The sequence below is a fragment of the Varroa destructor genome, unplaced genomic scaffold, assembly GCF_002443255.2.
Source record: "Varroa destructor unplaced genomic scaffold, Vdes_3.0 BEIS01000003.1, whole genome shotgun sequence".
NCBI lineage: Eukaryota > Metazoa > Arthropoda > Arachnida > Mesostigmata > Varroidae > Varroa > Varroa destructor.
The window spans coordinates 10,334,292-10,404,101 of record NW_019211456.1 but is presented as its reverse complement, the minus strand read 5'-3'; the positions used below and the strand labels follow the sequence as shown (position 1 = coordinate 10,404,101).

Sequence of the window (69,810 nt, the reverse complement as noted above, 5' to 3'; positions counted from 1 at the left end):
CGGAACGCGACGCGTCGGCCACCCTCCATTATGAAATACTCAGTCGACTTCGCATTGGCCAGTTGTTTAGGCCAATGACACTGGCGACCCTCAAAATGCGGATCCAAACCATCAACAGTACTTTCCCAGAGATCTCTACGAGAATCGGTGGAAGTCGGTACGCATCGCGGCAGGACAAAATCGTCATTCAATACAAATATGGCCTTTACAGACAAACAGAACACGTACAATAAGTCTACAACACAATCAATTCAAAACGTATGCGTAGAAAAATAGTGATATATCGATAGATATAGCGTTGTGTGATAATAGCTAGGCATAATGTTTATTAAAGTTAGAAAAAACAAAACGAACCTTTGTTTCAGCAAAACGTTTCATTGATGTGTTAGCGGATACCCTCTTCGACGATCACTAACCTTTGGATAAGTTGGCCGGTAGCCCGGACAGACAGCCATCGATGAGCCTTCGAGGTTGAAACCTATATTACATTGGAATACGTAATGGTTTTCATCGTAGACAAAGAACCCGCCATTCTCAATAACGCGACCTCCCATTGAACAGGCAGCAGGGACGTCCTGGCCGTTACACGCAGATGCCCCGACATTATGTAACCATTTATCACCTTCACATATCAGGGCCCCGACAGACCGTTTGCTTGTCCGGCTCTTGCAGCCCAGAGTGATCACTTTACCTGGGCCCTGAATGTACCACGTGTATTTGGACGAAACCTATGTGCACAGTTAACGGATTGCAATATATATGCGTTTGTCATAATGGGTAGGTCTTAATCGTACGATGGTACTGAGCACAGGGATCTGTACTAATGATGATAAGCTTTTACCATAATTTTTTAAATAATAATAATAATAAGAGTTTTTGGAATAAATAGAGTGATCAAATTATCATTTTAAATAAAACGATACTGAAATATATATTCTGATCTATTACATTACGTATATTTTATATATAAATATATGTATGTATATATCAACAAGACATAAAATACGACAGATTCGACCATATATTTCGGAGTTGCTTTCTTAGCTCGTATTTTATCATAGTTGCTGTTAGTGCCATTTGAAAGCTCTTTGATGCTGAGGAAATCTCTACAAGATTCACTAAAATTTATAATGATAAAATGAAGGCACAAATGCTGCTCAGGCCCATGAAAAAAAGTATGATGGTTATGGTCGAGATTTGTTCTCAAAAGAAACTGCCCAAAGATGGTTCTGTCGGTTTGTTTCTGGGGATTTTTGTATAAAAGGTCGACCAGTTGCAGGACCGACACATGAGTAGCAATGAAATTGCCCAAGAATCAATCTTAAGTCAGTTGAAGGAAGCGCACTGCAAAAAAAAAGGCCCAATGTGCGGGCGTCACAGGAATTGACGCTAAAGCATCTATTTGATCGTGTGTCCATCTTTGAAACTCTGCAAGAAGGCAAAAAAAACTGAGCCGTTTCTAAGGCGATTGATCACCTGAGAGGAAAAGCGGATCACGTACGACAATAGTGTGCAAATGAAAAAAATATGCTGTGCACGTGGAAGTAGGTGGACTATAGATACCTGAGGCGGTGGACATTCGTCAATTTGGAAACGAGTATTGCTGGGGTCGCCCAGTTGGCTCTCTATAAACGTTGGGTCTGGCCTAGTATCAACTCTTTGGTCGGGCACACAACGCGGCGGTCGAACACCGAAGTCCCACACGCCGATATCCTGTCGGCAGTACGTCTGCTGATTACGCTGTTCATTCGAGGCGTTCTCAATGACGAAACCGTGGTTGCACTGGATATAACCGACATCGTCACTATACTGGTAGAAACGGCCGTTTTCTATTTCCTGTGGCTCGCAGACGCCTTTCAAACTACAATCGGGCAGAGGCCCGGTCCACATGTTTGTATGAGCTGGACAAACTCGTTCAGTCTCTGAGTGTAGGTGATGTTGGCAAGTATAGGTAATTCGGCGCCCACGGTCGCGTACCGTCATATGCGAATTGGCGACAGTAGTGGGCGCCGTGCAATTCTCACTTTCATAAATGATTTCGCCATTCATCGAGGGCCACTTGAGACCATCTGGCGGCGCACATAGTGGTTCAGGTTGGCTCCAACGGGAATTTTCACATTGCAACATACTCGCACCGCGAATAATGTAGTCTGCATAACATTGGTAATAAATGACGCGTCCTTGGCTATACAGATAAGCGTCGCCTCCACGAATATGCTGAGGAGTGCAACGACGGAACGGGGCATAAGTTGATCGTTGGGTGGGCGGAATCATCGACGTTTGAGGCGTAATCCGAAAACATTGGGGTGCTTGTGGGTTAAGCCATCTGCCGCCGACGCACTCAGTAAAATCTCTTCCTACGAGTTGTTCTCCGGGCTGACAACGATAGTAAACCTTGTCGTTCCGCGGGATCATAATGACACCATCAGCTCGGGGTGGCAACGGGCAGTGCGGGGTTGGAAAAATTCTTGAAGGTTTTGAGTCATGAGGTAATGAGCCGGGCGATGCAACGCAGACAGGTTCGGCATCCCAGCGACCGTCACGACACAGTTGCACGCTTAAATTTCCGACCATTTCGAAGCCATCATCGCAGCTGAACCATCGGCCATCGCTGTATGCGAACACGACCATATTCTGGCCGAGAACGGGTTCTTCGATGTTGCAACCTCCAATCACGTCAGCGAGACATCGCGGAGCTTCATCAAGCCATCGACCTCGATAGCATGTTGTTTGATATTTGCCTACTATCCGGTAGCCCGGACGACACCGGAAACGTACTGCTGTGGCCGTAATATAGTCGACTTCGACGTTTGGCGGTGCGTGAATAGGTTTGCAAGTAGTTAGATGTTCAAGATCATTCTCCGAACTGATACAACTTGGCAGCGGTTGTGACCACGCACCGCCCTCTGTGCATATAATCTTCATGTGGCCGTTCAGCCTGTAACCGGGTGCACACGTGAGACGAGCGTAGTTGGGCATAGCCTCCTCGTAATAGTGAACACGACCCCCGGGTATTCTGAGGCTGGGGCAACGCGAAGGCGCTTGTGGCATTTGGTCGTTGTGGGGTATCTCGTTTTTGCCGTCCGCCACGCAGACGGGAGCGAGTGGTGACCAAGTTCCGGATTCACACTTCGAATAATCAATGCCATGCAGGCCGAAGCCTTCATTGCACATAAAGCGTACAACGACCGTCCTGTCTTGATTTGTTAGCCGATGTGGCTCAGTGACGGCCCCATGAACTGGAGCATTGGGAGGATTATCCATGCACGGGTCAACAAGTTTAGGATCATTTTCACAGGTTGGCATTCGCCCAGCGATCGGGATCCACCGCCCACGGTCACAGAGCATCTGCGAGTCACCTTTGAGTGTGTAACCAGGATTGCATTTGATTAGTATCCTACCCGTAGGCAAGCCCGGCCTCTGGATAAGTCGCCCATTACGAATGAAGTTCGGCGAAGGGTCTTCGCAGTCAAAGACTGGCGTAGGGCCCCTGGCGTCCTCACAAATCGGCATTCGGTTCTTTCTTGTGATCCACTTCCCGCCTTCACAATATATGTCAGCAGGCCCACGGAGAATATAGCCAGCATCGCATTCGATTGTGATCCTCTGACCAGTTCTGTCGAGGACAGGCCTTCCGTGACGAATCATCTCAAAACCAATGTCCCACGGCTTTGGACACGATAAGAATGCAGGCGGAGTATCGATTCTGTCACCTAAAAGAGCACAAATATGTTACATGCATATTGTTATTATATATACATACCGATACTGACAGTATTTCCTTTTGAAGTGAGTATATTCAAATAAATATATTTTAGTAGCTAAAACCACAACTGTGACGCTGCCCCAACTCTTAAACGCTGAAAGCTTACGTTAACATCTCAAGCTTCGCAAAAGGTAGCATAATTTCGCTTCTATTCTACACGCTTGGGTAAATACTTAGATTCTATTTATCCAAGTCAGTTTCTTTCTAGCCAGGTCAAGATGATATATATCGTTACTTGTCTATTTCAATTCCTCACCAGAGACGAGACACTGCGTAAGAAGGCCTTACTCAGCGTAACAACCAGTTAGCTACACAGAACTCACCATTCCTCTCCAAGAAGGCGGTCAGTTGCTGGTATTCGAAGCGCTGAAGGAACTCCGGCCAGTCACGTTTGGGAATGTTGAATTTAATAATGTGTTTGATTACCGTGACCAAATGCGAGAAATACGAGTTGCGCAAATTCACCTCCTGAAGCTCGGCTTTTGTGCCTTAGGCCACAATGTAGTTACGTGAAAACTTTAGCTAGCGTAGTTAAAAAAAAAGCTGAATTTGAAGACCGTTCATCGTATACATGAGTCACGCTTGAAGTTAGTGCCCAAATAACCTATATTCACAATTTTTGCATCATTAATAGGATCGCCTATCTTCGCTGAAGAAAGCAGTAACTTGGTAGTTCGTTTAAAGGGGAGTAAAGATAAATGCCATATTGATATTGAGACTAAAATCTCGGAAACAAATAACTTGATTTGGTATTTATGGTCGTCGGATTCATGGAAGGTTCATCGATGTAAAGACATGAAAATCATATTTTCACAAACTGGGATGAAACCTATCCTATCGTGCGAGTCGATAGTACCAGTACGTAAAGTGTACCTTGCCTTTCACCAATGAAATATATAAAACCGAGTATAGGCAAGTAAACGTGTACTAAACTGATGCGGCCTTCAAAATTTATTATTATTTTACCATTAAAAATGGTCTATTCCGCAAAAATTCACTTCAATTTGTCGAAAAATTTATTGAAATCTGTTCCATAAGTGTCATCTTTGTCTACTTGAACACGGTCAAAAAAACTGCGACGTTTGGGCGAATAAATAACTGATAGGCAAAGGATATCTTTGTTTTAAGTACTACGGGCGGTACCGCTGTTAAGCACTAAGCTATCACGAGCTTAGAGGGTAGCGTATTTGCCTGCTAATTTTAGGGACATGTTGCAGTCTGGGTTCATGACCGAGCACAGATGGACTTCGTTTCGTGTTGGAAGCCAGCCGTTCGATGGAAAGCCTAACGGCGATACCGGGCGTAAAACTTAATACAAAGGCAAGGGATGTTACAATAGCGCGATTGAATTACATGCAAGTAAGGAAGTTAGTGAGGGCGAATCAGGGAAGTAGGAGAGCAATAGAAGCGTGTTTGAGATCCAACCTACCATCAAGTACTTGAGTTAAATCTCTGTCAAAATAATCCTTAAATCTGCTACGCGTTGGTAAGAGTAGTTCAGATTCACCACGTTCTCGTTTCTTTTTTCGAGAACTGGGTTCCTCTTCCTTGTGCTCCTCTTCCGGTCCGCCAATGTCTACCTTTTCGGCCGAGTCTTTGCTTTTGTCTAAGTCATCCGGTTCGATTAGGTCGTCCGATTTATCTAAGTCTGTTTGAGACTCATAGCTGCTCTGTGCTGACTCCTTAACTTGCGGCTCGATTTCTTCCTTCTTTTGTTGAATCAAAATGTCCTGTATCACATCGTTAGCTACCATCTCGTAAAAGGCCGCCTCATCATTTGTTTCACTGATGTTCGATTCTGGGTGGCTAGTTTCTTCGACGTTTAGCGCGGAAGGTGCGGTATCGGCCGTGACTTCCTTCTCGACTTCGGAAAGAAAAGGTCTGACCGTCGCTAATGCACTGACACTCTCAGCATATGGCAAAATGCGATCGGAAAGCACATCGAGATAATGCAACCCGTAGTACCTGCGATCAGCGTAAATTTAGCTTACTAGAATAGATGTAGTACGTGTATGTTGTATGCTGGTTGAAAGACATCTTCTTTCAATGTCGCTCGGGCTATATTGGCTTGAATTTAGAGCTATTCTCCCTCTAGGTGAAATTGAAATTGTTTGTATGATCTTATACTAACCTTTTTAGAACCTCATCGTCTTCGTCGGCGTCAAGAGGCATTTCCTGATCGAAATTTGGGTCATTCTCCCGCATTTTCTTTGCCAGTCGTCGGAACTCTGCACTATCCTTGAATCTTCGAACAACGCCTTCTCTGTCCAAAATGGCCTTGTCGTAGGTGGCCATTTTGCCGAAGAAACGGTAGAATGGGTCGTTCATCCGTTCTAGCATTGCTGATGCTAGCCTAAATGGGTCAAATCGATACGGGTCTATTACGCAAATCCTTGGGAATTGCCTGCTCGCGCTGTTAACACATCTACCAGAAGGATTCTAGCTTCGGAGAATCGTCAGTTACACGACTTCAATGAAATTTGGACATCTTCAGATCCAATAGAATCTGTTTCTATTGCTAAGTAATAAACGGTCTGCATCACTATCTAAACCGGTTAACGTTAGGCTTCTAGTTTTTAGTATGAACATGCTTCGGACGCGCCATATAGCCCAGCAAATAATTCCAGGTGGTAAATCTCTTAAGTGGATCACGATGCCTCGGTACTGAAGGGTACATGTTGTACTTGCAGTTTCGTGCATATATTTTGTGCAACGGCTTCAGGTAGGACAATCGTACTTGTTTTTAATTTAGTACATCTCGCGTTTATGCATCCATTGAGATGTACTTATAGTACCTAGGTATAGAAAAACATCGGCTACCTTTGAGATTGGATGGTTCCATCGGTGAATTTGCGATCCAAGATAAGTACTGGAAAGTCAGGACCACCTGGTTAGGCTGTGCTAATTGTATTCTGAAGTAAATTTCGTGACTGAGTTAGTCAGCTAATTCGAATACAGCCTCCGGAACTTTCTAGGTAAACTGCTTTAGTTCCATGGGAGTTTCGAAAAGCGAGCAGATTTGTTTTAGTAAATCAGATCCAGGAAATTAGAACGTAAAATACTTTTTGTTTTTGTTTTTTTTTCTTATTTTCTTTTAGCACCTACCATTATCCTCATTATTCGAGATCCAACTGGCGATATTGTCTAAATTTTCCAGAGACCATGTTCTGAAAGTGGGCCAGTCATTTTATTTAAAATTTACACTGCATCTATCGAAGAAGCAAACAGTATACCGCCCAGACTAGAATATTACTACCAACAGAACCAAAAATTTTAGTAAAAAGTTCTAAGTAGTCTAGTTAGGATACGATCTTCATAAATCGACGATCTGCAGTTAACAATATCCAATTTGTTGACTCCTTCATATCTGTAGAGTGTTAAATACTTCGTCGCGAATTCGTCAGATATTGAACTTTTTTACTTCTAACGACTAGCAAACAAGTTAATTGAAATGATCGAACTTTTACATCGATCTTTACGTAGATAGTTGAAACTCTATTAGAAAATGAGTAGCTCTCATAGCTTGCGGCCCCAAATTCACTGCTTTTATATTCATATATTTCTCTTACTCAAAATATAAATAGAGCAAAACTTACCTATGGTCGTAGGGGCACTTCATTTCTGAAATTATTCGCGATAGTTAGTTATGGTGCAGTATATAATACATGAATGTATATAACGATGTTTTCGATGCACCGACCCATAATAAGACGCAATTAATAACGAAACATGTTTAGCGGGAAAAAAATACATCGCCGTTTATTGCTTTCCTTATGACCTGTCGTTTCGTATCGTAGGTATTTTATTGACCTCATTTAAGCTAGCTCAATGAAATGGTGAGCTTCAATGTTTTTGGTACAGATAAACTAAAAGTACGTTATATAACTCAATGAGACAAGTTTTTCAACTGCTGGGCGAAATAACTCTGCGCTGGCCATTGGAGTCGAGCTTGTGAATTTGTTACGAGAAAATCAAGTTTAAAAGCGCGTTCATCTCATTGAAAAAACCATCAAAAACCATCTCATTGAACGTGTCTCGCTGACGGCTTACGTGACAACCAGACGGGTGTTATGCGTAAGCTCCCCATATGTCAGGTAATAAATTCTGGATACCCACACAAAATATTTTTCGCGGATATTTTTTACAAGAAAACATTGTTTCAGCAAAGAGAAAAGGAGACAAGGCTCGAAGAACGCATGGGAAGGTTGCGTGGCCTCGAAAGCAGGCGTGTGCACGTCACGGTTTATAGAATAACCTAGAAATCGTAGACTGTGAGATAGATAGATCAGGCCGAGAAAAATATTTTACTGTATATAATGACTTTTGTATTACTAAGCAGGTTCACCGGATTTCCTAACAGTAGCAGTTTTTCTCTCAGAAAAAAAAATGCGAAACATACATCGCTCATAATATATGCTATCCAAGATGCGTGCTGCTCAGTACTATCTGAGCTTAAACTGACAATGAGGGCTTTGGTCTCGTCGAACTTTGGAACCTGCTAGTAGATGTTCAGCGTTCCAGTTAGCACACTTGCACTGTGTTAAAGAATACCATATCTCAAGTCAAGCCTATTTCTTCCGGATATAGCAAGCGTGATGCACGAAATCGTCTCGTATGCAGAAGTGCCTAAACAGGTTTTCGGTTCGGCAATACACACCTAGGTAAGTTGAGAGGTTCTATCACTGAACCAAGTTCTTTATAGATGGTCGCGCACTGATAAGACAATCGCTTAACGTGGACTGATGGACAGATCGATTAGAATTGGCTCTTAACGTATGACAAGATAATCTCCAATGTTCTTCAATTTTTGCACAGCTAACATCATTAGGAGGAGTACTCAACGAAACCGTATGTTTCCTTATGTGTTATTCGAAGGTGAACTCAAGCTCCTATATTAGTTCTTACATGTATTAACACTTCTTCCTCTTCGTCTTTTGGGTCCAACACTGACGCTTACGTGCACCTTCATCTTGCCGACAGACATATAAACTATGCAAAGAGAAGTATTCATTTATATTTTTATGAATTTATGGCTGACTTCAACAGTGTGTAGTTGTTAACGGTGATTATTTGGCTGGGGTTCAGTTAGCCAGTTGCCATCTGCCACATCTTCATCGTCGTCCATGGTGTCATTGCCTTTGCTGGCGTCACGGACAAGCTTCATTGGCGTAACCATTTTATTTCGTTGTTGAAGCGCTTTAGCTACAGGTTCAAATACTGCCTCTCTCGATGAGGAAAAAAACCGCTCGAACTGACCGGACAAGGACAGGGGTCTTTTCGGCGACACCGGTCGTGGCCCACGTTTCAAAATTAAGGGAAGAGTGTTTTCAGGACCTTCGGTAGGTTTAGGGGCGGCATCGTTGTCGTCGTCTTCTCCGTTAAAAGTCGTGTGGCTTTTAGGCAAGCTCGGACTTCGTGCGGACATAGTTGAAGCTATTGTTCTCAAGGATCGAGAAAGAGCGTCCGGAATAATCAATGTCATGCAAACAACGTACATAAGTAATTAGAGGACGCCAGGTTAAATGGAACATACAACGCCCCGTTTCCCGTTCTAAGTGTTTTTAGGAATCCCCAAAACTTTTCGGCTGGTTCGACTGAATAAACGAACGCAAGAGATCGATAAGACTCGACCCGCTGTTGGAAGTTTCATTAAAGTGAACTTAGTCGTGCGCAGAGATGAACTGCGTAACAAATACTGAGCCAGCATGCCACGCCGTAATGGCAGCTATGTGTGCTGAGCTCAATCATTACATAGATTTCTAGACTCTGCGGCTGCGAACATAGAGGCTATAGCAAGCTGAATGCGGTGTGAAACATTTTTACATAATCATAACTTCGTAATTCGGTTGTAGTGTTAGGCGGTAACACCATAGTAAACTTGCATAAAATATGAGGCTGTTCCGGCCATAACAGAAAATACAATCGATGTATACTTACTGAGCGTTGTTTTTGGCAGCTCACGACAGCTTGGAAGCTCATGATCCCAGCCCGTGGAGACACACGTGCTAATTCTCTGACCCACCAATTCGAAACCGCTTGCACATCTGAAATGGACCTCGTTCAGGACCGTCTGCACAAACAAAGGTGGGTCTACACCGTGTTCGTGGTCACTGCATGTTATTCTTACCGAAGGTAAATCTCCTGTAAAATTAAGCAAAACAAGTGGCCCTGTACAGTTTGTTCCTGGTAAATGTTCAAAGAGAAAAATCAACACCACCTTCCCCGTCCTACAGAATTTGTGCGTTGAAAATATAAGTTACATCATATGTATCGTTCTTATCGAACATTATTGATGAATATAGTCCACAAATATTAGTACAAGAGACGTCTACGTTACCAAACGTAAACAAACATTTTCCTAAAATCAGATCAGTCTAAATATCATCGTCATTTTTACGGGCGACTTATGCGAAGCAGACGTTTCGATCAATTATGCTCCTGTGATCGTGCACAAGTGGTAAATAGTCACTGGAAAAAAATATTGGGTATCATAGTTCATCTGATAATTCGTTCTGAATGGCCTTGACTTTCATATCAATCCCGTTGATTTATCGACGAACGCTCGTCTCGAGGCATCTGCTGATTGCATAGGACAACACCCTGTAAATGTCAGTTGTGGATGGTTCTCTTGTGCCCCACTTATGCGCATTGGCCCCACATATCATGAGCACGTCCTACATCCGTCAGCATGTGCTTGCTAAAAGTGCACCACTGCACGTTGTTTCTTTAGTTCGTAAGTGATATATCTAGCGGTGATTTGGCTATTGGTAAATGCTATGATAATTTTGCAGCACATCCGTTTAGAAGATGGCAAGATGCAGCTTAACCCAACGATATATTGCTGCATGAATTCGTCTAGCAGAAAATCAAGAAGGGTCCTGGGGGCTGAACGGAAATGTCGAAGTGTCATGAATTTCGGCGTACACGACAAAATGTATGATAAACATTGCATTTTTAGCTATCAGTGAAGCTAGATAAACATCAGTTATCAGATTAAATGTACCTAAGTAATAGTAATGACAAAACGAATCGAATTTAATGAGATATATTGATCTTAATTGTGGCAGATGGGAATCGAACGTTTCACAATTTTGCGCTACCCTGTCACGCTATATTAGTATAGCGCGCGTTATTTACGAGTACATAACGGCTGAAAAAGATCAGTGACTGACAAAGGGCAATCGCTGCTATCCAGGTGTATGTGCATGCGCGGCCGATAGTAACAACGCTCACCAACTATAGCCTAAAAATCAAGGTTTTGAACGGCACCGAAACAAAGTGAAACATCGAGTCATCTATTTGGCAACGTTTATTGGAACACAGCCTGTCGTATAGACGGAAACTGGATGTTTACCACTATATATATATATATATATATATAGGTTATGATATAAGATATCTAGTTAATTCTCCTTAGTTTCTACAACTTCGGTAAGAGGCCAGAAGCAATGAGAAAAATGAAGTTACTATCATCATGATTAACCCAGTACAGCGCAGTCGAATGTGCTCATACTACAAAACAATACTGGAATGAACCAACAGCCAGTCGCAATATTGCCAATACAACCGTATCAAGGAGCTACTACAGAGCCAAAAAAAAAAAGTTAAAAATAGGCCACCGGAAGAAGCTAAAGAAGCCCAATGAATCATCGCACTAACGAGCAGAACCATTTGGAAAGCTGTTCTTTAAACAACAGGCGTCAGCGAGGCGTCGCTCAAACCGGTTAAGAAGACGAGGACAATGAAACAAAGAAGAAGAAGGAATAATGCCGAACCGACGCGTAAACGATGGGAATGTTCGAAAACTAACGAAACAAGGAATGAACTGACGTTCGCAGACGGAAGTGGATGAACAGAACCGCTTCAGACATAGTGTCAGTGGTCGGAGCAGCCTTAATGAAAGCCTTACGTAGCTCTTCAAGCCGAGACCTTGAGAACAGCATTAACTTTGAAGTATCACGTACTGGACGTATTGAGGCACTAGTTGTATTTATTTCCCATTTGAATTGACGTCAATAAAATATTTATTGTAACGATGTCTATAAGTTCTCTAGTCTATACATTTCGTATCAAACTCCGTCTTTTTTTTTTTTTTTATTGTTCATTAATGCATTAAACAAGCGCAGCACTCTTGTAAAGCGATGGTATCCCCTTGATTACTACCCGTAAAATTGCGAACGTATTATGAAGGAACATTAAGACATTACGAGTCCGAAAATAGTGCACCTGCCCTGGTTCCCGCCCAGAAAAACTCGATGCGCCTTTGGCGACCTGAACCTACTAGCGGTACCGGTCACATAGCCATTTTTTGGTATGGTCGCGTTTAATAGTCCAACCATCGAATGTTTTGCTATTTACCATCTAGAATAGAATCGTCATTGTGTCAATGTATGACGCTTTTGTAATGCAGTATATTGTTGTTTAATCGGGCAAAGGGTGTGCACCCTTTATTTAGAGAATGCAATTCTGCTATCGGTAAATGCTATGTACAATATGAGCGAAACATGTTTTGTTTGCGTTTGTGTCTTTGTCTAATAACAAAATTGATAAAAAGGTTTCCAAGAACGCTACTTCCCATTCACAAGTAGACGCAAACCCATGCGATTGCCTGCTAAAAAGCCGACGTTTACCAGATGTCTCCAAGATAATCTTTTTTGAGGACCATAAAAATATACACTTCCCCTATATTGTAGACTGAATAAAGTGTCTGGCATACGATGACAGAAAAAAGAATAATTGCGCAAAAAACAAACCCGACCGTTTTCGGGTCCTGCGGACCTACCATTACTTTCCTAAAACGAAAGTTGACAATGCTATTGATTTATGATTACGTTAAGCAGCACAAAACTATTTGACGTTCACGTTTGTTAAACAAAATTCAAGCTTAGTTTGGCGCCATTAGCTATAAATCAGATGTAGAGAGATCCCGCTGAATTATCTGGGCGCCTTGACAGATCTGCCATATGAACTGTGTTTATACTGTGATATGGGTTTTTGAGAACTATGTAGCAGCGAGAATTATTTCTTCAAAATTTTTACAACAAGTGTATATGAAAAGCAATTAATCAGAGATGTGGTATAACTGCAAAGAAATACTAATAGCCAGTTAAATTAATCTTCACATGCCGTACTGCCATGTACACCGCACTATTTAAAGTTAGGCAAATAGATTACCGTATTTATCCGAAAATATCAGTCATCTCTCTTACTCATTGCCAGGGCATGTTGTTTCGAAATTATCGAAGTGACATCCCGATCAAGTGTTTTTTAAGTACGAATTTTAAAAACAATACATCCTTTTTAGGTAAATCACGATTATGAAGTAGATATGGGAAAAGTTTGTTGTGAATGAGATTAGTCTACCGATATCAGGAATTAAATATTAACAGATGAACATAATCTCGACCGAATGTCCAACAGTTGCGAAGCTTGCGGTTCTTTCCGTTTTAAACATGAGCAACAGAAGGGTACCTCCCGAAAACGATTACCACCACCGAGTCAAGCCTATGAAGATCACATGTGCCTGTTCTAAGCTTCTACGTCATTGCTATATGATGCCTATTCTTTGGAAGCACCCAACCGCTCCGGATGAAGGAGGAGGCACCCGCCACCGAATGATCGTTCTTGTATCTTTTAAATTTACTATGGTCGATGGGTCGTAATAATGAAATTTAGATTAAGCTCGAGTCAAACTTCTCATAACCCTTATATCTATACGAGACGTCTTCGTGATACATATTGCACGATACGACGTTTTTTTCTGTTTGTGTAGTATGTTGTGGTGTCAATTGTGTACTATGTATGGGTCGCTGACGGAACTTATGTCTATTTATGCCGATGCTTGGCAAACGAAGCTACCGCGTCGACATTACATAAACATTTTTTGGGGCAAACTGACAAACACAACGCATTTTTTGTAGTTCATTCATTGACGTATCGGGCTGTCGACCATACACCCTGAGGTTTCTTGCCAGTTGTTGCCAACAAACGGCGATGTCTTGTATTAGTCAATGTATATATGTATATATATAGATTACTGACAAAAATTAACACCCTAATAAGTACTCGTACCAAGGCTCTTAAAAGCAAAAAAAACTAATTCATGTAAGTGTCACGTCCGATGCCAATATCAGTCCAGTTTAACGATTAGTTACAGTTATCTACAGCACTAAAAATGCTAAGTAACTTCTGTTAACAAGTTATGGAACATGCTTTAAGCGCTCAAAAAAGGCGTGAATATTTTCTTTGTTGGCAGTTACCGCACCACTGCAACTTCATACTCCACTTCGAGTTAGGTTGAATTCTAATTGATCTTGCTTTGTGTAACTGCCCACATGACATTACGAGAAGCTGTGTGGAACGCTGAACAATCTGTAAAGGCGCTTTCGGCAGAGGGGCAAAGAACTACCGCTATGTTAGGAGGCCATTTTTTTTTTTCGAAATTAACTGCTTATTAGGTTCGACCATCCAAAGAATAACAACGAAACTTCTTTATCGTGATAAGTAAGTGCTTTACAAATGAATGGGTGCATCTATTGTTCGACGTGACGAGAAAAATCTACGTAATCGATGGAAGAGCAGGACGACCACGGCCGTTCTACGGCTGAATCAAGATTCGTATAATCGCATAAGATCGCTGCTACGTTTTCGTTGTTTGTCGTTCGACAATTAGATATCCACAGTACATGCGTTTGTCGTAAGCGAAGACAAGAAATTTCCTACAACCGGCTGCCGCTGTAGATGGAAAACCGCGTAATCATTGCGCAACTTCTGATAGTAGGAAAAATAAAATTGACTTCTCTCAGGATATTTTTGATAAACGGCTAATATTATTATTATTTCACCTGTTCTCTTTCACAGTTCAGCCATTGCCCAACGCCTAGAGTGGCAAATTATTTAGGATTCCACTTCGATCCAGCAAGGATCCTGAAATAAAACAATTAGCAAGTGTTTCATAATAAACAATTTCATATCCTGAGCAGGCATTATTGAGAAACATCTTTGAATTTGGCAAATTCCTGATATTAACCCACAGTGTCATACATGCTATTATAGATTAAGAGATAGTTGACATTTTACATGATTTCGAGAGAGATTTATCTTCAAGGTTGTATAATGTTAGTCGCATCAGCAGAACAAAACAAAGATATAGAACGTATTATCTACTTGACACCCTTCACGCGTAAATTGATCTCATAGCGCCTTATACTTTGAATCTACTGGATGCTTCTCTGCGTTCTAGTTTATATCTGCCATCCTTCTCTCGTGTTAGTTGATCTCCCGAATAGTTGTTCGCCTATAAGTATTTTTAAACGGTTTATATTACGTTCCATGCATTTACATAAAGCTAGTTCAACTTAGCTCTCAGTCAATCGTTTATCCCTAAGAAATAAGGTAAAGGCAATGCTATAAGAGAATAATTTATTATAACTAAGTAATTTACTATCTGAATTACCTTAAAAATCATTGCATAATATCCAGTCTCAAGCAAGTAAAGTCACTTTATTTATTAGCTTGACAATTTAATAGCAAGCACAATTGAAAGTAGATATAAACCAAGATAAAATAGCCCACGTCGCATCTCTGAAGTCTTAAAATTGGGCACATAAATACGATAAATAAAGTAAAAGAAGACTGATAACATCACTCGGTTAGGTTACGGATGCAGATAGCACTGTTTGGAATAATAGCAACCCTTTACACCATTTGGACAGCTGAGTGCTTGTTGCAGTGGCGCCTTCCGTGTGAACAAGATACGCATCGATAATAGGGCAACAACGCCGTAAGGCAGGCCACGTCGTATTTAGAGATGCGTATCAATGAAAGCAATAACGCGCCTTTTGAAGATAGATAGCAAATCACCTACTTGATCCTCAGACCAAACAAAGATATACGATCTCAATCTAGAAGCAAGCTAATCCTCACCGTCTGTTTCGACTTTCGAGAGATTGTGAACTAACAATCTATGCCACTAAAATGTATTTCTAAGAAGGTTGAAAAACGTAGCGCAACTCTGTCCGCCAAAATAGGCCCCTGCGAAACCAGGTTCTCCGCGACAATGCACAATTTCTCAGCTTACTATTTGCGTTGCAGAAAAAGTTAAAAGTTTATATTGCTTTACCCCCCCCCCCCTTCTCCCCTCCCCTCCTCTCCACTCATCACGTCAAACCGCAATGATTCCTTTCCTTTCCTAAACGCTCAAAGGCAGCCTGAAACGACACAGCTTTAAATTCATTGAGAAAATCTGCCTAAAACGAGAGTAAATCTAAGATCATCTAAGAAGATCTTCAAACAAAAATATTAGCAACATTACAGGTGTATTTTGACCATAGAGTGGACATCCTCCCAGCCATGACTCCGTCACTGCTAGTATCGAGTCTTGAATCGTGCACTTTAGGCTTGACGCAAGCTTTGGTAAATAGCATAACATAGCTGTTTGCTAAAAACGCAAACCGTTTAGTTGCAATATTCTGTGAAAAAGACCCCATAAAAATTGTCTCACTGTTGATTGTATGAAAGGCTATACGTGATCCGTATTTACTCATACGAATATGCTGTACTAGGGCGTTCAGTGGTGAAAGGTCTTACAAGAAAGGTGACGGTTTAGCGATGAAACATGGTTTTGTACCAACGTCCAATAGTGCCATACACGTTCAGTGTTTATAAACAAAATCACCTTCTGGAGCGCTCGTTCTAGCGCGCAGTCAGGATAAAATTGATCGTAAATTAGGCAGTTTTACATGTAGGACAGCAACACTGGCTGATCATTTCGGACGAACAGATGTCCAAGAATTCTCTAAGGAAAGAATAAGCTTACACGAGTACTTGACCTATATGATGCGATATATAATTGAATGAAGCCACTTTGTGGATGAAGATGTTGAACGATTACATAATTATTGCGGAAAATAGTAGAACTCTCTTCTTTTTTCTTCACAGATAAACCAGATTGAAGAATCGTGTTTAAAGAAGAATATTTATTACCATAGCTAAATAACTTTAGCACCACTTTGATGCACAGTTAACAATAGTTAAAACGTTATTATAACTTTGTCCTATCCTAGTGTAAACTTACATGGATCGCTACTACGTTTCGCGGGCATGGATTCGAAACGCCCTCTAGTGTACTTTCAGTTCTTACTTCAAAAACAATTTCTAGGTCAAAAGGTAATCATAAGCGGGATACTTGCTTTCAAGGACAAACGGTTATTCGGTTCAAACAACAAGATCTTGTGCGATTTAATGCGCCATAATGACCATACAGTGCCTAATTGCCCAAATAAACCGTTTGTCATCAGGTTTCCAACGTTAGTTTCTAATCACATTGATGCTGTAAGCAATATGGTAATAGCAGAGAAGGTAATTAATAAGATGTTAGTTTGATATTCCAGGATAAAATGACGCTTCAGTAAAAAAAAAAATAGCGGGAAGTCTCATAACCAAATCAATGGGTTTGCAGGTTTTGATAAAAATGCGGATGCGGATTGTACTCTTTTTTGTAATACTATTCGATCAACCTTCAAGTTACGCGCTCGTCTGCTACCATGGGATAAGTATGATAATTCTGTATTTCGAGTTCTATTGCACGTTCGTATTGCTGCGCACCCCTCATTAAGATGAAAATTGATCAAAAAGTCGGGAATAAGGCCGTAATCGAACATCTGACATGGGGTGGCAGGCGTTACACTAAATATCTAGTGATGAGTAAATGGTTGGTTAGCGCTTCTTACGGTCGCTGTTTAGCGTAGAAACAAAGGGCGGTTAGTAGGGTAGGACACACTGCGCTGCTGCCAGATGTCCAGGAGACAACGATCCGATTTGAACGCTGCGGAAATACTCGTACTGGCTGGTAAGTAAAAGTCTATGTGAAAAACTCTAATGAAAACACTGTCAGCCAAAAAGAAAGCGCCGCTAACTGTGTCTTGTGCTGCAGTAGAGGCGTTAACGAACCGAAGAAGAGGAGTTAATTATAAAGTCATACAGAACTTGGTTGTAGTAAGGAACAGGCCCTGACCTCTAAGTCTTGTTGAATAGCATGGTAAGCCAAACCTGACAGGCCTCACATGTCAGCTGCTCGCTGGGCGGTCCGTGGCAGAACCTTTTTTAGTGGACAGATGCTGAATGCCGACTAATATGCATTAGCTATCCTTCCAAGGGCCGCCAATAGGAGATAAAACCGATTGTATCGTTCGTGACAAAATCGAGTGCAGTTACGACGGAGATACTAGAAAACCATATAGAGTCATCATGATTCACACCTTCCCGTTCGACACAATTGAAATACGGCTATTGGGATCCAAATTCATCGGCAATTCAGGAGAAGTTATGTTCATTCCACGAACCGCTATGAAATCATACCGTAAAACTTGAAACTCTAGGCGGCTGAAACCTATTTGTGCGGCTGAAGGAAAATATTATACGGTTATTTCTAAACACTCTAACTCTGCGTACTTTTATGTTTTTGTATAGGTATATACGATGAAACGTGACTCGCCGTCAATTATTATTATGACTATTGCATCGGTAGAGGTAAACTATTGTGATAACAGTTGGGGAATAGGTGTGAGCAACTTTAAAAGAGGCACTATACGAACAAATCAATTTGTCGGTCAAGTTGGAGTAGTTCGAAATGGGTAGCAGCATGACGTATTATAAACGAATCGAAGCCCAGCGTCTAGCGTATCAAAAAACCGTTTGCACTCGCTGGGTAGTTAACGGAATTACGACCTCTAAGATGGACCTATAGCTCACCGAAGTCCAACTACGTCTAGAGTGCTCAATAGCAGCAGTTTGTCGTCTGTATATTCCAGCTTGCTTCGTGGCTACGTGGGTATCTATATTGAGAACGCCTATCATTCAGAGCTACGACTCCGGTTTAGCTCACAGCCGGGTTTTTTTCACTCGATCCGACCGGCAAGGCATAATTTGAATAATATTTCGAATTTTACGTTTGGCACCGCTACAACGGATAGCAGGCTAAGGAATTTACAGTACAATACAGGTTAAAGGTTTAATACCTATTTCGCCTGTCGAAACTTAACATTCTTCATTTTCTATGGGTATAATAACTTGACAGACATTTAGTCTTGAGGGTATATAATATTGTATTTTAGTGGTCGGTTGTGGATTTGTAATGAAGCCCATTTAGTGAGTTATCTCCAAGTGAAGCGTCAACGCGATGGTAAAACTGCTGAGTAGTTCAGGCCGGTGCAGTAAATAAAATTGATTGAACGTCGTTTGGGTTTACTGATCTTCTGGAATTCTATGGCTCTTTGTTTATGCGCCTACAACAGTGCAGTAGTGGCGTGTTTTTATAGGTATTTATTTATTATTATATTATAGTATATAAGTGCGCTGTATCGTTCTATTGTGACTGAACAACAGAAGAGTAGCTCTTTTATTCTGTCACACCTAGTCAACTGCTTTATTTGCCCGACGGACTAGATTCTAGCATAGAAATCGGAGCTCTCCTGGACGAATTGTTTTAGTTTTATAGCTGGCCGTTATTATCATTAGATTACTAAGAAAACTTGCTTTGTTTGCTAACTTGCATTTTGCAGAGGAGTCAACCTCAACGTTTGCTCTGGTAATTTAATTATTCAGGCTATGAACACTTCAAGCATCGAACTGATTCACGCAATTCAAAGTCGACCTAAATATTGGACCACTTTGTTTAAAGTACTATAATAATAATAATCAGTGGGCATAGCTTTGTTTAGATGCATGGGCCTGAAGCAACTGAGGGCATATGTCGCCATGTGGGACTCGAACCGGAGCTGGTGACCGTTTCAGCTTCGCAGCCGAAAACCTAGCCGTCCTGGCCATCACTATGGGTTTTATGCTTGACGAATCTCAACTTTCAGTTTTAGGATCTAATTTTACAAGACATTGTGCCGATCTTCTAACATTGATTGGTAGATTTTCTGTTGTCTTAAGGTGTCCGGGTTTGGAATTGTCGAGATAATGGGACGGTTTTTTTTATCTCTTTAGCCTGCCAAAGTCCTATACCCTGTAGCATTAACGAATGTACATTCTACGTAACAGGTGATTTCCAAACAGCTACATGACTTTAGACAAATATAACTGATCGGAAAATTTCTTCGAACTTCGAAATTTTCTTCGAATACTTTTCGCTTCTGTAAATACACACATACGTCCGTTAGTTGTTTTCATTCAGTCACACGATTTCATTAATGAGCAGGTTACATAAGAGTATTTTATGTACACCCCATAGGTGTCATCATTAGATTCACCAGCATCATAAACCAGGTGACCATCGCAATGAGCTAAACTGCTATAAAGCGCAAATCCAATGGATAGCCTAGCTATGTAGCGTAATGTCTGTTTCACGCTTCGTCGATGAGACGGAGTCATTATATTTGTATTCAAAACCTTCGTGTATAACGAGATATAGCGTACATAATTTCGCAGCTGTCCAACTTACCTTCGACTACCGTCAGAATGAAGCCTACCCCTAAAAAGGGTAGGACAAATGTCCTCATTTCAGCGTCACTTAGTTCGATTCACTGCCCGTAAGTCACTTTTACCTCCTTTTTTCCTTACACTCCCTTTTTGATCAGTAACTACCGAGTCATCTAATCAACCATAACTGATTGAGAGATCAAAGCCCATGGAAAAGACCTGTCTTATCTAAACGTGTCTTCTCACAACCCGGATGACTTGTTTTTCTCGATTAACACTGCAAATCGGCGGCGTCTGGTATCTCTCACTGCGAATTGACAAGCCTAGGGAACGACAACTGTTGCCGAAGGGCTGTCAGTGACGTTGACATGACTTGCATAGTTATTGCAATTACCCAACAACGGCAGCAGCTGCAGCAGCAGGTAGGCATGCAGACTTCTCTTTCGGACAGAGAGATACACACTTCATTTGTTCTCGCACGCAGTGGTCACCACCTGGTACCCTGGATGATGGCTGCGGTGGTTAAAGTGGCTTGGCGCCTATAGGTGCTTCCATTCGCAGAACGCCTTTACAGCTGCGCCTAGCACTAGCGGTGCTGCTGTTTGTAATTAGCGTACTGTACTTTGCTAATTGATGCGGTACCGCCACTCACTAGCGGCCTATTACCCGCTCTATTTATCTGTCTGTTTGTCTCTCTCTATGCTTACCCGACTGTTATGTTTCTTCACGCGGGCGCACGTACCTTCCGCCGCTGGCAGTGGCTACCAGATGCACTTTTCGTATTGTTCGTTGTAGTGGACATAGTGGCCCTCGCCCACCAGGGCCGCCCCGACGTCGGGAAAGGACCGAGAGAACAACGAGTTGAACACGAAGGAAGAAAAAGACGACGAAGATCAAACCGCAATGAGCAAAATGCTTTTCTACGGTTGCCGCTGGCATTTGTTGTGCGAGGGCGGTAAAGCTGGCAACGCTAGAACAAAGCGAAATGTTACCCTTACCGCATCCTCGTGAAAAGGTTTGTAGGTACCTCCTGCTGTAGGTATTCACGTAACAGCACGTAGGAAGCGCTCCATACGTAGTCGTCGTTTGCAAACGACGCTTAGGCGTTGGGCGACGAACTCCGTATCGTAGAGGATATAGTGACATTTATCAGTCAATAAGAAAAATCGACGGCGACAGAAAATCAATTGCAGGGCATAGCGAGATAGGTTGATCGGCGATAGAACAGTTCATACTATAACAATTTTCTAACTCAACCAATGTAAATACCAGCAGTCATTCTCATTCATCACGCTACTACTTATTCTATGGATTTAGCACAGGTAGATGTGTCATATATGAAAAAGATATGATGATGAAATGTCGCTTGAGCCGGATGTATTATTAGATACCCAATTTATAATATTAATAACTATTTTCATTGCCAAACCGGACACAGAAGGGTGAAATGAAGTTGTGTATCAACGTACCAGTATGTAATTACTATATATAGATAGATATATATATCTATATATACATATATATGTTTCGTTCTCAGAAATGGTATTCGATGAGAGGAAGTGCTTCAAGAATAATATGAACTAATATGTAGCAGAAGATTTATATTATCACAGGGTATAACCTGGAACTTACAGGGAGACGTTTGTGGTTCTGGTCAGAACTTAAGCTTGCGTTTCGTTTTCAACCAACCCAAAACAATTGCCTGTATCTTACAGTAGAAAAAACACACTAGCTTCGGAGACTTCATATTATTACTATTATTATGTTTATTGAGGAAAAGATTTCGAGCTCCACAAAATCAATTTTTTGGCTCTCGAAACCCCTGATTCAACCGACACTTGATCGAAATTTATGCAGGTCAATCTTATTTTTTCGGCCTATCTATCTCAGTTTTCGACTATTTATTAAAGGATTACGGTAGATATGTGTACATGGTAGGATTTCATAAAATGAAAGAACAAGCACATGGAAAACTGGAGCGGGTTTTTGCTACCGTAAAAAAAATCCACGCGGTAAGAGCAGTAATCCCATCCCTTAGAAAGTTGATGTTATTCGATTCTCTCGACGCAACATATTATACGAACTAGATATTAAAGACACTCTAATTTATTCAAGCAAATAGATTCGGCAAAGATGAACTAAATTTTTCTCTCGTAAATGGTGAACACTATCCCTTGTTAAGTAATGCGCACTCGTAACAAGTTCTATATAAAACAAAAAAGAAGTCATCCCGTAAACGGTAGCTGTTTACGTCAAAATCACCATAGAATGAGAGCAGCCGAACGTGAGTACGCTAAGTATCTTATGTTTCCTCTGGCGTGATTCGTAATATAATAACAATAATAAAAATATATTACAATGATAGGTAGACCGGGCAACTTTAACTTAAAAACTACTTAGAATCCAAAATAAATTGCCATCGCTTAGTTAAGGTGAATTTCTGATGTGAAAAAGATTGTTCGAATTTTGAGAACGCGGACTCGATTCACGTTAATTACTACTTTTGACTTTCTCAAAATACGCCCCCTACCCATTACTTTCACATTTGCCCGATATTAATTTACTACCTAGTGATACAGTGCGATTAAGTATAGAGCTAACTACCCTTTTTGTACCAATGTATCGCTGTTTTTTTAGAAAACCCCCTAGGAAAATAATGATGATACTTGCGTTGTGCTGGAGAAAGAAATAGCCGAATATTCTTGCAACGCACATATAATACAATGCTCATGCTAAGGAGAGGATTGCTGATTGAAACGGGTTCATTAGTTTTGGCCAGCCCTCGGAAACAAGCGTAAGGAGTGGCAAGTAAGTGTCGGCCAAGAGATATGCCCCCACCTGGTCCTCACACGGAGCCTAAGTCGCCTTTGGTCCGTTATCTACGCCAGAAACATAACTGAGGCCTTAAACTATTCTAGCTCATACAATTAAATAATTCAGAATGTGAAAAAATTACGTCGACAACAGTCGACGTTTCCACAAAAATGTGCCACGGGTATTTTCTAGGAAAGTACATTAACTGAAAATGACTAAAAAATCAGATGAAAAACGTTAGCTAACTTGTTCCGACACTGCTTCAAGTACACTAACTATTAAAACTGGCAAAACCCGGTCTGTTTACGCTATATAGTGTAAGAAATTGTGCTGAGTGGTATTTGGTCCACAAACTGGGTCTTCGTGTACGGTATAGCAACCAGCTAATGCTAATTAACTTTCAAACTACACAATTCCTATTTTTGGAATTTTTTTTTGAAATTTTACGCATAATTAATAGACAATGTTTGTTCTTAAAATAATTAGTAGATAATTCATCAATATCTATGAAAACCAATATTGTATCTTAGCCGCAGCTTTATGGTAATAGAAACCATCAAAAAGAAATTAGCTGCTGTGTTTCGCTCGTCAACAATTTTCGTGTTTTCTACATCCGTGTTAAGATACGAGATGTAAACCTCCCTCATTAGGAGATACACGTCATAGTTATAAAAGTTCCAAATTGATACCCGTTGATTTAGCACTACATTGAGCATGTAGCAGAGACTTTGAAACCAAGAGCCAAATGATCTTACGTTTGCCAACGATCAATAACGGTCACTAATGGCTTGCTTTCGGTCGGTGACTCATCAAATAACGGTTGATTCAAAAGAGTATCCAGTTATTTTCTCCTGTGATCCTAGTGGCATTTAACTATGTTAGCAGCACTACATGGGCCCAGTTACGGGCTTTTTCACTAGCTCACCAAACATCTTCCGATTTCTTTTTTCAGCCAAACTATTCGAAGTGAGTGAGCTATCACTGACGTCGCGCACGATGATTCAGACGCAACAGAGTGATCGAGCAGTGCAAAGCTATCGAGCCGACGATTGGTGGGTGCCGTGATCGGTCGACATAAATACGAAATGCCCAGATTGGACTCGCCGCACGAAACAGTAATTACGGCAGCGAATTGTGACGTTATCTTACACGGCTAGATGGAAAGCACAAAGGGAAAAATATGTTTCTTGTTAACTACCAGACAGGGATTTGAAACAACGTAATTACATTATAAACAGAACTATTAAATAAAGCTGACTGCTTGTTAATTCAAACGGTAAATGAAACATGTTCATTGTTCCTTAAGATAGTCGAAAATACTTGTTATGCATAAGTATAGAAAGGTTCTTTCAAAGAAATGGTAAAAGTGTTTCAATGTATTGAATGAGTATACAATTATAGATGGCTATTAAGTCGCATACACACAGACAGATATAACTGTGCCTAGCTCTCTAGCATTTTGTAACTCCAAAACGATCATCACTCGATTTTCCGATCGGAGCCAGTATCTTTAAAAAATCCAGGTACACACACGTTCTTATTTATTTTTCACGTGAACTTAATAGGCAAGCTCGGAAGTAATGCGGCTGCTTTACTTGATTCCAGCTGTGACTAGCAGGTTTATAGTGTTTAGGTATTGTTTACCTATTAAGTGTCGAGCACTCGTTGCAGGCATACTCGGCAAACCCATTCACTCTGAATTCTTCATAATTTAATGTTTCGAATTTTACCTCCGGTACCGCCGTCAGGTATTCTGTTGGGCCTTACCAGCACGAAACGAAGTAGGTCTGCACCCGAAGCCCAAATCGGACAAACACGTTACCCACTATGCCACTAAAGGTAGCAATTTATGTTGCCCGAATCAGATAGCTTATTCTCAGAAAGACACGAAATTTCGTTCGAAAAAAGAAACAACAACAAAAAGTCAACAGGTTCCATTGTTTCTGAAGTGACATTTATACTCGTTGCTGCTTTACTTCAATACGCTAACATCCATGGCAGTTCGCTGCTAACTTGAGCTTAAGGAGCTGGTTGTCTGGCACCGAGCCGACCAGCAATACTGAGTACCAATGCTGTGGTCACTATTCAGTTTATTTTTTATTGTACAGTACAATGTCGCTATCATTTGTATTCATTATTTTTCTCTACTGGAATTTAGCATTTTACAAAGCCATTAGTACCCTCGCGCACCTTTCGCGCGTCTTTGCTGCTCTTCGAACTCAGCTTAGTTTACGCATCACACGACGGAGTCCTATACTCGTGCAGGCCGTGTTCTCTGGCCCACAGCCGTAGCCGGTCGCGCACACAGACGGCGGCTGTACAGATTCGTGTCTCGAAGTCTAGCACTTTCTGCAATTGTCTGCTCATCTGTGTGTTTGTCTACTATCTAGTATTAGAACGGATGCATGTGTTGGGACCGGCAATTTCGCTGTCCATTTTGACAGCGGTACGAGCGCCGTCAACAGCAATGAACGAGTCAGAAACTCGTGCATCGTTCGACGGAAATATGAGGCAAGCAAGGGCTCTACTAGTAAGGAAGTAGGAAAAAAGACGGCTGGGAATGGAATACACCGGCGAACAGCGGCGGCGGTTGGCAACGATCATCCGTCTTCTTCCTATTCGAGAAAATACTGGCGTCTACAACTGGATGCATTTGTCGCTCACGAACTCTTGCCGGAGAGCGTGTGACCATGCCCAGAAGCGCTCCGGCAGTAGCATTATTACTAATGCTGCCAGTAGCAACAGCTCTAACAAAAATGGTGACAATAACAACATCCGTAATGATGGCTAACAACAACGACAGAGAGCCGGCTGTCCATTACTCTTTGATAACTGTGGATGTATGCACGTACGTTTTGTATGTGTGTGTGTATGCCTGGGAGCGCTATGAATTAACGGCGGCAGGTCATCTGTTTGAGAGACGCGTCTCGTCGCTACGCGCGACAATGGGGTCGAAAATGGGACTACATGTGTTTTGTAACGACGTACACTAAGTGCACAGATAGCGTGCGAAGGGCCGTCCACTCGCTTGCGAACTAGAACCATGTGTCTGTTTATAGATTTGCACGTTCATTCATCCTCTCACGCCCTTACCGTTTCGAAAATTCGGAGTAACGACGTTTTCTTCAAAGGGAAAACTGAAAATATCAAGTAGAATGTGGGCGAGTAAACAACGCCGGCAAAAATACCACATAAAATGAAAACGATATGCTATAGTCGCATTTTGCTGATAACGCTCTCGTTAAATTAGACAGCAATGGAAATTCTATAGATTCAGTTAATTCCGCCTGGAAAAACTAACGATCAATATATATATGAAATATAACAGAATATGATGTCTAGTATTTTAGAACATTAGAATTAAATGAGTCTTACTTTTTCTTTTAATTTTACCACGAGCTTAATAGCAGCTAATTATGTTCCAGGTGTACACTCAAACTAACTGACACAATCATCTTCATGTATTACTAAAACACAGTAAATAGGACGTTTCCAAATATTCGGCGGATACTAGATTATAGACTTATCGGTAACGAGTTTTTCATCAAGTACCTCATTAATGTCAGTTCTGCCAAAAACTTTTATCGAAGCAGTTAGCTGATGTCTATAAGTCATCCCCTAGATACAGGAAATGAATCGGGGTATTTTACCTTAATATTCATATATTCGGTCTTTCCATGTTGTCTCGTCTGCGTAACACAACATCAACAAAGCCACCCACTGTTATAAAACCAAAATAGGAGGAAATTGCTTGAGTCGAAAACACTATCAGTCTATCATGAAGGCTTCAGTTACTTCAAGAACGCATGTACTTGAGCCATATCTCAACATCCTTATGGTTTCCTGGAAATGTATTATAATATCCACATAACAAAGGCCATTTAGGTCCGATGCTCCTGCCAGTTTTTAGCAATATTAATTTGACTTGATGTTTCCAACGAATCACTAAGCGTCCCGTACAGTGATATATTTACTGTGGTGGATATCCGACACTTCACTCATCTGGACATAACTCTAACCTATTCTGGAATTTTGAGAAATATGCTTCTCAAGATAAGTCTGACATTTACAGGTTTCAGGCGCCCTGAGAGAAAATTTATTACGGAAATAGATGGAACTGTTATCACTCTTGAAACAGTTTGAAAATTTTTGGAAGCTGTCCAACTCTGCAAAAAAAAAGTTACCCTTCATTAAGCTTTAAAAAAACTAGTTATTTCCATGGGCTGTTCCGCTACCTGCTTCAACAAATCAATAACTAAGCATCACATATCTTCTTAGAACGCACAGTGACGTATACATCGAATATAGGTAAGATAGATGACAACAAGCAGACGATACGCACTTTTTACGATTACTGAATTCAGCGCAGAAAAAGTTGCAAGATTCTACATTCACACCAACATATTTACATGCGACCATATGTATTGTTCAACATCCGTAACGGACGACGTGTAACGTATCAAATGCGCCTTATATATCCTACCCGTAACACTGAGATGGATCAGATTTTCTGTATGGGGTTAATTCGGTGGCCCCTGCTAAGCATTTGTAGATCGCAAAATGTTTACTACAGGAATAATCATCGTCATCTGCATTATATGTATTGAAAGCAGTTTACCTCCCTTTTCATTTACGCAGAGTGGTCAATATCGACACCACTAACATAAGCGTTCACGTCAAACAGAAATGTAACTAGGTGGAGTGTAGTTTCGTTGAAAGGTGGAGCCCGACTTCTTAAAGCTGATTGTTGGTGGTTCGTTTTTCATCAGCAGGCTCCTCTAACGAATACTCTTTCACGAAACTTCCCTAGTAGAGAACTTGGCGTGCCAACAGCGAACTAATGAAAATAGAAAGAATGGCTGGCCGACATCATGATCTTACGTTACTTTGTCGTTACGTGCAAAGTAAGATCGAAAGGTTGACCCATTAATAGTAAAGAAGGTAAAAACGGATCTAAGAGAAGACAAAGAACGCCCTACTAATTATCTCAACAAGTAAATGTCAGGCACTCGAATGAAGGAGTATCGTTTTTATCTACAAACTTCCTGCTAAAGAACTTCCTGTCCGTACGAGCTTTTACTTTACACGAAAGCAAATTTTCAGTCACAATATTGTATATATTTATACTGTTCGGAAATCTTTATCCAAACCATCAGTTAATGTTGGTTTACTCGCTTATTATTGTGAAAAAGTTAGATTCAGAATGTTTGAAATATTTGCTTTTTAGGAATGCAATGTTGACCCAGAAACATTCGTGGCAATATCTCGTTGAACTCGCTGTATCTTGAACGCATGTAAATGTAGGGGACGTTTCTTTGTTAATCTCAAAAACCGTTTATCAGTATGCTTAGTTTTGTAGCATGCATAAAACGAGACTGGCTTGAATATGGGTTGACGGCGCATTTTGATGTAAATGTTCATGTTTGCGGAGCACAGCAAGAAACACTTGGTCTTTTTGGCAGAGTCTGTTTCCCAGGTGTTTAGCGTTGTGGTCCTAGAATGATTGCGACTTGTATTAGGCTTGGGGTATAGGTCAAGGCCGTACAGGTCATCTTACTTATGACGTCAACGTAAAACGCTTCGTAATATAGACATCCTGCTATAGAATGTGTTGTTCCATTGAGATCACCACAGCTGCATCGCAGATTAAATGGTTGTTAATGCTGCCGACGGTTCCGAGCCATTTCCGATCTGCTCTTTTATCATTTTTACTCTTCTTACATCATGTGCAGCTCTGACGTGCCACTTTGCCTCCAGATCGCTATGGCTTCGATCAGCTTCTGATAAGCCTTAACGAGTAATAACCCTTGATGTTTATTGAGGTGTCTCTATATACAGCGTAGGTTAATCTTTTTCTCCGGGAAAAGCGACTCGACCACTGTCAGTGTCCGCTGGCTTTTTCGATCTTCGATTCGTAAGCAAAGCGGACGTTAAAATTAATGTAAACGTCGACGTTAGCCAATAGACGAACGTGCATCTGAAGGAATGTAGCAGCAGCAGCACTGAAGCATCATTCTCTGTCCTAGATGTTCCTTACCAGGTCCCCTGTTCAGTTCGGTTTTGTCTATGGCAAATGCACTAGTTTCAAATATCAAAGATAACAGCGGTCCGAGGACTCTGGGCGAGTTCTTTATCGATTCGGCTGTTCTTGCAAAAACTCATGCTTTCTTGACCCGTTGACTAACGTACCTTTCTCCTAACGCTATTGAGCGAAACGCGGTTTGAGTGCCCGTACGTACGAGTACAAACGGCGCGAAGCCAAGTTTAACGGTGCAGTAGCTTTCGCCGCATCGCCATAAATATTTTTTTACGCATTCGTTAATGTACGTATTGAATGATTGGATCGAATTCATAGTATCGTTTTTACTCCTTTTAGCTAGAATATATATATATATATTCTAGCTAAAATATATATATATTTATATATAGGGTTGCACACCAGTCGACTAAAGCGAAAAAGGAATAGATCACCAGTTTGCGGCTGTCAGATAAACAATGCCTTCGCGTCGAAGAATTCATCGCAAAAGCGAAATCTAATCGTCGTTCAATAGACGGCTAAGCATGCACAATTATTTATATGAATACTTTGTAAATACGCCTGATCTTTTTTAATTGAGTTATTTCCTATCCGTTTGGCCAAACAGATCTATGCAAGCGGCACGCAAAAAGAGTTACGCAAAACGTAATGTGGTAACGGAAGATCACTTGACTGCACCAGCTTTCAATCACGAAATTATTATTAGTTAGACGAAGACGACAAGTAGGTAGTTTTAAGTAACACCTATTCCATTGCTCTTATGTTTTCAAGCAAGCGTCTTTTTTCTAGGGTGATGTCATCGGTTTGAAAGTCCACCGTTGGAAGTCAAAGATTCGCAATGCGTACCTCACCAGTATCAACAACATACTCTAAAATCGTATTTATTTAATAGGCCTGTTCGTACAACAAAAAAAGCTCGCGGTTTGTATGCCTTTGTATTAAAAAAATCTAAACAAAATTTGCTAGAGACACATTATTAATAGAGTTCAAAATGGATGTCATAAAAAGAAATCATAAAAAGCCTCTAAAATTACCCGAAAAAAGACATTATTTAAGCATGAAATGTAAACACTTTGCAATGCATTCAAGGTTATTGAGTGCAGCCAGTTGTTGATAAATAATAAAAAATCCGTTGCTAGTCCTGCCTTTTAGCACAACTACGTGCACATATTTACCTCGCACTTGATTGTTTACTGTAATAATAAAAGGATTCAATTCTTAATGTCGTATTTTACTGGAACTGTGGGTAACCTATGCGAGAATAACTCTCGTATAACGTCATCTTCTAGAATTTCTTTTGCATGCATTGAATATTTCTTGTATCCGTTCACACGATCGCTATGGTTCTATTCTCGGACCCCATGTAGCTGACAGAACTCGTAGACTACGCAGATTCAAGGATTCACATTCTGCATTTATGTATCCAAGAAAATACATTAATAGCACAACTATTCAGCCTGACTTGAAAAGTACCCAACCTTCCGTTCTTAATAATCCCAAGATCCGTTTTTAATATTCGAATGTGCTTACATGAGCAGCTGGATGTACATATCTATGAATAAAGATGTAAATACATTTATCTCATAAAATGACATCGTTTTGGTTCTTGACGCTGCTCATATATGTAATATATGTTAGCGTACGTTTAATCGTATTTTATACATGAGTAGATGAGCAATCACACTACCAGCTTTTCGTTTTTTGTCATTAAAGTTGCTCTCTACAGGGAACACCCTGGTTCGTGTAGTAAAGGTCCCGAGAAAGACAAAGGGCTACAAGCATTAATGAAAGCAACTAGCAACCAAGTAATCATAAGGAAATATGTACAGTTTTCATGAATACACGAAAAAGGGTAGGTTTGGGTTTCAGGAGAGTTTATTGTAACTAAAGAAGAAGAAAAAACACTTATTTTTTTCTTTTTTTTTCAATTAATCTTTGCTTTTCAAAGTAAACACAATATTATGGGCCAACGTCTTTAAGCAATTCAGTATATTACCTGAAACTGTTCATTATAAGTGTAGTTGAAAACTGCTCAAACAGTTTCTTACGGCTTATTTCTATCATGATCCTTCTCAAAATTATAGGTTTTCTAAATTTTCGTACTAAGTTTATTTACACGCCAGCCACACCACCTTTGGTCCACACAATCTTATTAGCGAGAATTTAGCGAAACAACAAAAAACCGCAGTTTACATTTTTGCAAAAGGCAAAATCTATCTAGGGCCATTATATTCGTAGCTTCAGCATTGGTTTTGTATCAGTAAAAAAAGATCAAAGCTTCGATTTTTCTAATCCTAACACATTTTAATGACAGTTGAGAAAATCGTAAAAGTAACCTTCGCTTCTCAAAACGACTTCTACGACTCTTTGTTTCTCTCCGGCAAAAAAAGCATTACACGTAAACGGCATTAATGGGAACATTAGCTGGTAAGTGGAATTTTCAGTATATTTCTCATATTCGTTGATTATGGTTTATATTGGAGGCTATTTGCTAAACAGTCGGTGTACCGCAATTTGCCTAGCATCTACTATGTCACGAAACCTTCCGTTCTTTCGAATAAATGTTTTTACTTCTGTAACGATTTATAGAGCTGTCTGCTGCAGACTATGTTTATTAACGACAAAATAAATATGCTATGTATCTAGTAGATTTTCGGTAACACTATAATCCCATCACTGTGGGACGTCTTTAGTTTTCGGGTGAAAAATTTTGTGACAAGTATTTTTTGGCACTATCATATTGAAACTAAATTGACGCCGTGAAGGAAGTTCAGTAGAGATCGAAGCAGAAGGTGGTCTGGTGGTGTAAAACCCCTATTAAACGGCAGCGGATGCATTAAAGTCTCTAGTCGAAATCTTTCAAACTTTACTGAGTAACTAAGCACGTACGTGGTCCGACATTGTTAACCTCGATAACGACACCTTTTCTGATCAGCAGTTCCGGACGATTTTTTCTCAGTGGCTTGTTGTAATCTTGTTAGTTGCTAAGAGTAGAAGTCGGAAGCAGTCGTTTTACCAGAGGGTACTAACTAATAATGCACGACTCCTTTCCAATCCTACCAAACAATCGACATCACCTTCTTTTGGTTTTAGTCTGTATTTTGCCACGGATTGTGGAGCATACTTTTTTTTTGCACATAATTGCCTTATACGATTATTTTTGTATGTCATTCTTCATCACTCATGATCAGCTGCTGTAGAAATGAAATAGAAAGAAATAGAAAGCTTCGCAGATAGAAAAAGATGATCGAATACATTTTTTTTGCGTCGATTCGCGCGGCACCCAAGTGTCGAACTTTTTTGTGTCTGTTTTTTTTTTTTTTCAAATAGTATAAAACTGTTTGCTGTTAGATATTTAGTTCCTAGGCGAGATATTACAGCTATGCACGTGTCGGTCTTGCTCACTTTTCGCAATAATTTCGTCAGTTTTTTCCGTAAATGATTGCCTACTGCAAAATGTATCCCCACATCAAATTTCCAGAATAAAAGTGACAGAGCTACCTTGGGGCAATACTTGTGCATTTATTATGATCAACTGGCAGATATAGCGGAAATTTCTTCCAGACGCTCTATTTAAAGCCTGGATAAAGAAGATTCCAACAATTTTAGCACATCTACTACTGCCAAACAACTCATATTACCTTAGATATGTGATTTTAAAGTCATCTAGCTAGGAAAACAGTTAATACTTTTTCGACAACCCAGTTCGTTCCAAACCTCCAGAGAATCCAGAAAGTTATGTTTTAGTTGCCACAATAATGCGTTTACAGAACTGCTGGCGCATCTATCTAGGGACAAGCAGGTGTGCCTGTGTGGGTACGTGTGCCTATGTGCGCTTGCGCATGTTTTTACTACGAACCTCCATATGTGATATTCATTGTTTGTGTGGACGGGCGCTTAATAAAAGATCAAACGTCTATATCCTTGCCACTCATCAACACTGTATAACAGACGCAATCGTCACCGCCATCGGAAACGCCGCTCGCTCTTATTTCGCCCACTACAAATGGGTCTAAAGGTAGTAAATGAAATTACCGGGAGTAACAGCAGCTGCCGTAAATAATTGCATGTTGATATCGCGAGCCGTAATATTTTTATCGCCGTCCCTCTCGTCGTTATTACTATTACGCTGTAAAGACCTTCTTTCAACTAAATGTACTAAACGAATGCACATGCGTCTTTCAACATGCCATTAATGCGTACCTTTTTGTTTAAGCTGGGAATGCTCTGGTCAATGTACGGGCCGGCTAGAGCGGAAGGAGCCATCAACAGTCAACTTCACGCCTGAGTTACTTTCAGACGTCGAAGACGGTAGCAGCAGCGGTTTGTGGAAAACGCGCGGTACCAATGTAACAGCGGTCAAAATTCGCGTTATTTTAGCATTTACTAAGATCTAGCATGTGTCACCTGATATTTACTATTTTCTCGCCTAACAACGTCAGGCCAAGACAAAGACTTTCACATCATGACTAGGCCACTGTAATGTGGGTGTTGCGAGGTATACCAGCCTGTTTGTACCTGTAATCGAAATTCTACCGTTGAGGATCAGCCGTTTAGACTGTCGATTACTTGTTTAGTTTCAGACAAGAGAAAGTGGTTATAGATCGTCATTTTGCTTATACGTTCGGTTTGCTGAATAGAACTCGTGTAATCCTATACATCTCTACCTGCTCTATCCGTTTGAAGGACTTACTTGGGTATACCTTGTAGCAGCAGATTTCGAAGTAAAGGATACAAGTATATATATTAAAGTTTCCGAATAGCGAGTACTTAAAATGAACTATCTGTGTGTTACGAACCTACTATTTCAAATGTATTCTCTGCTTTGTAATAGAAGAGTGTAATTTAAATATTTTTTTGCGGTTACCTCTTTAGGATAATACAAGTTAGTAGCCTTCTCGACTTTTAAAATTAGTCTACGACTGTATGCCATTACAGAGATGAAATTACATCGGTAAACTCCAAAAGCCCAGGCCAAAATCCATGCAAGCTTCTTTGCTTCAAGAATAAACTACGAGATTGTTAACACACTACCTACACAAAAACTAAGACTTCAAAAGTGTACCAGCCAATGAAATGTTGTCCGATTTATTCAGCTTTTAATCTATTCTTTATCGTTTGCTTCCTCCCTTTTCGGTTAAGTACATAGACTAAGAGAAATTGCACGTTTTGTATGTATCTGTATATGTATATATATATATATATATATATATATATATTTGTTTGTATATATATATTGCTTCTTACATACTGTCATACTCTTTTCAAATAATTGTTAGTAAGTTGTAATACCGAGCGGAAACGTGCACACGACGCTTCTTTTTTATTACTATGATTCGTTACAGCACCTTGTCTGTTGGAACCCACGAGAAAACAATAAATTATTGCTGTCTAGTGTATTTATGTAAAATCAAATTATGTCTCAAACATATGTAGTGATATTGCGCGTACTTTTCGGTAACACCGTTATGTATCATTAAATTTCAACATTAGGAGCCTTTCTTATTATTATTAACGTCTACCCTTTCCTAGTATCCAGGTAGATTCAATAAGAAACGACGTATATTGAATGATTATTGCGTGTCTCTGTATGCGTTCTCATGATAATTATCATTCCCAAGCATACTACAAGTCTCAACTTTGGCAAACTTTATTACTGAATATGGTGCACTGGTTATCAAGAAAACAAGGAATGAAATAAAAATTAGAAATCAAGGAAAATTAATATTAAGGTACTAGTGTTAAGATTCGTAGCTGTTTGTATGGTTGCCATCCGTTCCATAAGTCTGTTAAAGAAACTCCAAACTAACAGCAAAGATCACCGCGGTTAGACTCCTAATTGGAGGAAGTCCTTGATGCTATATATAATTTCGAGAATAAGATACATATCTGATAAATTAAGAAAAAAACAGAATTGGTATGCCTAAGCAATAAATGTAAGCCAACAAAATTGGCTGTATATTATTGCTAATTCAACGTACACAAGAATTTAATGTCACGTTCGTCAAAACTGTTCAGCGGTTAACGGTTCTAAAACTCGTATTAAACGCTCCTATTTGTCGGCACAGAAGCAAATCAGTAGCATTGAAACACTTATTTTAAAAAATCTTAAAGATAATCACGCTACCTTGTCATTTGATTTCAAAAAACCAAAATATTGCATATGTTCCGTAAAAACAAAGCCGAACTAACCTCACCATTTTTGACACGTCATTCATTATAGCACAGAACCTTCTATATGCTAAGCTTCATCCATATCTACTAACATCCGTCACTAATTTAAATGGTCGTACATCTTTTATGGAGCGCTGGTTTTACCAGTATCATGCATATATATCAAGTATATTATGAAGAAAAGACAAATAATCCGATAGCAGTTAACACAACAAAACTTAGAACTACTTGTTAGTCTGTCAAATGTTTATATTAGTCTTAACTTATTCCTCGTCGGTTGAAAGACGATCCATTCCTTGAAAAGTAACCGTATAACGGAAGACATGCGGCAAAATATTGACGATATGCCTAGTGATTTCTAGTTGTAACTGTTGATAAAGTTGATCAGCTGGTTTGTTGATGGGTCGTGAGAGCTAACCGGATCTTTGCCGTTCAATTCTAGTTCGATCCTTTTCGCAAGCTGTTTGCCCAGCTCCACACTGCAAGCAGGTAATAACATATCACGTTATTATAATTTCTCAAATTAGGTGTAATCGATAAATATTTGAATCACAGAAGCGCCTTCTCTCAACGTGCGTTAATGCTTGCACTATTATAGGCACACAAATAAAGTAGAGAGGCTACTACTTAAGTATTATGGATTTCTATGCATAAAAGTTTCCTTTTCGAGAATGAATATTTATCGAAATAGTTATGGAATGTTAACAAAAAAATAAAATAAAAAGCAAATTATTCAATTACCCCCATTGATCATATGAGTTGATATTCCAGATGACACCCTGAACAAATATTTTGTGCTCGTACATGGCAATCAGAGCTCCAAGGGTGAAAGGTGTAACTTGCTGGACGATAATCGAATTTGTCGGCCTGTTACCAAGGAACACCTAATAAATGAAAAAATGAGAAGTAAGCAATTAAGTTTATAAAACGCCCTCATAATTAAGTAGAAGGTAATTCTACTCACGAAGTACAAGCCTATAGAACTAATAGCCAACAAAGATGTAATAGATATACAACCATTATGACAAGCTATCTCACATGTAATTAATAGTACGAACCTTATGAGGAAGGATTCTTTCAAGGACTTCCTCGCTTAGCCCAGAAGCCTTCAATTCACTTTTAGCTTCTTGTTCGCTTTTGCCTTTCATAAGCGCCTCTGTCTGAGCTAGGAAATTGGCCAAAAGGATCTTGTGATGTACTCCCCCTAAAAATACAAATTACGTGAATACTAGAAGCGCTAATTGGTGGAGTCTGTATATGTACGTGGAACATACGTAGAATGTTTGGTCACTAATTCGATTACAATAGAGATATTCCCAAGACAAGATACCTCTGGACTTATCGCACAGACAACCACGAGAACAAAAAAATTACTTTCAGCCATCGTAAATAACTAGTGTTGGTTCTTCCTATACATAAAGAAATCACCTCGTATAGGGTTGTGGGTCTTAACAGGGGCGATGAAATCACATGGAATCAATCTATTTCCCTGATGAATCAGCTGATAGAAAGCATGCTGACCGTTGGTACCGGGCTCTCCCCACAAAATTGGGCCGGTCTGGTAGTCCACCTGAAATCAACAATGACGTGTTGTTTGTTTTAACAAGAATAGTATGTATCAAGCAACCACAAAAATATTGAATATCTGACGAAAAGAAAAACTAATGGATAATAAAATTAATGATAAGGAAATTATTTGATCCAGCATTATATGCAATGGTTATAGTGACAGAAGTAGTATTATTGACGAAACGCTGGGTCCTTTGAAATTACATACTTGATAAATCTACCCAACATTTTTTACTTATGGCCTTTTGTTCCTGTCATAAATCGAACCAACTGTTATATGTAAATGATATATGTAAGCGTTTGCCGTATGACCCTTTATTGCTACAGTGCTAGATACGGTGCTTGTGCATAAGGTATGGAGAGCTTACCCGTTCTCCATTGCGCTGAACGTATTTTCCGTTAGATTCCATATCAACTTGTTGAAAATAGGCAGCGAAACGGTGTAAATACTGATCGTAGGGTAACAAGCAGTGACTCTCTGCGCCGAAAAAGTTGATGTACCAAACTCCGACCATGGCTAGGATAACTGGCACGTTTTTGTCCAAAGGCGTGGTTCGGAAGTGTTCATCCATAAAATGAGCTCCGGCAAGAAGCTTTTCAAAGTTTGGCATACCTAAAATATTGAGATGTATCAAAAGCGTGAAATTATAGATGAGCGTCTGAGATTTTAGCGATTCGAGATATATCTGCATAAAAATATTGGCATATTCGTGACAAAGTATATCCTTTTGTAACAAAAATACTGAATTCGAAATTGGAATGAAAGGCAAAGTTATAAATCACTGGCAGACAGAAATAGATAAACTTACCAATGAAGAGCGCGATCGGTAGCCCGATCGCGGACCAAAGAGAATATCTGCCTCCGACCCAGTCCCAGAATTCAAACATATTGGCGGCATCAATGCCAAAGGCTTCCACTTTTGGTTTGTTTGTAGAAAGTGCTACAAAGTGTTTGGAAACATGAGCCTTATCTCCTGCCTTATCCAAGAACCACTGCTTGGTTGACTCGGCATTTGTTATGGTTTCCTGCATTATAGCAAACATAGAAATGCTCAGAAGCAATTTTTGTAGGTACTTTTGATGCTTCCTCTTCCCAATAATGTCTATTTTTTTCATTTTAATAAAATAAGGTTTGGGAGAAAACGGTTCATGAGGCTGAAGGGTCTACTTTTATCTTCTAATTTTTAAATATGAAGCAACTCCATAAAAGGATTTATATTATGCAAAAGATAATCTATGGTGTCTGGGTATTTAGTACTGACGATATACGTACTCTATTATACCCTAGTACTGACTGATTCCTACTTATTAGTATGATGTTTTGAACTAAATCATAATTTAAACAATTTAAACAACTTTTTAAAAACAATTTAACAATTAAACTTAATCTCCAAAGATGCTTTAATACCGCATAGCATTAACTACTTAGATAATCATTTTATTTGTTCAACGATTTTAGAATCGAATGAAGATCCTTTATCTATTACTGTAGCTCAATACTCATCACGAAAGAAAAATGTATTGCAAACAAATTACTTTTTTTACTTTTAAGATACATTCAAAACATGCAAAAAGAAAACCGAGCTATGAAAAATGATATGTATGATTTCTCAACTGACCTGCGTTGTAAAAGTCTTCGACGCAATAATAAACAGTGTAGTTTCAGAATCTACCTTCTTCAAGGTCTCGAAGAGATGGGTGCCGTCAACGTTGGATACGAAATGTACCCGAGGACCAACCTGAAAAGGCAGAACCCGCATGCTAGGCAAGCTAGATGTATCACGAACACCTAATTACATCATATCGCTTTTCCAATTATTTACTATTCAAATATATTATCTTAATAAAACAAAACTATGTAAATAGCATGTAAAAAAATCGCTTGGCAATTGACCAACCTGGAATGGTTTGAGGGCTTCGGTAACCATAAGAGGACCGAGATCAGAACCCCCAATGCCAATGTTAACAACGTCAGTTATTTTTTTACCCGTGTAGCCCTTCCATTCGCCTGAGATTACCTATAGATCAAAAGGAAAAATAACATTTAATGCCACCGCAAAATCGGTCTAACGTCAACGCTAAGGTTACAGTAAAATCGAAAAAGTAAAAATCCGAGTGACTGACAGGATGCTTTTTTAGGAAAAACCATTTTATTTTTACATTTGAAAATATATATTAATCTAACGTAAGTAGGTAATGTTATTATACTGAAGTCATCGGATCTACCGTAGGTTAACAATTTACTCGAGTTACCTATTTGCTTTTTTATTCAATTAAAGACTAACATTTTTGGGGTCGCGTTTTGGCTACACATTTGGTGAATAGTGAAAAAGTAAATTTAGATTAACTTGTTCGCAAAACTAAGTGCATAACGTACCTGTTGGCAAAATGCCTTCATGTGCTCTAAAACAGCGTTGACTTTAGGCATTACGTCCTCTCCGTCAGCAGTAATCGGTCTATTTGACCGGTTCCTGTAAATACAAAGGGATATCACTAGATTCAAATAAGATATTCAAACAAGCTTCAAATATTATCTTTTCGAATATCCTATTAATGTTAGCTTTATACGTATTTAAACGAAAATACCCAGCAAAAATTATAAGCTTTTTTTTATAATAAAAATCTGTTCTGCCATTTGCCGGGCACCATGTAAACGTTGCTTACTCTTACAATGATATTTCAACTTGACATCACACTATTATTTTACTTGCATAACTAATCCTGCATTGAATTAAATTTGCTTCACTTTTAACTTTCAACTTAGAGAGAGCGGTGCGTGCCTAGTTATTTGATGTCCGATGATGATGAACAGCTTGAATATCAACAAGACTTCTGTCTAAGTCCTATCTGAAAATCATCTAATCCTAATAAATACAAGGTCGAGATCTTACACACAGTGAAGCAGTCTGTCATCTAATCCATCGAACAACGCAATTTTTAATGTTTTTAAATTTTTGCCTAAAGTTTATTGAAGCAGTTAAAGGCGGCCAGTCCGCCTGGATCGAGTCTTGCGTTTAGCTTTGGTTAGTTGGCTACATAATAGCTACGCGTCAGCAATAAACGAATGTTGCCGAATAAACGAACGAACGACAAGGACACGTAAATAACCATCAAGGTTGTCAATATTAACAAAATTCACTAAATAATACATTAAACCACTTACACAGCTTGATTATCTAGTTCTTATAGCAAGATGTAAATGTATACCCAGAGAAACACGCGTAGAACACACATGCATGAGTCATGCGAAGCTAAGCAAATACGAAGGTAACTGTTCAACACGTTGCTACACATCAAGGTAGGACGTTCATTATGACAAAAGTCAGAGCACTGCAATAAAGTATCAGACACTTGGAAAAATACTGGATTACGGTAAAACCCAAAAAAGGTTTTGTTTTCTTATTCAAACGATTGAACTGCCCCTTCCCTCGATCGAGTGCGCGCATTCTCTTATGTATGTATATATCTCATTCAGAGTGTCGTTTAGGTATGCAGTATAACCGTATATTGCTAAGTGATAATTTGTCGCTAAACCCCATCTCTGGTCTTTGTTATCAAAATAATTTTTCAGTGATTCTCAAATACCGTTACATATGTTTCTTTTAACGGTAAAAAATAACGTCTTGTTAAAGGGGTAGCAAATAGTGGATCATTCGAAATACGAGGACATTAGGTAGAAGAGTATTTGAAACACCATGCCTGCAATGAAGCAATGCGGATATTTATGATGTCCAAGCGTAATCAACAAAGTAGTAATTGATTTTAAGTGAAACAATCGTATGTGCATTAAAAACATTGTTTGTCTTTGATAATTGTGTTCGTCTAACAATTCAATGTAGACATTAAATATTACGATAAAAACTGACATTTCAAGTTGCACCTTTCTTCCAAAAAATATGCACCAATTGCTTTCATCTAATGGCCAAAACGGCTTGCAGCGTTTGTGGTTGACTTCATGGTTTAGAGATCAGTCCAATCATTTTCAGGTCACAAGTCGGTCCAGCCGAATCTATGTGTGCCTTCTTTTCCATAATCCTTATAAAAAAAGTACTTTTTAACAAAAAAGGTTCGAATTTCTCTTAACGAAGGCATAAATTGGGATGCTCTTCACTGATAAGAACAGCTCTAGGAAACGCCAAGTGTGGTGAAACATCTCGAAGCAAGCTGATAATATAGAAACACTAGCGTATCTGTTGTGTCAGAATGAATATGATAACAAAAATGCTATCTGTATTCCAGGCTTATAAACAAATGTCATTCCATTACTAAAATGCGTTTCCCAAATATAAAATCACTAACAAACCTTTAGATTGCCAATTTTGACTTCAACATGGCTATCCATTCTTCTTCATTGGTACTATGAGGTATTTTGATATTATAATATGGTACGAGTTTATAAATTAAGTTATAATACCCAAGTTTGGGCAAGGTTGCTTCAGTTTCATGTCCATCGATTAATATATTGTTGAATATTGTTTATTGCTATGCTGATTATTTACTTCTTTATTTTTATCGTATTTAATGTCTAGGTGCATCTCGTATATCATTTTAACACGATAACGTTACAAATGTTTAAAAAAAACTATGAAGTACTTTATATATACACCATCTAGAATCGAGAAATTTATACTCGCTGCTCGTGTATGTAAAACGAAAATTAGAAAAATCAAGCTAAATTCTGAAATAGTTTTACCTGAGTGCCACATGTAGCACTGAGCGATTTTCTGTAAAATTAATTTTTTCTCCCGAAAACAATTTTGCCCGCATGAGTTCAACCTCACGATTTTTCGCGAGCTCCACCAGATTCACAAGTATTTCATCGTCGATCAGATTTTTCGAGTAGTCTATCAGAAGAGTCTCATCGCCGTCAGCAAGCTTAATTCTGTGAAAGAACACCGAAAAGGAAAAAAGCCTCCATTGTAAAGCAACTGCATCATAATCTAGTCAATATAAGATATCTATTAACAAAGATGCTTATAATAGATTTAAAAATAAGGCAAATAGCTACCAACAAAATATAAGCAGATTGATAAGTATGTTAGATTAAGAAAAGATCCCGACATGCGACCCATCTAAATAAAATGTACATTATTATAATTATAAGTAGCATACTTCCTGAGTCTACATTTGACTAGGCCCTTTTGATAGATTAAAATTAATTTTTGCTATGTTACACTGAGCGCCAGCAACCTCTCCGTTAAAATAATTGATCTCAAATGTATTTTCTTGTTCCTCGTATAAAACGTTTCTCATAGTTGATAGTTTTCGGGTTTTGCTTAGTGCGGCTAATTCAAACGCTTAAAATGAGATTAGCTGATTGTCCTGATTAGTTTAAAAAATTCGACTGAGAAAATAGATTGCCTTAACCATGAAAGTACTGTTGTACTTTTTCATCCATTTATGCACTGAAAATATCTTATTACATTATTATTGATAAAGCCAAAAATCTAAATGACTAGTTGACTCTATAGAAAACAAATCCCTATTTATTCAGCCACATGGATGAATGAGTCTGAATAATTTTACTATTCGAATCCACAATGTAAGCACTGTGGTATAGTGATCTCCCCAAATCTTGGCATAGACAAATGAAACTCTATTGAACATAGGGGAACCTGTCATACTGTACGATATTCAGTTGATATATTTGGTAACAGTTACCCCTCTAAAAATATAGCCCGCATAAAAGAATTCTAAAAAGAGGGTTGATGCTCACGTATACTTTTCCGCTCGGGATGGATCATTCTCGAAGAGCGAATTAATATTTAGAGTCCCTTTTTTCATGCTGTACAGCTTCTTGAGCTTGATGAATGTTCCGTCTTGCATAAGGCTCACCATGTTGTCACCTTTGTTGAGAACTGCAGCAGGATAAGAACTGAAATCTGTGCTCACTCACGACTGACTCCCCGAAAAAACAACTCCGCTAACACGAGAGGATCTAGTTTTTGCTGTCCACTCCGCGGATGACCTCTAACGCCTGTCGTCTGCTTAAGTGGAGGAGAGTCCTTAATGACATTGAAAATGGTCAAAAAAGACCTTTATACGATAATTAACCTAATAGCCGCATGACAAAAATGTGCGAACAACATCTCAAAGAACTATACGTATATGAAGTGTGAGTAAAGAAATTTATAAGCCGGAAAACATTTAAGCGTAGGGCTACACAAGTTTGGAGCTTGACAAACTCACTTCTAAGTTACAGGTGGGGGTTTGGCTAACACAATAAATGGTTTTAATTGATATATATTTATTATCGAAATCAATTTAAACTCCGGGATTTTTATGCAGTCTCTGAGATTACCTACAATATATTCTACCGAGTAGTCTGTTTTATACGTTGTACAATATCACAAAATGCTGTAAAAATAGATAACCAATTAAGTTATTCAACTTTTAAATTACGCGCTGAATTTCCGTACGCTTTTGCAACAAAGAAGGGTTAATATTATTTTCATGCTACTATAGCATCGAAATGTGCAGTAGCTTTTGCTAAAGAATGGAAAAAGTTTGCGAAACTATACATCTAAAAGTGCCATTTCTCCAACGTATTGGATATCGAATCACATTGAACGTATGGTATATGAACGTTTAAATTGTACGATGCATTTTTGCTATATCTGATCACGTCATTGAAAGCACATATATAAGGAAAGATCAGTTCAAGGTGACCACTGCATATCCATAGCCCTATCAATATCTTCCTTTATACTAAACAAAGGCGGCGACGAATGAATAACAGTAGCCGTGAAATCCTCAGCTCACGGCAAAAAGTCCTTCATTTTTCTTACTCTTGGCTAGAAGAAACATACTTGACTTGCAAAAGCGCCCTCACTTTCACATGGGCCTTTCGCGGTCTCGCCTTGCTCGTGCTGTTTTTGTGGCTAATAGCTTCTGATTCGAATTACAGCATTCAGGTGCTGCCGATGCTTCTCCAGCTGCCGCTGCCCTTTCGCCTTCCCTCAAACACTGTGAGCACCACAACAAAAACACGGTTTAGAGCAGACATTGATGAAGGATCGAAGTGTAGCAACATTTGAGTCGGCAACAGAAAAGTTCGGTGGTCTCGTTTTACTGTGTTTACTACTATTGTGACAAGTAAAGAACTTGTTTCAAAATCTGGCTTTGAAGGACATTCACACTGACTCCAGCTCGTTCAGTTTAGACACATGTATTTCATTCTGCAATTGGCATTTCGTTCCGAATAATCCCGCCGGTATTGTTTAGGCAACAGTACGTTTATTTCACAGCAAATGAAAATACTAACCAAATACTAACGAAGCGAACAAATGTTATAATTATGTACAGTAAGGTTATAGGCACCTTGCTGAACTTTCAACGAGTCGGTAAATTGTAGGCCCCTTTAGAGCTCCTTATTCTACAAGAACAGTGACTAACTTACACAAACCTTTTTAAACCAATAAGTATAGCTAAATATTAGTAACATATTTTTTCAAGTAAGCTTTTCTAAAAATTTGAAACCTGAATACGAATAATCATTGTCTAGGAATACGACTTTTAAATCGAAAAACTTCAGCCCGCTTACGCTATTAAAAATCAAATACTATATCAATAACAAGAAAATTCATCATAGCCGTTCATCTATAGGTCCCACTAGTATGGAAAAAAGAAAAACCAGACCACTATATTCTACGATATAGGTGTCGATGGTCTATACTATTAAAAATGTTCTAGATATTCGAATGTACCTATCCAGTGCTACTAGTACTATGACTCTGCTGATGTATTCCTCCTTAAATGCATTTAATGAATGAGGAACAATAACTAGTTTGATTGTATATTTCAGACGTACTACGCAGAGACAATGGCGAAGATACTACCGCCGCAGGTTGTCGAGGAAAGTTCATTGCAAGCGGGCCGTGTTAAAGCATCTACAATCATTAAACCGATCGTCTACGGAAACGTCGCCAGGTATGATTAACCTAAGCGTCGTGACATTTAATTTGACAGAACCAGTGCGTACATGATCAGCTCTGGTCCTATCGCGGGTATCATAAGTGATTCTTCAAATGAAATCATTATAAAATGCGTTGATCCATTTAGAAGTGCTGATTTCCCAAGCATTTATAAGATAGTACTCGTTCGAAATTTGTCATTTTTTATAATTATATAACTTTTTAATAAATATAACTTTTTAAATGTTCTTTAGGTATTTTGGCAAGAAACGTGAGGAAGATGGCCACACTCACCAATGGACAGTTTACTTGAAACCTCTGCTGAATGAAGATATGTCTACCTGGATTAAAAAGGTTTGCAACTTAGAATGGCAACGCAAATCTCTATTGAAGAGCATAGTTTTTTTTGCTTTCGTTTTGCGTAATGAACATCCATGCGTTTCGAGTGGGCTTATAAGATCTGCTTCATCACATAATTTTTAAATGAACTGTGCTTGTCGTAACAATGACAAAAAACAGAAGTATACTGAGTTTAAAAAAAAATTTTATTTGTAGGTTCACTTCAAACTACACGAGAGCTATGAAAACCAGAATCGAATAATATTGGTCCCGCCTTATGAGGTCACCGAAACAGGATGGGGAGAATTCGAAATTGTCATTAAGGTACTTGAAAATGGACTGGATAATTATCAATAATTACCATAATCTAGGGTAAATTCAGTAAAAAACACTGAATCTGTAAAATCTGCAAAATGTACAATTTAAAAAAAAATTGTACAATCCTGGTAAAAAAAAAATCATTTTACCATTATGAAACCTTTCTTGCCAGCAACATGAATTATGCAAAAGTTGATGGAACTACTTCAGCAAAAACGCCGCGGTGTCTAACTATGTACATTGAATGACGGCAAAACTATTTCTGTATTTCAGGTTTACTTCCACGATCCTAATGAACGTCCTGTCACCCTATATCACGTCCTGAAGCTTTTTCAAACAGCCAATTCCTCCGATGGTTCCTCGGGACCCCCACAACCGTGTCCTTCACGAAAAGCTCTTGTAGCAGAAACGTATGATGAGATCATTTTTTCTGAACCAACACTTCATATGCATCAATTGCTTACTCAGCCACCTCTGCCAGTCGTCCCGGGTAAGGCTACAAGGAAAAGCTTCAACGCTTATTCTCATCAGTTAATTGTACTTGGCATTTGTTTACATACAACAAAATTCTCGCTATACATCATCGCTTAAGTTTAACATTAAACTTTACTGTGTAACGTAAGACTTTACTGTGTGACATTTTGCTATTCACGAGAAATTAAACTATTTTTACTTAAATATTTCGCATTTTACGTCCGGTGCTGTTGTTAATTATTTCTTCAAATGGATAGCCACTAGCAAAAAAAACGATATGCATCTACGCTTAGTTTCGATTTGACACGACCTCACACATTCCTAAATTTAGTAAACAAACACGCTACCAATGTGCTATCACGGGGACTTATATTTTATACATTAATGTTGCTCCTAGGTCCGTGGCGCCATGAGACAGACATCGAGGCAAAGCATAAGAAGAGTCTTGAACAGATACTTGCGGCAAAACAGAAGGTGAGCTAAATTTACATTCGTTTATTTCCACCAAGATAGCGAATGTATCTGTTATTATATTTTACGGTATGCTTAAAGTAATCAGCTTTGAAGACCGGAAATTTCAGTATCACTTAATGTTGAACCGACATTATTATATTAGCATACAAACTGTTTAGTTGGTGATAAACTTACTTTACAGATCCGTAAAGAAATTTCCGAATTAAAGGAAAAAATCAAATCGACCCGTGAGACCATTGATATGTTTAAACAGCAGATGGGGCAACACGAGCCTGCACAATCGTAGCATAGGGATCTACAACAACTAACTAGAAAAAGGCCGAAACAGATGATCATCTGACAAACTTGGCAGCTGCAACGGGAATGCCGACTTCATAACTACGTGACTCATGAACTTATTACGTGACACATGCAGCCCTGTCACTGTACCTGGTGATAAAGAGGGCAGCATACCTTGTAAATAAAACGACATAAAATATATGGGATGAATTAGAAAAACAGCGATTGTAATACTGATTTATATTAAGGGGATCCGTGCCTCATATGACTCTAATAAATACATCAACCATATCATGTATTTTTATTACTTATCGGACGAGCTAATTCTAGACGCTAGTACCAGCAAGATACTTGTAGCAAAACGTCCACCCATTGATATAAGACACAAAGTAAAAATATGAAAAAAGTACAATAAGAAAAAAGCGTTACTACCGTCGTTATAAACTGATTGTACTAACCATGACTCACAAATAAATGGGACTTTACACTCAGGAATATAGTTCTTACTCTAGATTTAATATAGCTATTTAACAAAATTGTATCTTATATCATGTCGATACTTAATGCCTCACTTTTTTAATGCTAAATTAAATAAACAGTTTTATTCTTCAGTTTTTTTAGGGCATACGCTTATTTTGTGCTAGAAAGAAAAAAGAAAAGCTATGTATCGATGTCCCAAGTATAATGTGCAAGACCGCCCGTGGTGTGCTGAGCACGAATTTTGTGCATGCGCATTATTATAAAGTATTACTCCTTAAATAAGAAGCGAATTAACTATTGTGTATATGTATTCTGCTTCCATCACAATTTTAGGTAAGAACAAATTTGTGTATATGTATTCTGCTTCCATCACAATTTTAGGTAAGAACAAATTTGTGTATATGTATTCTGCTTCCATAAATATGTTTATTCAAGTTATTCTATATATACATCCACAATTTGTATGCATCTACTGTTTACTTTTTCGAAACAGGTTCTACCCAATTTAGAGGATACGGTGATCACCATCTACTTTTTATTAGAAAACCTTTCTCCGCGCCATACACACTATAACCTTACATAACTTAAACAAACAAAAAACATGTGTCTTTTAATGCAGCTACATTATGTACATGAGAAAGTCAATGATCTATGCAGTTAAGTAGCTAAATAATTTTATCTGTGTTGGTAGCAATATGCATGGATTTTATAATTCAAAAGTATGTACCACTAAAAACAAAAAGGAATCATAAACAGAAGGAACATAATGTTTGCCATTTGTTAGACAATGTGGGGTACGGAAATGCGATAATCGTCTACTAGAATCGACAGAAAAATAACAATCGCCATTGTACCAGTCGAGAGATCGCTTATCTTTCAATCACTTGTTATTTTTGTTATTATTTTGGGAAAACACAAAAATTTGGTATCACCTCCTACTCGCTGAATTGCCGGATAATAAATTACATGGCTCAACCTAATAAGATAGCGAATGTAAATGATCTAAGGGTGTCACGTAATATCAGCTTCTTTCATCTCGTTTTTCCATTGGCATTTGCAAGGCGAGTTATTTTTATCGGGGAAATCTCTTCTTCCATAAGTGTGCATAGACGATGAGACTTCAGTCGTCTGTTCTCGTGGTGATTAGTCGAATCTTGTAAACTGGTAGCTCGCGTTATTTTTCTACGCTTGTTCAAATTTAAAGCGTCTTCCCTTTTTTGTTTTGTTTTTCTAAAATTTTTCGGCTGATCAGTCGCCTGAGAGGTATGACTGTTTTCATCGGTTGTTGTTGTTGCCTGCTTTTTGGAGGCTTTGGGTTCATCGACAGGCTTTGATTTTGCCGCTGCTTCCTTGGCGAGCTTTTTCTCGATTCTCTTGATTTTTTTTTGCATTTGAGCCACCTTCTCGGTAACTCTTATTTGAATTTCCTCTTCCATATTATCGTCAATTGGCTCGTGGTCGACAAGTGCGTCTCGTCGAGCCTCGCTACGCCTCTTCGCGGCTTTGTGTGCGGTCCATTGTTCATTCTCTTCCGCCATTGCCGCCAATTTAAACTGCTTTCGAAAAGCTTCCCACATCTCCTCGGTCCTTTGGTTCACTCGACGAAACACCTCGTTAGAGATAATGACTCGACGGCGAATGAAGGGTCGTTGAAAAAGATCCTTTTGTAGGGCATTGACATCAGCATTTACTGTGCGAACGGGCATTTTACCAGACAAATGAGCTGAAAAGCATCGTATTGGCCTTAGCGGAGGCGATCTCTTTCGATTCAAATGACAGCTGTTTGCAGCCAAGCTCACCGCGGCTGGCGATTTGTTGACACTATTGGAATCTGAGGGTGCATTTGTCGCTTGTCGATTACGGGTGACATGGCTCAACTTTCGGTCAGCCTCGAAAACTGGTAGTGTTGAGGCTTGCGTTGCAGATTCGACATTAACAGGCACATAATGATCCTTTTCTTCCGAAACTGGAACACCGGGGTTGTCGACTATTATACCGGGAAGTGCATCAAGATTCAAATTTGCGAATGGAGGCGCCATTTCAGTTCCGATAAGGCTAAATTGAGAACTGAGTTTTTTGGAGTTCACAAGATTTTGCTCCTCTGCGACAAGTACTGAGAGAGACTTTTTAGCCCCTCGAGAATATAGGGTTGCCTGAAAACATAATAGCTAGGTTTACATCACGTGTACCACCCAGTAGACTCTAATCAGACGTTTAACACCACGAGTGCAATTACACATGGTAGTCCAGTACTTTCAACAGGAGCAAAATAGGTTTCAATGATTACTTGCTTCGCTTAATTTTTATCAGAAATATCAGGAAATGTTTAGTTCAAAATAGCGAGCAAGAAGTTATAAGGGTTGAATTTTGTTGACTCTTAATCGTTGTCGCACCTACGATCGTATGCTGATGAGGATTACTACGGGATAATTTAAGGAAACTGGGTACCTCTATGGAATTTCTGGCTATATCTGGTGGTGGAGCCAAAGCTTGTCGGATCGTTCCATCATTATCGGGCATTTTCACAAACAAGTGAGAACTCAGTGCGCTCTTACCCATGTCAACCTGCAACGAAAGATTATGGTTACAAATTACGCTTTGTATCATTACCACTGAAATTGCCGAAACTGTCATCGTCTCCTGTTTAATATTTTCAACTTACAGATTTTAATGCGAAAAATACGTTTGGCAACAATAAGTTGATTCGCCAAGAAAACATCATCGTATAGCGATGGTTTTTAAACTCAAATTGTTTACCCGATATGCGCTAGAGCCCTCATGAATTAAAATAAAACAATAATAAAAAAAGCAAACTGACTGCGGCTATAAAATTTTATTTCCATCTAAACTTGCAATGTGTTTTTCCATGACTAGCAATTCGCGAACAAACCTGTACGCAGGCGGAACAATATTCTCGCGGATGTTCAAATATAGGAGCTAAAGGCAAAGGAATACAAGCTGCCTTTGACGTGGTCGTTTCAACAACAGATGATGCTTGGCGTTCATGATTCGGGGTATCTGGTTTATTCTTAGGTATATTTTCATCAACCAATACCTCACAACAGCTGGTGCCTTTGTCCACCTTTGGCTTGCCCTATTAAAAAGTAAATATGCACAATACACAAAATATGCCAATATTCTTACACACACAGACACACACACACACACACATATATATATATATATATATATATATATATGATAAGAGGCGTCCAGCGAGTAAAAAAATGTTTTGATATATATGATGACCGTAAAATAAAGCCGTATTTAAGCTAGACAATTTTCTAAATAAGTGAAGGATCAGATATGTCTCACATTGTATTTACCCGTCCAATTCCTGAGCTTACCCTATTGTCACAGTTCCTATTCGCAACTAGACCGCATACATCAGAGATTTTCCTTCGTTTTGGGAGACTTTCTGTTTGATCCAGATCAACCTGTTTGGAAAAACAACAGCTATGAATTTAAGGCTGAACTGGATAATCTAATCAGATTTAGCGGGCTTTCATTAGTAACTAGTCTTATCTACGTTGTCCCCTCGGTGCATTTAACTATTAAAGTATACATTTGCTTAAAATTCAACAATTCAACAAACAAAGGGTTTGGTCATAAACATATGTTAATTTTGCAATATTCGCGCTTACGAAAGCTGTAGACAAGTTTGTTGCCGTATATAGATAATTAACTGCTGAAGAACCTTCCTTTTACTATTTCCCGAACAAATTACTGTGTCGCGTCTCTATTAAGCCCACAAGAATTAACCATAGCTCTAGAACCGAAACTGAAATAGCGTCTATAACGTTAATTGGCGACGAATTATAGTTTGCATTTCAACATAGACAAATGAATATACCACGAAGGGATCCGATAGCCACTCACCTGAACGCATAGCGATTTATAGCCGGGAACGTACATGATATGACTGAAGTCGGTAGTCTGAAACGCTTAAATGCTTAATAAGTTTTACTTATATTAATTGAGGTAGGACCTCATAGTAAGTTATTTGCTATTTGATTTGCAACAAAAAAAAAGACGACCAATTATGTCTCAAGTGTAAAAGAGCGTCGCAAGAATGTCAAACAACGAAAATATTGGTACTCACGCTTGTCTGCATGTCTTGTAGGACAGGTTTACCTTGGTTATCTTTCTTTTTCTTTTCTTTGAGGACCGGTGTTACCTAATGAAGACCAAGATTAATTTACAGTGTGTCAGTCCTTATTTCTGCATTAAAGCCTAGGAAGATTAAAGCAACATCAATGATTATGATATAAGTTATTCTATTTTACGTTCAACAGTATCAACGGTCTCGAAGCAAAAGCCTCACGATCGGTATCTAGTCACATATGGCACATGTGGCACTTCGATAGTGAGTGCTTCGTTGAAGGTCATTCAAGTAAAACGCAGAAGCATTGTTGAATCAAGATTTATTTTTTCTCAAGATATACTTTTTCACTTTTCCCTACTCGTATTCGATTGTTACCTCTTTCAGAGTCGTCGTTAATAGCTACGATGGCTAATTTGTAACAATCATGTAGATATTCGATTATAATAAGCATTTTTGCTCATTCTGTAAAATTCTGAATAAATACTAGTTATGTTGAATTTAAGTTTCGTATTACTCTAGTCCTTTTTACTGCATTACTCTGTATTCCCTTTCTCTAATATATATATCCTTATTTTATCATGCAAGCACTCTTTAACGCCCAGTCATACGATTAAGTAAGCAATACCGGTCACTACCAGGCGCTACTTACAGTAATTTCATAACTGAACGATATTCCCTTCATTCAATCCTAATGACCTATTACTATCGTGTTGCTATTGTTAAAAATTGATGCGAGTTTTATCACTCTTTAAATTATTTCCCACTAACTTAAATTCACTCATATATTGTATATATGTTATATGAACACTTATATTATGCAATGAGTAGCACATCTGTAATACAAAACCAAATAAGTAGGGATTGCAAAGAATACGAAGAATATATATTAATTCGGTGACGAATGGTGCACCCCATTAGGCTCAAGGCAGACGCATAACAAATCCCAGGCAACCAGGTCTAAACCTTTCCGCCCGAGATCATTTGTAATCACATATATCCAGCCTGATTGAAAACAATATATTGCTGACATAATCCTCATCGTACTGGACAGAGTTCCTACCTGGGTAAAACAGGTCCGCATTTCTCTCTTGAATCGATTTCGCTTTTTCCCTTCTTTTCCCTTAGGCTGATCAGCAAAAGCTGGCGTGAGAACAACAGCTGGCAAACATGGTATCATCGGTGCCTCAACACTACCTGAAACATTTCTATTGGCGTTCTCTCTCTGATCAACTCGAGGATGACGATCACAATTGTCAACATTTAGTTGAGTAGTATTTCTTGTAGAATGCCGATTTGCATTCATGGGGTTGTTCGTAGGCCCCCTATGGCAGATTTCCTTGAGAAACGTTGCATACGATGGGTTCTCTATAGAACCAGACAGAAGGTCGTCACATACCGTTAATATGTCAGAAGCTGGCGCGCGGCAAGATAATGAACGTTCTTTTGAAATATCAATGTGAACGTGGTTCAACAGTTGCATCTTGTCTATTTGTTGAGCTTCTGTTCTCTTTTCGTCTTTCATTGGGCAGCATCCATTATTTGTGAGCATGACACAGTTTTTGACATGATCCATTGAAGTGATGCTTATGTTAATAACGTTAGAGGGCCATGTTACATTTTCGAGATGTCGATGATAACCTACTGACGCTACCGCAGAAGGCTTAGGGTTTTGAACGGCAACTAACTTGCTCATGGAGTTATTTATGGTAGAATTATTTCTCAGTCCGTTAGCACAAAGGCTAGATCTTGTGTTGGCCATTGCCGATCCTTTTTCGGCTTTAAAACAACGCATTGCATTGCTTCGCAGGCTAGGAAGTATTTGCTGACTGGACGTACTAACGTTCTTTATAGCCGCTTTCGTAGCATTTTTACCGCCATATACAGAACCTCTTGTTTTTTCTGCGGACGTCCCGTTTAAGGAATTATAATTTCCATTCATTATGGCATTCATATCCTGAGCTGCATTTTCCAGTTTACTTTTTCTTATTGCTTGTCGCTTTGGCATAGATACAAGGACCCTTGATGGTGTCCCAGATCGTTGACGCGCTGCTGTAGACACAGTGACTTCAGTCGAATTACAGAGTTGTAACTTACGTTCGGGTGTTTTTGTTTTGCACTGTCGACCTGATCCCTCTTGTTTTCCTAAAATTGGATGATCAAAAAATGGCTTGATTTAAACATGTTACATAAATTAGAAACCCCGATAACAAAACTCAATAGATATTACATGTTTAGTAAGTACTTAGGCTAAGTATGTTAAATTTTACGCTCAGTAAGGTCATTAATCAATAGATTAGACGGCTGGCACTCAGCACGAAACCGCTTACTCTTTTTGGTCAAGTTCACCATAAGTATGAATGCACTCTACGTATTCGTCGGCTTAAGTAGGTGAACATGCCACACCTGTAGTGAACCAACGTAGCGTAACCGTCTCACCTTGACCTTCGCGCGCCGTCATAAGCCTTAAACTTTTTCTCACTGGTGTGGACAACTTCAATTCACTCAGGGTAGATTTACCGTCAGACAAACATCTGATTCTCTGCGCTTTATACTTAGTAATTGGTTGTTCTGCTTGACTTCTGTCTATAGTATCTTTACTGCGGAGAAAAGGGGTAACGTTTTCTGCCGGACTGTTGTGCGTCTCCGTCTGCCCAGTCAGTGCAGTAGCGATTTCAGCAATTGATGGACTGCTACTGTCTCCATCTGTGGAAAGTACAGCAGACCGGGGAGCTACATTACGAACTGTGTCTTCTTTATTCTGGTTTAAAGGTTTTTTAATTGTGTCGGGACCGCTTTGAATCACCAAAAATCGCGAGCTTCTTCTGCGTGGTGTGCCTATATATTCGTCACAAACAGCTGGTCCGATACCGGCTTTTTGTTGTTTCGCCAACGACAGCAGTGTAGGAACCGAAAGAGAACTTTCGTCTCCTTGGCACGCTGGTACGGCATTCTTGGCTGAAAGAGGAAGCGCAGTGCCCGCCTGGCTGTCCACCTAAACAAAACGAAGCGTCAATTAAGTTTCTAAAGCGCTGCTCCCGATTTAAGATGAAAATACGAAGCTGCATAGACTGACTGCTTAATTAACTAAACATGTACATTTATTGACAAATAATGGAATATAAACAATATCTTGGCATTCTTATTGTTTGGCTGGGTTATCCACAAGCGTTTGCACATTCATTTTTGTATGCGCATGGTTAGTACTGACGGAATCTAATTTATAACCTACATCTTAATTATATTAGCTGCAGACAATGCGCACGTTTTTCGAATTTTTGTAAACAATAAATGGTGGCGCGCATCAACCGTCTAAAATTTGTTGTGTCTTCTTCCTAAGACCATATGTAAACACGGAAAGATACTTCAACAAAATATGCTGCAAGTGCCTTCCTGACGATCACGGTTACTAAATATGGTCGTCAGCCGCTGCGATTTCAACTTCAATACGGGCCCTAAATCAGTAACTAGCTAGTCAACTTTGAAGTACTCCTTCCTTAATTTGCAAATCTTAATTTGCGATATTGCTAGTTGTAAAATCGTATAGCTCAGATACTTACTATACAAAAAATTTCCAATAGAATTAAGTTATATTCTGATAGCAGGCCGAAAATCCCAAGAAAGAAAAGGCTTGTAAAGGCCAAGGAGTTCAAAAGAAGCAAAGATATGCAAAAAGACTAACCGTTGGAGACTATCTTGACGACCCAATTGCCGACTGATATTCTCTCTAGAATGACCCTTAATTTCTTTATTAAAAAACAACGTGAATCAAAAATAACTTTAAGCCATGAAGTTTCAATTTAGCCCTGTTAAAGATCTTCCGGTCTGCCTCATAAAAGTACATTTTGATCTTTGAAAAACTAACGATAACGTAGACCGTTGGTAAAAGGGAGGTTTTTCAACGCAAAAATATTGGATCATAGCTGATCTTCGGTCAGATTACAAGAACAATGCATTGTTGGTCACTGGAACAAATTGCTCTTTTTTTTTTTATTAAGAAGAACTGGCTTTTACTTCTGGTACCAAAAGCAGCAAATCAACACCTGGCTGTTACGACAAGTAGCCCGCCAAAGTTTCCATCAATGTGGACACATTTCATGGCCACGCGTAAACTGAAGCTGTCATAATTAAAAAAAACCACTTACAAGTGTGGGATCTGGAGCAAATGCTGAAAATGATGGTGGTTCTGGAGGAGTTTTAGCCCTCAGAAAACCCGGACGTCGACGACGTCTGAAAGATTAAATGATGATATTCAAATTACATCTTATATTTACTTCAATAAAAATATTTATATAATATACAAAGACTTAACAACTGTTTAGGATTACAGGTAAAGTTGTATACCAAAGCGTGGACACATATCAGAGTATATATATATATATATATATAAAGCGTATAACATGCCAATTAAAGGGCTTTGTATTTTTCCCATATCTTAGACTTGATTGACTCTCTTTTTTTCCATAACGCTAAAGTTACCTAACGTCAGTTGATGTCCGTAGTTCACGCCGGTGTACCGACCTAGACTAATGATCATTACCTCTGAGAAAAGAGTGTAGGCACCATGCTTCAGTTTCCCTCACATGCTAATGGAGAATTGAACTGTTGCTACTTCACGGACCACAAATAGAAATAAAAGCATAAGAGTACTGTAGTTCTAGAGTTCTTCAATATTTAGGTGGGCAGAACTCCGTTACCCGTCGTTCGTGAGCGGCCTCGCAAATTTAAACACAACTCTCACGGGAAGGCCCTTAAGAGTACGCGGGTGCCTTTATTTAAGCGATTACTAATAATTGTTGTATAAAACCAGCCATCTTAAATACGAAAAGCGCTCTAGACCATATAGTGCGATTAAATAAAAACAAACTATAGCAGGTATAAAAGAGAATACCGTTATAATATTGGTAGTATTGTCACGGAATAGAATAGTCATACCCTAAGAAACTTCCGAAGCATCAGAAGGTTCGACTGTATAAATAGCGCGGCGAATAGATTTCAAGATAAAGACAAATTAACAATAAAAGTTAGTTTGCTTCGATCAGAAGTTTGATTTACTTAATATAGGAAAAAATAACTCTTATCTTCAAAAAAAATATTAAAAAAACACGCAAATTGTGTCACCAAAATTAGCTTGTAGATTATCTGCCTTTATTCGTTTACTAAACTGATTGTTCAATAATGTTATTCTTGTTGTCATAATGTCATATTTCGGATTGTAACCTTTGTCAAATACGTAACAGCTCTTTGACCGACTGAAACGAATTTTTGTTTACCTAGTTGACGCAGTATGTTACGGAGACATCAAGTCTCAGTATGTATGACACTGAAATAATTTACTCAACGCGAGTTCTTAATGGACAATTTGTGCATCTTGTTGTGCATCTCGGCCACCACCGATGGCCAGCTTTTTTGGTTGCAACAATCAGCCACCCGAAAGCATTGTTTGGACCAGTAGCAGACGACTTCGCTGAGTTGCAGGCGCACCGAGTAGATTCTACTCTTCTGAACGAAGTGATTTTGCTATTTGTTAGACGCGATTGTGTCGAGATCGAGAGTGTACGCACTATAAGGTTTGTGCGAATCATTGGAATCCTGTTGATGAAGTGAGCTATTAGAGATCAGTTTTGAGTTGAAGTTAGCGACACGGCATTGTCTGTGACGTTGTAATTTGCTCCCGCGTAGTAAATAGTGACGCGTTTGCTTAATAAGCAAGCAGCAATCGGGTCCCGGTGCATGTGTCTGTCCGCATTTGGCATCCACTACGACGAAAGGCCAGTTTCGTTGGAATTGAACCAGTTCTAGCGACGTTGTCCTTTGTGGAACAATGTCTGATCTCTCGGAGACTAACGGAGTACCCTCCTCAGGCTCATGCGGATCCTCTGGATCAGGCCAGCCTCTGCCGGCAGGTGACGCTTCTGGTGTGAATCATGATGAGGCGATCATGGCGCAGGAGAAAGCTATTGAGAAAGAAATCTCCGACAGTATACCACTTATCGATAACAAAAAGCCACTCATCAGCTTAGGTTAGTTTGGTGCTTATGAACATTTTGCAAAAAAACTAAATTATGCCTTAGCAGTTTTTAGGCTGTGATTAGTGCCTTGGCTGACATCAGAGAGCAGCTGGGTAAATCGAAAATCTGTTGGTGTGTCCAGCACGTGCATCTCCCTTCACGTCTGAGCGTGTACGCTTGTCTGTTTTAGATTATGTTTGTATGTCAATGTGATCGTTCATAGGCTGAAGGCTATCTATCACAGTATTATAACCTGTGCAATAAATACGGATGTTTCCAATAAGTACTCTGAGTACTATGTTTGGTTCTGTGTTAATTGAGCATAGCTTCAGATGTCTGAGACGTTTCAGCATGGTACGAATGTTTTTTTGCCTCATCATACGAATTCTACTATTACCATTATCTGCAAAAATTGACTCTGTCAGTGACCTCCTGTTTTTCATTGATATGTCGATTTTCGATTGTGAAAACGTCAAATATAAATATTCAGCTAGAACAATCCAGGATAACAGAGAAGCGCTCTGACTTTTAGAAATTCTCCATTTTCTCTAAGAGGTGATATACTCTATATATGAGAGAGGGCGCTAATAAGGAAAAAAGGCAACAAGTTTTCGAAATGCAAGCAGTATCGTCTCCTTTTCAGATAGCAATACTTTACATGGGCCTGATAGCCACATAATTTAGTCTGACATTCTTTTCATTTGTCTATTCAACATCAACTTTAGACGTTAAAGAAAAGCATATAAGCGTGTATAAAACCGAGCCCTTCCATTTATTTTGTCTTCACTCGCTTTTCTATTGGTCTGCTTTTTATGCTTTGATTTTAATATCACCTATTTATATAATAGCTGGCTTACGACTTGCGGCTGCGGCCTACCAGCTAAATATGAATTCGGTCATTACACGACTAGCTGTATTCAGCTACATTACTCGACCTCATATTGGTTGTTTATAACCACAAGATAAAAACATAATTTGCTTCTATTCTAAATTCTAATAATTTAAGTCATGAATATGTTAAATATCTTGTATGATTGTTGGTCTACATTCCAAGCTTTAGTGCCTTTATAACATAATTAAACGTTGTGCATTAAGAAAAACCAAGATGTGTTCCACTTTTTAATCCCTTGCTTTACAGAGTCTGAATACGCTTCTGATGATACTATTTATCAGGAGAAACTTCGTGATCTGGAATCCCGATTTGGATTTATTAGAAAGACTAGACCAGATGGTAACTGCTTTTTCCGTGCCTTTGGGTTTGCCTATTTGGAGTCGATGCTCTCTGATATTGATGAACTGCGCCGCTTCAAAGATCTGCTGGGAAAGAGCAAAGAAGAACTTAAGGCTCTTGGATTTCCTGATTTCACAATCGACGATTTCCACGACACCTTCGTTGATGTTCTGAAGCGACTCGAGGAGAAGCCTACACTTGATGAGCTGCATGCCGTATTCAATGATAGAGGTCTCTCAGAGTACATGGTTGTATTTTTGCGTCTATTAACATCGGGCCAATTACAAAAAGAGTCAGACTTTTTTGGTGCCTTTATTGAAGGCGACCACTCGCTCAAAGACTTCTGTCGGCAGGAAGTCGAACCAATGTACAAAGAATCGGATCACATCCATATCATCGCCCTAACAAGACACTTGTCGACGGGCGTTCAAGTACTTTATATGGATCGTGCGTCAACCGATGGAAAGGTGATTAAACACAGCTTCCCCGACGACGTTAAACCTCGGTAAGTTTTTCGTGCATTACATTCCAGGTTTTGACTTTTCAACCTATGGTAGTGTTCTTAAATTAAGCATGTTGATGTATTAAAAGTCATGTGTGTAATCAGTCACATAATCATTAGTACAGTGCTAAGTAATCATAAAGACTAATATTTCCTAAAAATTATAAATCAGGTTGTCTCGAAAAAATCTTGATTAGATGTGTTTTAAAACCTTTTTCTAGTTATGCAAATATTTCAATTCTGTAATGTAAGCATTATATGCATTCACTGACTAAGCATTTCTAATTAATGTAAAGGTTATATGTATTCAATGAATAAGCATTCCTAATTAATGCAAGGGTTATATGCATTCACTGAATAAGCATTTTTGTTTTTTAATTCAATGTGGTTGTCTTGCAGAGTCCACTTGCTCTATCGCCCAGGTCATTACGACATTCTCTATCCTATCGGAGGAGCTGACGGCGACCAGTAGGCGACCATTTGCGCCAAAGACGGTCTCACAGTTGCCCTCGTAAAATCGAGGATTGGTTTTGACGTTCCCGTTCACCAGACTCGCCACGTATGGAGGATTTACCTCTTTTTAGGGTCTCGGATGCTAGATGGCTCCTATTGCGTTGTCGCTCTCGTTAGAAGTACGGCTTTAAACAGGGGCCGTTCGTCGACGTCGCAAGTCATTTAAATAGGCCTGACAATTTGTATGGGTAAAAAAGATAATGCTAACAGACATCCGCGTAGGGGGCATTACACCACGTTCGACGCGGAGCATAACCAATCGTAACTATAACAGCCTAAGAGTTGGAAGGGTTCCAGGGCGCTATGACGTCCAGTGTATGAATATTAAGATTATTATTATTATAGGTATAACACTATTAAACGAGGAATATTATAATATTATAATCTTTATTAATAAAGATAACCATCAGGAAAGAAAGCAAGGGAGAGGGGAAAAGACATACTTTGAACGCAGCGCAATAAATGTTCTAATTGCGTCTAAACGATAATAATTCCCCCATGACGCGCTGTAGATGCGGGGTCGATAGGAATTGCGAGACATCGTACTTTTATGGAGCATTTCATTGCTTCTCGACTTTATGATGATGAAATTAAGAATAGGAACCATCGCGATAGGAAGTGTAATGGTAAACCGCAAAAATTACCAAATATATATGGTTAATAAAAGGGAAGAGTCTATGGGAAATAGAGGAAGGTCGATTAACTGCCCATAGAAGTGGCACACAATAGTAATCTAAAAAAAGCAAGCAAGAGAATGACAGAAGTTCGATTCTGATCTAATTTATTAACGACATTCGCAAATGCTGAAATTGCATGTGTAGCGAGTCAGTTGAATGAATTATCACTATGTTATAGCCGGTATACGCAATAATAATAGACTCGTACCATCAATCACATAACTACATCTTGCGATCCTCAGAACACGTACACATTTCTTTATAGCACATCGAATTCCCTTCATCCAATCTCGTCATTCGTGACACGAGTATTCGCGGGCCAATCAAGAAAATTTCGTTGTGATATATACTATATATGTATAGTATGTTTTCATACTTGATTTGTTTGCCCGATGTATTGTCCGTTGTTTAGTTGATTGAAAGCTGATTTAAACAAGAATAAAAATGAGACGGAAGATATTTGAATCTTTAATAAGAATCTTGTTTAGTTACTGTAATGCACTGTATGTGAAATTAGTAGAAAATTACGTAAAATATATAAACAGGAGCAGTGATCTGCCTGTAGTAGGAAATAATTCAGTCACGTATTTATCCTATAGAAAGCAAATTTATTCATGTTGAACATAGTTAAATGTTCACAGAGGTGTAGAGATAGCGATAGACTTTGTAGTCAAATCTTCAATATTGAAATGTATGCTATTTATTCTCAGACTCATTGTTCATAAGTTGTTTTATTGTAAAACCAGATAAAATGGTCTACCTTTCGAGTTATGTTTAAAGTTTTTCTGCTTTACTAAACGTAAAACAAAGCCCTAGATTTCACGAACTTCCATTTTAATAATATTAGATCTTCAACATTTTTGGTATTTTAAGTTTAAAAAAATCATAATCAATAATAACACGACAGAAAGAGACAGATCAGCAGGCACCTCTATACATGCTTAGATTAACAAATAAATAGGGATTTGAGTGATGAGGGTCGAGTGGCTCGATAAGTCGTTAACGCCACTCGAACCAGTGGGCTTGAAAATAGAACTTCTGGCAACGATAGCATTCTTCAGGAAGCATATCCAATAAAGTTATGGCACCTGAGGCAACGAGATTGGTCTAAAGCTGTTGGAACCCTTCTTCATTTAAAGGACATATAGACTGTGGCGATGATGAATTGCCATCAGCGGTCGATCTGAGCGATAATTTACTTCGGCGCGACTTATCTGTGCTAATTGGTGCGTGTTTAATTTAGTTCTAAGTCTTGAATAGAGGACGGAAGAAAGGTTACTCTGAAAAGCCTCATTACGCTTTCAAGTAACTTTCTGAAAACCATCGGGATTTTTATTTCCAGTGTATGCCAAAGTGTGGTTCTTCCAATACCCATAGTTGCAATATATAATTATGAAAAATAAGCCACAACTATTTTTATTATGATCCAATAATGGTCTTTTCTTCAAAATTTGGTAAATATATATTAGAGGGTAAGCTCCAGGATAAGCAAGATTCTAAGCAAATTTTGACTAAACTCTATACATAAATATATGAAAGATGAGGCATTTAAGGCTTTAGTCGTGCTGAGAAAAAAAAATAGTTGTGCTGTGCGGCTTGTGTGCAGTACTGGATTTTCCTTATTTTTAAAAAAGTAATTATCCAAACAATAATTTTAAAAATACGTTGTGGTCTAGGTTTAAACCCGCGCACAGTTTTCGTTTGTTGCTAGAAGCCAGCCGTATGATGGAATGTGTAATGGTGATATCGGACGTTAAACCTGAAAAATACAGAGACGAGGATCATGAAGCATGCGAAGGCAGTGACTCAATCGAGAAGGACGAAGTAGTAAAAGATGAGACGCCACGGTGGTACTGTGCGACAGATGGAGTCCGTAAAAAACAATTTGAAGCAAGTGATGCTGTTATGTTTAACTGATCATTTGACGGTGAAGAAGCAATTGTCAAAAAGGAAATGATGGACGAACTATGTGACAAACCTTTGGGGGACGATCAAGGCATTAAAAGTGACGCGATAAATAATAATGAGTCCTCTGAAATTGTATGGGAAGCAATCGAAGGAAGGCGGAACAGAGGCTCATGAGGGCGTTGAGAACAACGAGAACTGCGGGTGATAAGCCAGCCTGGAACTGATGGATGATGAATAACACAGATGATTCTGTATTTAACGCTGGCCCTACACACGATGATGACGATGTTGCGGGCGACGAAGAAAAATGACGAAAAAAACTTTAGGTGTCCCTTATCGATCTCAGATAGTAGTTTGGGGCGAGGGGTGTTTTATGTCAAAATGAGTTTTGCAAATCATTTTCGAGCGATTTCGCTACGCTTAGAGCTAATACCATGCATGACCCACTTTGCTTCGACAACTTCTTGACCTCGGCGAAATTTGAAATATGGTAAGTGTCAAAAATATAATTCTTTTTCACAAAGAATTTCCTATTTTTAAGGGCTAAATTTGAAGTGAACGTTAATGCACCGCACAAAAGGTTTACATTGGACTCATAAAAAACAGAGAACCCATTCGCGTGGTTTATAAACTAACAATGAAGAGGTAAAAAAGGAAGGAGAACGTTATAAAAAAACCTCTATTCGTATTACGACCTAATACTATACAATATCCAGTACGTAAAAACTCGTCCACCTCTATACAAAGATCTCATTTCACTGCAATTCTCAATGGTGCAACAGACTCAGATTATCCAAACTATTGAAATATAATTATTTTTTGCAGCTAACAATTGAACTAGGAAACCTTATTGAAACTAGCTGGTCCCATGCGATCCTGGCTTTTACGTAGATCCATACGAAAACGTTTTTGATATAGGAATTTCCGGTGATTTACGTAAATCGAGACACTCCGTGGTTGTAATATTTCTAAACAATTACTTGCAACAACATATGTTCTCTGATTGAGCCCAAATCATCATTTTTTAATGGGAAAAACGCATCTAAGAAAAAAATGTACGTGTTTGTGTTCCACAAGTAACTTTAGATGCGTGTTTGTACGTTTGCTGCTGTAATAAGGGCATTTATGCGGCGTAACAAACCTCACGTTTATTTACTCTGCATCATCACGTAACATCTCTTCGGTGGTGCAGTGGTAACGTGTTCACGTACTAGACCTTCGGACACGTGGGATAATCCAAATTTTAAACCAATCGTAAACTCATTTCATTTCGTAATAGGAATTAGCCACCTGTGGCAGTGCTTAATGACGATAGCATGGGGCGTAAAGTTCGAAACATTCATTTTCGCCGTACGTTCGACTTGGAAACTTATTCGCCGCATGGGCCATATCCATGCACATATTCGTTTAAACGATTTACCATCTCGGCAATCCAATTAGTTTTGTTCAAAGTAACCAAAACCAAAGCTTTTAAGCTTTACTCAGCTATTGATTCAAGGTACATGAAAATCATTACACACAACTTATTTGCACATTTGTGGCATGACTAAATTGTAATAGCATTTTATTTACATCTTTCACGTTGTTTCCTTCTGTATTCTGTCGACCTTTACAACCCTTTCAAATAACATTTTTTGCTGATTTATGAACTAGCACGACGAAGAAGTGTGATGTTCTGACCTCCTATAATTACTTATTTTGCATCTATAATTGAGTTTAGTTTGCTTTAACCTTTCTACTTGCGATAAAATTTTTCCACATTTTTTTAATAACAAATTTTTTAGGTAGATTTTAGGTAGCGGCAAAATAAGTTTTTTCGTGCAGCTATATGGTGCGCTTACCATAAGTTAATGATACGAGCGAAATATACTCGTATACCAGCAAAATACAATATTCTAATTATTGTTCGCTGCAAAAAAAAATCAATCGATTAAAGCCATCAATAGAAATGCCGAATTCGTTTTAACTTGGTCTTTTGTTTCCTATATTGAGAAAGACTTAGATTTTATGATGTGCCTATGATTGATCTACATTCATTCGTTCTTTGTAACTTAATCGCCAAAATTCTAAAAAGAGGTGGTAAAACGGTTTATTCATTATCATACTATACTTACTCTCTTGATAATCACGCGCGCATCTATAATCAACATTCGATTTATTAACAGAAGTATTCTCTACCTATGGTGTAATTGCCATAATAATCATTGTCACCAATAAACACTCCAGCCTCTTACAGAGGCAAATCTCGATCCCCGCAATGTGTTTCCACTTATTTTTCGACATAAAAAGCATGCGACTCATTCATGTGCAGGTTTCTTCTTTCAAAGCAATTCGAATTACTATCTGGAACCTGGAACGCATTAATTCAGCGTTCTAATATGTGTACCGTTTTTACAATGATTTTCAAGCAAGTGGAAATAATCGCAATTATAAATTATTTTTACCGATGGCTGAAAAGCTTTATTTTCAGGTAGACTTCGGTTTAGTGTAGTTGCACCAACGACAATTCTACTTATGAGACTTACGCGTTCATTGTAAACAATAGAACGACGGAAGGTCTCGGTACTGGCTGAAATCTCAAATTTCACGCGTATTTTGGTATACTCGATTCTACAATAACCTCAATCTAGTCTTAATCGGATACCGTTAAATGAAACCTATTAGATTTTTCTTGTGCATAGCGTTCTAACATGCATCCCATTTGATGCACGGATGAGCTCTTTAATGAATGCGATGGATTCGTTACTAAAAATGTTGGACTTAGCAGATTAAATAAGTTTTCCCATTATGGACAAACAAATACTACCGTCCTTTCTTATATATTGACAATTTATTTAGGCTAGCCTCAACTGAAGTTTTTTAACACTTTCCTTAGTAGTGCGCTATATAATGAAAATTTAACTGACATATGTTTAACATGCATACTAAGCATAATTATTATATCTTCTGTCCGCTGGGCTGTCTTTTCTGTTCAACATCGTCCAAGCCCGATTCCTTAAAATTCCGACAATTTATAAGTCAAACAGTATGAATTGTTCTATAATGTTTTTCCTACAACTTTTTTTTTTATAGAAAAGCCTTTCTTTGCCAAGCCTTGGGAATCTCCTATATGTACTTCACAGCAGACGTGTTCTACGAATCATAATCACTTTTTTTCTGAATCTACCAGTGTACACCTTCCACAAAACAGGACGCAAATGGCCGCGCTTTCAGTTTGTCGTATACCAGTTTAGTTTTAGATATATTTCTCCTTTCTTCCGTTTTCATCTCTCTTGCGTGCACCTATCTTTCATCGGTACGCATTTAAAGCTAGCTGGCTATGTTTAATATCTGGAGCTAAATAGACTCGCTTTAAACACCTGGCTTTTTTATAGGCATGGAGTCAGGATAGTTTGTTTTTTACAACGAAGATCTGACGATTTTTTTGTCGGTACTGTTACTATTATTATCGATGTGAATACAATGGTGCAGTATTTTGTGCCATTGGAGCCTTCTACCAATTTCGATTCATCCAGAGAACTCCTTTGAGTACGAAGTAAAATAGAGCAAAGGAGCAAAATGCGACTTCCCGTTGCTGACGCTCACGATTTTCAGCCTCCAATACACTCAAACGCCTGAAAGGAAAAATTAAATCAGAGAAATCATTAGCTATTACACATATTATATGTCCTAATTTGGATGTGGTAGTCGAAGTAAATTCTCGATAATATTTCCTTTAAAAATCATGGGCGTAGTAAAACTAGCACTCTTCTCCAGTTACACACAAATTAACAGATAGGATAGTAAAATAACTTTAGATGCTCTAGTTACGATCAATAACAGTCTACGTTGAAAATGGAAAATAGTATCCACCTGTCTTTCGATCTTACTGAAGTAATATTAAATATATCATAATTAATAACCACAGATCAAATACATGAATTTCTTCCAATGTTTGAGATCATCAATGAAGCTAGATTTTAAACCATTTCCTGCAAGTTATCGAATTATATATGCTTAGCATATATTTATTGTAACCCATACATATTTCACAGAATAATGGAATCACATAATATAATATGATTTTTTGAGAGTTAAAAGGTATTTTTGCATCTTTATCGTTTGATTCATGCAAAAAAGTAAGTTGCAGTACACCGTTTTCTTTTTGAGTTATGCTGTCTTACGGGGTTAGTAGTAGTAGGTCTAGTAGAGCGGTTTAAAACAATAGTTACTAAAACTGAAACTATGAAAAACAGTAACACGTTTTTACGAGCTAAATAAAAGACAAACGTAATAATGGCACCATCATTTTACAAATGAAGTTTTTGCTTTCAACACACCGATAAACGGCAAAAATTGGCATCTTCAAAGACTATAATTAGCTATTTTAAAAAAATGACTACTACACTAGCTAACAATGGTCGTATCATAAATATGAAAATACCTTCGTGTGTCTCTCAATTGTTTTTGCAGAGAGGAGATGTCATCTCGTGAAATATCTCCTGGCGGGGTCCCCACGAGTGAGCTGTTTAGCTTTTCGTCTTCAAGATCATCCAGTGATGACAAATTGTTCACCGATTCCTCAAATTTCACCTAGCCTCAATTAATCAGTCATAGAGATCAAGACAATATTAAAATGAATTCGTTTATTTTCCACATCGGTTACACAAGTTAGCTGTTATTGGCAGCTTGTCTAGCCGTGCCAACTGATCATACGAAATATACGTATTAAACATGAACAGATTACTAATCCTTTTATATAGTAAATAGCCCTCGCTAAAAAAGGTAATGAGTGAAGCACTATTCTTAAACATTGCACCTTTTTTTGGTTACCGCTTGCATTTTCGCCGAGTGAAGGAAACTTGTGCTGATCCAGTGTTAGTGTCCTGGGTGGAGCCTCTAACTGGATGGGTTCTTGAAAATCAAGAACGTTTCGCTCGAATTTGGCTTCTGGAAGAGGATCCCGCCCAGGCACATGACGTCCTCCCTCCCCTGTAATAGACGGACAAACATAGCTCGTGTAAGATTACGATAACAATTATTCGATCAGAACAAGGTAGTACTACTTAATCGTACTTCTTTTACCTTACCGAAATTTACAGAAGGTTATGTACATTTACAATTTATACCACAATTTTTGTTGAATTTTTCGAAAAACTTCTACAACGAACATTATAACAAGCATTAAATATTTTTGAATATTGGGCCCCCATACAATCTTTGTATTAAGAAGATCTGGTCGTGCTACTTCGTGTAGCTCGTGCCATTACAACAACACCATCACAACGCGTTGCGATTAATACTTACCGATAAGTATTCGATCTGGTACGGTCATCACCAAAGATTTCTCTGGCCGTTGAAGGTGTGGCTCACCAATAGTCTCGACCGGCTTCATAGCGTAGTCAGGATCGACAACGGAAATTCGCTGCGGAACCCGCATTTTGTTAGATATCTCCTGTGTAAAGTTTGAATCATATTCTTGCCCTGTTCCATTACCAACACCTTCTGACGAAATTCCATTATGTGCTGAGGACTCCATTTGCACGTCCCGCTAAACGTTTTTTTATTAAGTCGTGTTGTTTTGCTTATCGATAAGAAACACCTGGACCAATCCCTTTCCTATTCACCTCAAGGGTCCTCGAAACGATCACTCCTTCAAGTCTACTTTCTCACGGCGAGTATAAGTAGACTAATTGTTAATTACGCAAATAACATGGATTCGCCGTTATCCTACAGAACTTCACCGTATCTGGCTGTAATGTGACAGAGCTGCAACACAATATAATATTAGAACAAAAGCCAGCGTGAGTATAGCACAGCGATCGTATTTTTTTATACTGTGACAAAATAAAACTTAAATATAGACTGTATTTTATTGCACCTGAATATAGTTACTGACATAGCAGAACATTTTAACCCCAGACGATGATGAAACTGTTAAGTTGCGTCACAAAAGGAGAGGAAATGTCCGCAGCTAGTTGATACTCTGTTTGTGTAAATTAGTAAGTGCATGAACGCCTGAACATTCCATCGAATTTGACGTTGAAACGGAGTACAAAAAACGAAAGTGGAAAGCTTATCAGATTCGATGAAGAGACGCCAGCTATCAACTCACCAGCAAACGCGAGGGAGTCAAAAACACTTTTTCAGCCTTCAAAACATCTGAGGTGAATCCGTTTCACTACCTGCCAGCCTCGGAACAGTTCCATCATCATCATCGTCAACAAACAACGTTCCCACCGTCACCAAAAATCCCACTTTCTACAAAAACAATAATACTTCAAGGAATACTATAGATACTGGACGGCAAACGCAGTACCGCTCACCTCACACGCACTACAAAACAGTGCTCAGAATTTCGAAACCCAGCAAAGCACTAATATGCGGAAAGCGTGTCGAACCTTTGTCGGTGAAGTGCAGATTATGCATGACTTATTGTAAAAACGTTTCATTTTTAAGGCGCCACAACCGCCTGAAGTGTAATCTTGTCTTTCCAGAATGCAAACGTCATGGAGTCTGCGGTAAAATGAAATTCAGTTATGATCGATTTTGGCAAAGCAGACGACACTGTGATCCACCGGTAATCAATAACAAGACAGACAAAAGCATTCGCGACAATTAAAGAAAAACGTGCGCGAAGTGTTAACTTTGATCTAGCTATCGAATCTAGATTTTAAACTAAGTGCAAATCTATCCCGTTCAAAGGTACAGTAAAATGAGTAGGAATCTTAATAGAAAAATGTGTTGCATTTAAGGTTGAAAACGGGCGGATTGTCCAACCAACTTGGACTCTTTACATCGAAATCAATGTTTTGGTTTATAATAGAATACGTTTGAATGATTACAAAGTTGCAAATTATATTTTTAAATGAAAATAAACTGATGAAACGGTATGGCAGATCCAACTGATTCTAATATAACGATTTCTACAGTAGCATACGCTAGTGTTCAAGCGTCCACAAAAGCGGATGCAATTTTTTTCCATAAGTGAAGTACAATCGTTTGATTATATTGTTAAAACTTAATATAATGTACATTGTACACGATTGAATGAACGGTGAGGTATTGTAACATGAATGCTGCAAGGTTCCAATCGAGTTTTGGCTCAATTTAACATGCGAATGGTGCTCAAACGTTAAAATTCGCAAACAAACATGTATGCAACATGTGCGAACCGTTGGCTATTTGTGAAGATTAGAGCGCGTTCAAAACTAAGCAAATCAAATCAATTGACCGGCTTGATGTTAACGAGTATGATATGTGGTAGTAGATAGGGTTTTTTCCAATGTACGATGGCTTGAGAAAATCCGCTTCACCAACATTGCCGCTTTCTGCTCTTCTTTTTTGGCAATCACAATTAAGATTAAATAGGCAAAATAGATAATACAAAAGAAGTACAATTCTTTCCAAAAGAAGGGTCGAACAACTTGAATATGCTCTAATAGTGGGATGTAATACTTTGCCATGCTTGATTTGGAGGGGAATATCGTGCATATCGACTACTACTACGAGCGTAAAATGAGCGTAAAATACTATGAACGTAAAAAACTTCTAAACCGTTAGATGGGCTACCGGCTTACTCAGGGCTTGAAACACGTCGTGCAGGGCTTTTTGTTGGGGAAAACTTGGGCTAAGATAGACATGCTTTACATACCCGTTATCATTTAGTATTGAAATGAAAATCTACAGTTTCACTACGGAAGACATTTTTAGTCGCAGCTGACAGTAGAACACACACTGAATTTGATGCGTGCGGTTGTTCTAGGTAGGCATGGAGCAACTGGACGAGCATGCGATGATAAAGAACGAACGAATGATCTTGATATTA

General features: G+C 38.8%; 6 protein-coding genes and 4 long non-coding RNA genes across 24 annotated transcripts in view; 6 read left to right on the top strand and 4 right to left on the bottom strand.

Moving 5' to 3' along the window:
• LOC111246408 (uncharacterized) overlaps positions 1-932 on the top strand; it is an 11,507-nt gene extending 10,575 nt beyond the window's left edge. For both annotated transcript variants that reach the window (XR_015324464.1, XR_015324463.1), the window contains exons 4-5: positions 1-157; positions 366-932. The exon at positions 1-157 is cut by the window's left edge and continues 3 nt beyond it. This is a non-coding gene — a long non-coding RNA (uncharacterized LOC111246408). The remainder of the gene's footprint in view (positions 158-365) is intronic.
• The window catches only part of LOC111246406 (sushi, von Willebrand factor type A, EGF and pentraxin domain-containing protein 1-like), a 33,958-nt gene extending 6,664 nt beyond the window's left edge, over positions 1-27,294 (bottom strand). The window contains exons 1-12 of one of the 4 annotated variants that reach the window (XM_086984534.1): positions 27,187-27,294; positions 26,653-26,845; positions 9,704-9,907; positions 7,363-7,387; positions 6,872-6,933; positions 6,587-6,635; positions 5,898-6,119; positions 5,196-5,731; positions 4,090-4,254; positions 1,564-3,713; positions 417-728; positions 1-203 (exon numbers count right to left, since the gene is read on the bottom strand). The exon at positions 1-203 is cut by the window's left edge and continues 5 nt beyond it. In XM_086984534.1, the coding sequence (XP_086840660.1) occupies positions 1-203; positions 417-728; positions 1,564-3,713; positions 4,090-4,254; positions 5,196-5,731; positions 5,898-6,119; positions 6,587-6,635; positions 6,872-6,933; positions 7,363-7,385 (3,722 nt within the window). In that variant the 5' untranslated portion in view covers positions 7,386-7,387; positions 9,704-9,907; positions 26,653-26,845; positions 27,187-27,294. Of the gene's footprint in view, positions 204-416; positions 729-1,563; positions 3,714-4,089; positions 4,255-5,195; positions 5,732-5,897; positions 6,120-6,586; positions 6,636-6,871; positions 6,934-7,362; positions 7,388-9,703; positions 9,908-20,210; positions 20,861-20,895; positions 21,027-26,652; positions 26,846-27,186 lie in introns of those variants that run through there. The other 3 variants (XM_086984535.1, XM_086984536.1, XM_022795951.2) reach the window with 3 other exon arrangements.
• Positions 17,344-24,288, top strand: LOC111247341 (uncharacterized). The gene is made up of 4 exons (XR_002672094.2): positions 17,344-17,615; positions 20,947-21,203; positions 22,826-22,996; positions 23,955-24,288. It is a non-coding gene; the product is annotated as an uncharacterized LOC111247341 (long non-coding RNA).
• A 5,373-nt stretch (positions 27,295-32,667) lies between the features above and the next one.
• Positions 32,668-35,422, top strand: LOC147756505 (uncharacterized). The gene is made up of 2 exons (XR_015324469.1): positions 32,668-33,057; positions 33,256-35,422. It is a non-coding gene; the product is annotated as an uncharacterized LOC147756505 (long non-coding RNA).
• Positions 34,102-43,715, bottom strand: Pgi (glucose-6-phosphate isomerase). The gene is made up of 12 exons (XM_022799330.2): positions 43,571-43,715; positions 42,499-42,640; positions 41,476-41,664; positions 39,160-39,253; positions 38,681-38,800; positions 38,402-38,521; positions 37,592-37,808; positions 37,151-37,395; positions 36,642-36,783; positions 36,272-36,417; positions 35,955-36,097; positions 34,102-35,692 (listed from the first exon to the last, which is right to left on the bottom strand). Exons 1-12 carry the CDS (start codon positions 43,587-43,589, stop codon positions 35,572-35,574), a joined length of 1,698 nt encoding a protein of 565 aa, XP_022655065.1. The 5' UTR covers positions 43,590-43,715; the 3' UTR covers positions 34,102-35,571.
• On the top strand, positions 42,747-47,070 carry Gas41 (YEATS domain-containing protein 4 Gas41). Of its 7 annotated transcripts, none has more exons than XM_086984545.1 (8): positions 42,747-42,897; positions 43,690-43,750; positions 44,587-44,711; positions 44,950-45,049; positions 45,251-45,358; positions 45,626-45,842; positions 46,224-46,300; positions 46,482-47,070. In XM_086984545.1, exons 1-8 carry the CDS (start codon positions 42,848-42,850, stop codon positions 46,584-46,586), a joined length of 843 nt encoding a protein of 280 aa, XP_086840671.1. In that variant the 5' UTR covers positions 42,747-42,847; the 3' UTR covers positions 46,587-47,070. The 7 variants fall into 7 exon arrangements, with proteins under 7 accessions (XP_086840671.1, XP_086840677.1, XP_022655072.1 ...); XM_022799337.2 differs by lacking the exon at positions 42,747-42,897 and adding an exon at positions 43,138-43,358; XM_086984546.1 differs by lacking the exon at positions 42,747-42,897 and adding an exon at positions 43,233-43,353.
• Positions 47,071-47,451: 381 nt separating this feature from the next.
• On the bottom strand, positions 47,452-55,896 carry LOC111247826 (uncharacterized). Of its 2 annotated transcripts, XM_022799259.2 has the most exons (10): positions 55,702-55,896; positions 55,307-55,391; positions 53,601-54,156; positions 52,225-53,306; positions 51,162-51,236; positions 50,939-50,995; positions 50,407-50,496; positions 49,950-50,153; positions 49,508-49,624; positions 47,452-49,212 (listed from the first exon to the last, which is right to left on the bottom strand). In XM_022799259.2, exons 1-10 carry the CDS (start codon positions 55,725-55,727, stop codon positions 48,091-48,093), a joined length of 3,414 nt encoding a protein of 1,137 aa, XP_022654994.1. In that variant the 5' UTR covers positions 55,728-55,896; the 3' UTR covers positions 47,452-48,090. The 2 variants fall into 2 exon arrangements, with proteins under 2 accessions (XP_022654994.1, XP_022654996.1); XM_022799261.2 differs by lacking the exon at positions 49,950-50,153.
• Positions 55,897-56,500: 604 nt separating this feature from the next.
• Positions 56,501-60,573, top strand: LOC111247859 (ubiquitin thioesterase OTUB1). Its single transcript, XM_022799338.2, has 3 exons — positions 56,501-57,184; positions 58,311-58,908; positions 59,305-60,573. Exons 1-3 carry the CDS (start codon positions 56,986-56,988, stop codon positions 59,375-59,377), a joined length of 870 nt encoding a protein of 289 aa, XP_022655073.1. The 5' UTR covers positions 56,501-56,985; the 3' UTR covers positions 59,378-60,573.
• Positions 60,574-64,814: 4,241 nt separating this feature from the next.
• Positions 64,815-68,505, bottom strand: Tango11 (transport and golgi organization 11). 4 transcript variants are annotated; one of them, XM_022799199.2, is made up of 5 exons: positions 68,384-68,505; positions 67,290-67,751; positions 66,802-66,974; positions 66,427-66,575; positions 64,815-65,617 (listed from the first exon to the last, which is right to left on the bottom strand). In XM_022799199.2, the coding sequence occupies exons 2-5, from the start codon at positions 67,519-67,521 to the stop codon at positions 65,497-65,499; spliced, it is 675 nt and encodes a 224-aa protein (XP_022654934.1). In that variant the 5' UTR covers positions 67,522-67,751; positions 68,384-68,505; the 3' UTR covers positions 64,815-65,496. The 4 variants fall into 4 exon arrangements, with proteins under 4 accessions (XP_022654934.1, XP_022654935.1, XP_022654932.1 ...); XM_022799200.2 differs by having other exon boundaries at positions 68,309-68,449; XM_022799197.2 differs by lacking the exon at positions 68,384-68,505 and adding an exon at positions 68,098-68,287.
• A 44-nt stretch (positions 68,506-68,549) lies between these two features.
• LOC147756504 (uncharacterized) overlaps positions 68,550-69,810 on the top strand; it is a 2,191-nt gene continuing 930 nt past the window's right edge. Inside the window, exons 1-2 of the long non-coding RNA XR_015324467.1 lie at positions 68,550-68,687; positions 69,748-69,810. The exon at positions 69,748-69,810 is cut by the window's right edge and continues 930 nt beyond it. This is a non-coding gene — a long non-coding RNA (uncharacterized LOC147756504). The remainder of the gene's footprint in view (positions 68,688-69,747) is intronic.

What these genes read in the sequence shown, in the direction of transcription:
- Pgi (XM_022799330.2), bottom strand. An exon ending in TCCCGAGCGGAAAAGTATAC is followed by an intron (nt 41,665 to 42,498) that starts GTGAGCATCAAC and finishes GTTCTTTCACAG; the next exon opens with AATTAAGCTTGCTGACGGCG. An exon ending in TTCAGCGCAATGGAGAACGG is followed by an intron (nt 36,784 to 37,150) that starts GTAAGCTCTCCA and finishes TGTTGATTTCAG; the next exon opens with GTGGACTACCAGACCGGCCC.
- Gas41 (XM_022799337.2), top strand. Translation starts at nt 43,279, where the DNA reads ATGGAAAAAGTTTGCGAAACTATACATCTAAAAGTGCCATTTCTCCAA. An exon ending in TTCGCCTTCCCTCAAACACT is followed by an intron (nt 43,751 to 44,586) that starts GTGAGCACCACA and finishes TGTATATTTCAG; the next exon opens with ACGTACTACGCAGAGACAAT. An exon ending in ACCTCTGCCAGTCGTCCCGG is followed by an intron (nt 45,843 to 46,223) that starts GTAAGGCTACAA and finishes TGTTGCTCCTAG; the next exon opens with GTCCGTGGCGCCATGAGACA.
- LOC111247826 (XM_022799259.2), bottom strand. Translation starts at nt 55,727, where the DNA reads ATGGTGCCTACACTCTTTTCTCAGAG. An exon ending in CCTACACTCTTTTCTCAGAG is followed by an intron (nt 55,392 to 55,701) that starts GTAATGATCATT and finishes TTAATCTTTCAG; the next exon opens with ACGTCGTCGACGTCCGGGTT. An exon ending in ATTGTTCCGCCTGCGTACAG is followed by an intron (nt 49,625 to 49,949) that starts GTTTGTTCGCGA and finishes CTTTCGTTGCAG; the next exon opens with GTTGACATGGGTAAGAGCGC.
- Tango11 (XM_022799199.2), bottom strand. Translation starts at nt 67,521, where the DNA reads ATGGAGTCCTCAGCACATAATGGAATTTCGTCAGAAGGTGTTGGTAAT. An exon ending in CAAGCGGTAACCAAAAAAAG is followed by an intron (nt 66,576 to 66,801) that starts GTGCAATGTTTA and finishes AATTGAGGCTAG; the next exon opens with GTGAAATTTGAGGAATCGGT. An exon ending in CAATTGAGAGACACACGAAG is followed by an intron (nt 65,618 to 66,426) that starts GTATTTTCATAT and finishes TTTTCCTTTCAG; the next exon opens with GCGTTTGAGTGTATTGGAGG.
- LOC111247859 (XM_022799338.2), top strand. Translation starts at nt 56,986, where the DNA reads ATGTCTGATCTCTCGGAGACTAACGGAGTACCCTCCTCAGGCTCATGC. An exon ending in AAAGCCACTCATCAGCTTAG is followed by an intron (nt 57,185 to 58,310) that starts GTTAGTTTGGTG and finishes CTTGCTTTACAG; the next exon opens with AGTCTGAATACGCTTCTGAT. An exon ending in CCCGACGACGTTAAACCTCG is followed by an intron (nt 58,909 to 59,304) that starts GTAAGTTTTTCG and finishes GTTGTCTTGCAG; the next exon opens with AGTCCACTTGCTCTATCGCC.